Below are 72,089 nucleotides of genomic sequence, written 5' to 3'. Positions count from 1 at the left end.
GGTGACATTTAGGCTATAGATTGCTCAATGTTATGAAGAAGTTGGATCATATGGAAAAGAGTAGCTAAGTATTGGCTTTTGTTGTTCTTTAATAACAGACGGGAAAAAGTCATTCTCCGCGGTAATAACAAAGGCTATAATGTGGGATTTACGGAAAGTTAAGTGTGGTGCGACTCAGTGGCCAGTGCTGGTGAACACTGCTGCTTCTTGTGTACAAACACACACACACACACACACACACACACACACACACACATACACTGAAGAGCCAAAGTAGCTGGTACAGGCATGAATATTCAAATACAGGCATGTGTAAACAGGCAGAACACGGCGCTGCGGTCGGGAACGCCTAAATAAGACAACAAGTGTCTGGCGCAGTTGTTAGACCAGTTACTGCTGCTCTAACAGCAGATTATCAAGATGTGAAATATAGCATGGTTTTATAGTCGGCGCACGAACGATGGAAAACAGCATATGCGAGGTAGGGATGAAGTTGTGTTTTCGCGTACGACCATTTCACGAGTGTACCATGAATATCAGGAATCCTTTTTTTTTTGTCATCAGTCTACTGACTGGTTTGTTGCGGCCCGCCACGAATTCCTTTCCTGTGATAACCTCTTCATCTCAGAGTAGCACTTGCAACCTACGTCCTCAGTTATTTGCTTGACGTATTCCAATCTCTGTCTTCCTCTACAGTTTTTGCCCTCTACAGCTCCCTCTAGTACCATGGAAGTCATTCCCTCATGTCTTAGCAGATGTCCTATCATCCTGTCCCTTCTCCTTATCAGTGTTTTCCACATATTCCTTTCCTCTCCGATTCTGCGTAGAACCTCCTCATTCCTTACCTTATCAGTCCACGTAATTTTCAACATTCGTCTATAGCACCACATCTCAAATGCTTCGATTCTCTTCTGTTCCGGTATTCCCACAGTTCATGTTTCACTACCATACAATGCTGTACTCCAGGCGTTCACCCTCAGAAATTTCTTCCTCAAATCAAGGCCAGTATTTGATATTAGTAGACTTCTCTTGGCCAGAAATGACTTTTTTGCCATACCGAGTCTGCTTTTGATGTCCTCCTTGCTCTGTCCATCATTGGTTATTTTACTGTCTAGGTAGCAGAATTCCTTAACTTTATTGACTTCGTGACCATCAATCCTGATGTTAAGTTTCTCGCTGTTCTCATTTCTACTACTTCTCATTACCTTCGTCATTCTCCGATTTAAACCATAGTGTGTACTCATTAGACTGTTCATTCCGTTCAGCACATCATTTAATTCTTCTTCACTTTCACTCAGGATAGCAATGTCATCAGCGAATCGTATCATTGATATCCTTTCACCTCGTATTTTAATTCCACTACTGAACCTTACTTTTACTTCCATCATTGCTTCCTCGATGTACAAATTGAAGAGTAGGGGCGAAAGGCTACAGCCTTGTCTTACTCCCTTCTTAATACGAGCACTTCGTTCTTGATCGTCCACTCTTATTATTCCCTCTTGGTTGTTGTACATATTGTATATGACCCGTCTCTCCCTATAGCTTACCCATACTTTTTTCAGAATCTTGAACAGCTTGCACCATTTTATATTGTCGAATGCTTTTTCCAGGTCGACAAATCCTATGAACGTGTCTTGATTTTTCTTTAGCCTTGCTTCCATTATTAGCTGCAACGTCAGAATTGCCTCTCTAGTGCCTTTACTTTTCCTAAAGCCGAACTGATCGTCACCTAGCGCATTCTTAATTTTCTTTTCCATTCTTCTGTATATTATTCTTGTAAGCAGGTTCGATGCATGAGCTGTTAAGCTGATGGTGCGATAATTCTCGCACTTGTCAGCTCTTGCCGTCTTCGGAATTGTGTGGATGATGCTTTTCCGAAAGTCAGATGGTATGTCGCCAGACTCATATATTCTACACACCAACGTGAATAGTCGTTTTGTTGCCACTTCCCCTAATGATTTTAGAAATTCTGATGGAATGTTACCTATCCCTTGTGCCTTATTTGACCGTAAGTCCTCCAAAGCTCTTTTAAATTTCGATTCTAATACTGGATCCCCTATCTCTTCTAAATGGACTCCTGTTTCTTCTTCTATCACATCAGACAAATCTTCACCCTCATAGAGGCTTTCAATGTATTCTTTTCACCTATCTGCTCTCTCCTCTGCATTTAACAGTGGAACTCCCGTTGCACTCTTAATGTTACCACCGTTGCTTTTAATGTCACCAAAGGTTCTTTTGACTTTCCTGTATGCTGAGTCTGTCCTACCGACAATCATATCTTTTTCGATGTCTTTACATTTTTCCTGCAGCCATTTCGTCTTAGCTTCCCTGCACTTCCTTTTTATTTCATTCCTCAGTGACTTGTATTTCTGTATACCTGATTTTCCCTGAACATGTTTGTACTTCCTCCTTTCATCAATCAGCTGAAATATTTCTTCTGTTACCCACGGTTTCTTCGCAGCTACCTTCTTTGTGCCTATGTTTTCCTTCCCAACTTCTGTGATGGCCCTTTTTAGAGGCGTCCATTCCTCTTCAACTGTGTTGCCTACTGCGCTATTCCTTTCTGCTGTATCTGTAGCGTTAGAGAACTTCAAACGTAGCTCGTCATTCCTTAGAACTTCCGTATCCCACTTCTTAGCGTATTGATTCTTCCTGACTAATGTCTTGAACTTCAGCCCACTCTTCATCACTACTATATTGTGATCTGAGTCTATATCTGCTCCTGGGTACGCCTTACAATCCAGTATCTGATTTCGGAATCTCTGCCTGACCATGATGTAATCTAATTGAAATCTTCCCGTATCTCCCGGCCTTTTCCAAGTACACCTCCTCCTCTTGTGATTCTTGAATAGTGTATTCGCTATTACTAGCTGAAACTTGTTACAGAACTCAATTACTCTTTCTCCTCTTTCATTCCTTGTGCCAAGCCCATATTCTCCCGTAACATTTTCTTCTACTCCTTCCCCGACAACTGCATTCCAGTCGCCCATGACTATTAGATTTTCGTCCGCCTATACATATTGCATTACCCTTTCAATATACTCATACACTTTCTCTATCTGTTCATCTTCAGCTTGCGACGTCGGCATGTATACCTGAACTAACGTTGTCGGTGTTGGTCTGCTGTCGATTCTGATTAGAACAACCCGGTCACTGAACTGTTCACAGTAACACACCCTCTGCCTTACCTTCCTATTCATAACGAATCCTACACCTATTATACCATTTTCTGCTGCTGTTGATATTACCCGATACTCATCTGACCAGAAATCCTTGTCTTCCTTCCACTTCACTTCACTGACCCCTACTATATCTAGATTGAGCCTTTGCATTTCCCTTTTCAAATTTTCTAGTTTCCCTACCACGTTCAAGCTTCTGACATTCCACGCCCCGACTCGTAGAACATTATCCTGTCGTTGATTATTCAATCTATTTCTCATGGTAACCTCCCCCTTGGCAGTCCCCTCCCGGAGATCCGAATGGGGGACTATTCCGGAATCTTTTGCCAATGGAGAGATCATCATGACACTTCTTCAACTACAGGCCACATGTCCTGTGGATACACGTTACGTGTCTTTAATGCAGTGGTTTCCATTGCCTTCTACATCCGCATGTCGTTGATCATTGCCGATTCTTCCGCCTTTAGGGGCAATTTCCCACCCCTAGGACAAGAGAGTGCCCTGAACCTCTATCCGTCCTCCGCCCTCTTTGACAAGGCCGTTGACAGAATGATGCTGACTTCTTATGCCGGAAGTATTCGGCCGCCAATGCTGATTATTTATCAAAATTTAGGCAGTGGCGGGGATCGAACCTGGGACCGAAGACGTTTTGATTATGATTCAAACACGCTTTCCCTAGACCACAGGCTAACACCGGGAATCTCTTACAACCTCAAATCTCCGACATCGCTGCGACCGAAAAATATCCTGCAAGAATGAAACCAACGACGACTGAAGGGAATTTTCAACGTGACAGAAGTGCAACCCTTCCGCAAATTGCTGCAGGTTTCAATGCTGGGACGTCAGCAAGTGTCATCGTGTAAACCATTCAACGATACATCATCGGTATGGGCTTTCGGATCCGAAGGCCCACTCGCGCACCCTTTACGACTGCACGACGCAAAGCTTTAAGCCTTCACTGTTCAGTCAGCACCGACATAGGACTGTAGATGACTGGAAACATGTTGCCTGGTCGGACAATTCTGGTTTCAAATTGTGAAATTGAATGAAGTTATACTTATCATTACAACAGTAGCTGCATTATGTGACAGTGCAACTTTGGTCTACTTCCAATATTTTCGTCGGTATTGACATTCGGCGTTATATTCTGGTGCAACTCTTGTCATTACACATCTTCTTTAATGTTGTTTGTTGTTAATAACGGTAGTTTATTCGGAAGACTTAGCAGATTTTACTTAGTTAATACTAGACTGAAATCCAATATACATTTCGATCGCATGTCCTTGACTCTTGTGCAAGAAAGAGGGCAGAAATGTGCTGCATCCATTCTCAATGAGCTACCGCAGGAGCAGCAGAACCTTAGTATAAACCTTACACTTTCGTGTCTAATCTGAATAATTTTTTACTGAATCACTCCTTCTGTTCTATCGGCGAGGTGCTGGAAAACATTGAGTTACTTCTGTGCTATCTTGTTGGTTACGTTAATATGCACTCAGCAGCTTGCCTTTTGCATAGCATTATGTAAGTTTTAAATTATCTTTTACTACTTTTAAGTTGTCAATTTCGATCGTCCCATGGTAATGGAGATTAGCTATTCAATTTAGATCTGCAGAGCTAGATGTGTGACATAAAAAATAAAACTATGACAAATAAATTTGGTAGTGGCATTAAAAGACACTGAAGAAAAATCTACTTACGCTGTTCATCTAATAGGCGTGGAATTGAATTTAATAATATGTGATCAATTGGTAGCAATAGTTAAATGTTGAAATAATATTAAACCTACCGGAAACAAAGTAAGATTGTTACAAATAGTTAATATCGTATTTTCTTTCCCAGTGTCAAAGTAATCTTATTGCAAACCACAGCTACAATTTCTTTTTGCCTAATCTACATCTATATCTACATCCATAGTCGGCAAGCCACTTGATGGTGTGTGGCGAAGCGTACCCTGAGTACCTCTATCAGTTCTCCCTTCTATTACAGTCTCGTATTGTTCGTGGAAAGAAGGATTGTCGGTATGCCTCTGTGTGGGCTCTAATCTGTCTGATTTTATCCTCATGGTCTCTTCGCGAGATATACGTAGGAGGGAGCAATATACTGCTTGACTCTTCGGTGAAGGTATGTTGTCGAAACTTTAATAAAAGCCCGTACCGTGCTACTGAGCTCCTCTCCTGCAGAGTCTCTATCATCTCCGTAACGCTTTCGCGATTACTAAATGATCCTGGAACGAAGTGTGCTGCTCTCCGTTGGATCTTCTCTATCTCTTCTATCAACCCTATATGGTACGGATCCCACACTGCTGAGCAGTATTCAAGCAGCGGGCAAACAAGCGTACTGTAACATACTTCCATTGTTTTCGGATTGCATTTCCTTAGGATATTTCCAATGAATCTCATCCTGGCATCTGCTTTACCGACGATCAACTTTATATGATCATTCCATTTTAAATCACTCCTAATGCGTACTCCCAGATAATTTATGGAATTAACTGCTTCCAGTTGCTGACCTGCTATTTTGTAGCTAAATGATAAGGGACCTATCTTTCTATGTATTCGCAGCACATTACACTTGTCTACATTGAGATTCAATTGCCATTCCCTGTACCATGCGTCAATTCGCTGCAGATCCTCCTACATTTCAGTACAATTTTCCATTGTTACAACCTCTCGACACACCACAGCATCATCTGCATAAAGCCGCAGTGACCTTCCGATGTCATCCACCAGGTCATTTATGTATAGTGTGAATAGCAACGGTCCTATGACACTCCCCTGCGGCACACCTCAAATCACTCTTACTTCGGAAGACTTCTCTCCATTGAGAATGACATGTTGCGTTCTGTTATCTAGGAACTCTTCAATCCAATCACACAATTGGTCTGATAGTCCATATGCTCTTACTTTGTTAATTAATCGACTGTGGGGAACTGTATCGAATTTTCCTTTAAAGTGCTTTCACCCATTCAACGAAAAGTGAGAAAAATTTTGGGTCTAGAAACCGATACACGCCACCCCATTCTTATCATTATTTTTGTAAACAGTTCCTCGAGAGTACTACAACATAAAGGTATTTTACGATAAAGAGAAACTTTGCACATTTTCTCATGTGAACTGCCAACAGTTTGGGCTGACGCAATGGAAAAGAACCGACATCAGTTATTGCTTTTTACCAGTTACTCAGTTACATAACAGAAACTAACAGTCATGTATGCATTGTTAATACTACATTAAATTACAATGGAGGTAGAGTATCAGATTTTTCAACAGTGTAAGTGAGTTATAGGTAAATACCTACTTGCAACCCTCAGCTTCGAGGCGAGTGGCAGTATAGTCAGCATTGTCAGAGGTCATGTGAACTGAGCAAGAATAAGGCCACTGTAGATGGGCGAGACCTTGTTTGCTGCTGAATGTCACGATTCTATGGACATGAGCTCATGGATTGAGAAGGAAAATCTCATACATGCTGAGGCCTTCCAGTAGAGTTTTTGCTCCAAGCGAGCACTAAAATAGATAGAACTGATGCCTTACCATTGCGAACTCAGTAACACTTCACAGCATTTTCTGCACTAAGAAACCGAGCGAGGTGGCGCAGTGGTTAGCACACTGCACTCGCATTCGGGAGGACGACGGTTCAATGCCACGTCCGTCCATCCTAATTTAGGTTTTCCGTGATTTCCCTAAATCGCTCCATGAAAATTTCGGGATGGTTCCTTGAAAGGGCACGGCCGACTTCCTTCCTCGTCCATCCCTAATCCGATGAGACTGATGACCTCGCTGTTTGGTCTCTTCCCCCCCCCCCCCCCCAAACAATCCAATGCACTAAGAACTACGAATTTAATGGCTGTTCTTGTGAAACACCAAATACACGGCGCTTGGTACTGTTTTATGCACATACCCTATTTCTTTGTTGGTCAAACGACATCAGTGAGACAATAGATTTTCATGTACTTGATACAGCAGTTAACCCAATAATTTAACTCAATAACAAAGGAAGATTTGAGTTTTGTGATGACAGCACTATGTAATGCAATAATATCTTTATCATATTAAATGACAGATCTCTAGCTGTGAAATGTATTTACTCGTACGTTAATAAATTATTTCAATCCTCGATTAACAATTTATAATCGGGAACTTAATGAAGTTAACTATAAAACATATTGTTCGAAAACCTGAAACAATGTAAACAATAATTACATAATAAACTACTACACCTGGAACGTAGTGTTGCAGACTTTTATTAATTAAAACTGCTACTGGAACTGTACACACAGACTGCACAATAAAAATTGTGCATAAAAATGCTTTCGATGAGTAGACCAATAAAACTATACACTATACGGCGTACATTAGTTTATGACTCTGTCTAGTAATTACTCAATTACTTAATATCTTCTTAACTTTACCAACTGAAGTACTGAATCTTGTTATTTGTGATGCAACAAAATGCATAGTGTCGAGTAGCGCTCCTTTTATTTGTTATTTTTATAGTTTGTTATTAATGACAGTCGATTCATCAAATTAAAATAAAAACGACTGAGAATGAATGGATGAAGTACCACCGGGAGAATTTGTAGAGATGGCTCTAAGGTGCTCTGGGTCATTTGTTCAAGGTCTTTTTCTTCATCGCTCTCGACGGATTACATGGTTCTTTGTCTGTTACATGTGGTGGTCTCAGACCTGTTTACTGACAGGTGTTTCGTTCGCTCTGGTGAACGACTATCAGTAACTCTTCACCCTGTAGTTTTGGAATACTCTTAAGATTTCGCGTATGACTACAATGTGAATCTGTATAAGTTCTGATGATAGTCTTTTACTGAGATACGATGTATCAAAACAGAATTACTCTCATGCGCCTAAGATGAATGAATGTCGGGAATCTTTTTGCACTTGTTTGTGATTTTTAGGACCTTTTATAATATTACATAGAATTTGATGTTACATAATCGTAAACTATCTCAGCCACTGATTTATGTTTAAGTTGTGTGGCCACCATTCGTCATTGTGGAGCTAAATGGACGAATAAGCAGTTGTAACTCATTTATTTTAAGTGGATACTGAGGGGTACAGCTGAAATCAACAATGTCAGTATAAAATCAATCGGTTCACAGCGAACAGCCTCCTGACTGGTTTCATGAGCCCTAAAGACGTCCTCTCCCATACCAGCCTCTGCATCTCTGAATACAGTTTACACGCAACGACTACTGGTACAAATATGAAATGGATATATTACTTTCTGTATTTGGTGTACGGATTAAAGTTCAGGGAGAAGAAACAAAAACTTTGGACTTTGCCGATGACACTGGAATTCTGTAAATATTTGGAAGACAGGTGGACGGGATTGACAGCGCCTTGAAAGGAGGATACAAGACTAAAATTAACAAAAGAAAGACAGGGATAATGGAATGCAGTCGAATTAAATCAGGCGATGATAAGGGAATTATTTTAGAAAACGATACAATTGAAGTAATAGATGAGCTTTGCTATCTAGACAGAAAAGTAACTGATGATGACCGACGTAGAGAGGATAGGACATGCACACGCCAATTAAAGGACAAGCATTTCTGAAGAAGAGAAATTTGTTATCGTCGAACATAGATTTGTTAGGAAGTCTTTCCTGAAGTTATTTATCTGTTGTGTAACCATCTAAGGAGGTGAGACAAGGGTAACATACAGTATAGACAAAATGAGAATAGAAGATTCCGAAATGTGGTGCTGCAGAAGACTGTTGATAATTAGATGAGTAGGAAAAGTAATTAATGAGTACATGGCGAATGGAATTGGGGAGAAAAGAAATTCGTGGCACAACATGCCCCAACGAAGGGATTGGACATTTATGGACATTATATGAGGGACAAAGGTTCCCTTTACTGGGCAGTGATTGAAATAAGACAATATCTTTTACCGTTTGTATGTCATTTGTACCACGTTCTTACTTAACAGACTGTACGTCTCGTGAAATGAGCACGACGAGACAGTTCGAGAAATTACAACTAACACAGAGGTTGATCTACAATTATTCTGTCTAGGTGCCATTTGCGAGTGGAACAGGTAGCAGTATACCAGTTAGTGGTACCCAAAGTAGACTGCACCACACACTGTTAGGTGGCTTCCTGAGTATGATGTACATATACATGTAGATTTTCCTGCATCAGGTTTCCACCTCCTTGCGATTCCAGGTTCTTCGGAAGGAAATGGATTGCCGCTTGGTTCTATGACATGCAAACGTTTTTCCCACACTGGAAAAATCTGCATATCTATTGTGTCGGATGACGGTGTATTGTTGCCGAACACCTCCACCAACTCACGTAGATTATTGCAGTGCTGTTCTCCATGAAATACAGAAAATACCTCACCGCGCAATTCTATAGTATCACAACAAGCTTCGTTATTTTATTTGCATTCTCTAACGACTTGCTACATTACTGTGGTTCAAGGAAATCAAAATGTTAATTTGTTGATAATTTGAATTCTCAAAGTGACCGCTAACATAGAAACAAAACTGCCATGAGTAAATTCACCAATTTCATAGACGAAAAGTAAGGGTGTCGGTTACGATTTTAAGACTGTTCAGAGGATAGTATTTCTCTTTATCTAAAGATAGTAACATGTAGTATCACACACACGCACACACACACACACACATACACACACACACGTTACTTAGGTTCAATAGATTTGAGTTGTTCGAAGTGTAGGGGACTGATGACCTCAGATGTTAAGTCCCATAGTGCTTAGAGCCATTTGATTTTGTTTTTTGTTGTACCTGCCTGCGACTCAGCATCTCCGCTATACGGCGATTAGAAACTTTCCTTCTCATAATATCGTTGCATTCCATCCCGAATTTTCCATTGTTTGAATCTCTTAGTGTTATGTACTCTCATAGGCTGACAAAGTTTTACATTCAAGGTCGTTAAACGCCACTCTCACTCCTCTCCTTACGCTCATTTTGGCCTTGTTCACCTTTTGTTTCTCAGTTAGGTTTTGACTGTTCTTGGACCTGTGATGTAGCTCTCTTTGTTTATGTAACATCTTTCTAACACGGCTATTATACCACGGTGAGTCTTTGCCATCCCTCAAGACCTTGCTCGGACCATACTTTTCTAAGACATTTGGACAATGCTTTCTAATTTTTCTGTTTTTTCTCCAGTCCTTCAACCTCATCACTAAATATTTGATTCTGTCTGATCAGAAATTCATAAATTCATGTTCCACCAATCTTGTGAAGCAAATATATCTTGTTACTTTTCTTAACATTGCTAGTAATACCCGTAGTCATAATTGACATACAGGTTTATGACCGTTGATACATCCTTCTGCGTTAAGTGACTCAATAAGTTCTGATCTATTTGTTACTTTGAGGGATAAGTTATTACCTTCTCGACTTTATTCTATAATTATGTGCTCGAAGTAATTTATAGACAAGACACTCAGAATAATGTCACTCAACACCCTGTTCCTGGCACCAATTTAGATAGTGTGACTCTCCCACTCCATACCTGGAAAGTTGAAGCCATCCCCTAATACACCGACTTAATGCGCAGAATTGCTAACGACATATTGCAAGTTCTTTCTGAAGCGCTCTGCCACTACAGATCCTGTCCCAGGAGGCCTATGGAAGCATCGGAATGCTATTTTCAACAGCCTTAAATAATTAATTTCATTTACGTTACTTCACGTTCGAATGCCGATAACATCACTATACGTTATCGAAATATTCGCTGCAAAAAATAGCCCGTCATCATTGTCGACTATGGTATACTTACTATAAATATTCCAACCTGAACTTAAATTTTCGTTGCCATTCACTTCCGGTTTCAACCAACTTTCCGTTCCTAATACTATCTGGGTATTATAATTTGCAAGAAGCGATACTAAGGCTGGGGACTTTCCTTGGATGCTTCTGCAGTTCAATAGTATCAAATTAATCTCATGCGAGCTACGCGGACGAGAATTCTTAGAGAGCATTGTGGCTGATGTAACATCAGTTTTGGCAGGCAATTAATCTCTCATTTTAAACACGGTTTCTCTAATATAAAAAAGAAAAATCATGTTCACGCATATCACAGTGTAGGGTGTAGGGGATGAAGCGTATATCAGTCACGGACATAGGTGTCCGCAATTGTGGATGGTGGGAGGGGGAGGATAGTGGTTGGCGGAGTAGGGGTGGTGCACTTGCCCCTCCTGAAATCTACGTTCAGTCGTTTCTGCAATAGCGAATTTTCTAGGACCATTTGCAGCTCTAGTAAACAGCTCATTTAACATTACTGACCGCAGTGAAAAATGCAGAGCGTTACCAGTCACTAAAATCTTGGTTTTCTCAGCTCCCACTCCAGTCACAGAATGTTACACTCCTGGAAATGGAAAAAAGAACACATTGACACCGGTGTGTCAGACCCACCATACTTGCTCCGGACACTGCGAGAGGGCTGTACAAGCAATGATCACACGCACAGCACAGCGGACACACCAGGAACCGCGGTGTTGGCCGTCGAATGGCGCTAGCTGCGGAGCATTTGTGCACCGCCGCCGTCAGTGTCAGCCAGTTTGCCGTGGCATACGGAGTTCCATCGCAGTCTTTAACACTGGTAGCATGCCGCGACAGCGTGGACGTGAACCGTATGTGCAGTTGACGGACTTTGAGCGAGGGCGTATAGTGGGCATGCGGGAGGCCGGGTGGACGTACCGCCGAATTGCTTAACACGTGGGGCGTGAGGTCTCCACAGTACATCGATGTTGTCGCCAGTGGTCGGCGGAAGGTGCACGTGCCCGTCGACCTGGGACCGGACCGCACGCCAAGACCGTAGGATCCTACGCAGTGCCGTAGGGGACCGTACCACCACTTCCCAGCAAATTAGGGACACTGTTGCTCCTGGGGTATCGGCGAGGACCATTCGCAACCGTCTCCATGAAGCTGGGCTACGGTCATGCACACCGTTAGGCCGTCTTCCGCTCACGCCCCAACATCGTGCAGCCCGCCTCCAGTGGTGTCGCGACAGGCGTGAATGGAGGGACGAATGGAGACGTTTCGTCTTCAGCGATGAGAGTCGCTTCTGCCTTGGTGCCAATGATGGTCGTATGCGTGTTTGGCGCCGTGCAGGTGAGCGCCACAATTAGGACTGCATACGACCGAGGCACACAGGGCCAACACCCGGCATCATGGTGTGGGGAGCGATCTCCTACACTGGCCGTACACCTCTGGTGATCGTCGAGGGGACACTGAATAGTGCACGGTACATCCAAACCGTCATCGAACACATCGTTCTACCATTCCTAGACCGGCAAGAGAACTTGCTGTTCCAACAGGACAATGCACGTCCGCATGAATCCCGTGCCACCCAACGCTCTCTAGAAGGTGTAAGTCAACTACCGTGGCCAGCAAGATCTCCGAATCTGTCCCCCATTGACCATGTTTGGGACTGGATGAAGCGTCGTCTCACGCGGTCTGCACGTCCAGCACGAACGCTGGTCCAACTGAGGCGCCAGGTGAAAATGGCATGGCAAGCCGTTCCACAGGACTACATCCAGCATCTCTACGATCGTCTCCATGGGAGAATAGCAGCCTGCATTGCTGCGAAAGGTGGATATACACTGTACTAGTGCCGACATTGTGCATGCTCTGTTTCCTGTGTCTATGTGCCTGTGGTTCTGTCAGTGTGATCATATGATGTATCTGACCCCAGGAATGTGTCAATAAAGATTCCTCTTCCTGGGACAATGAATTCACGGTGTTCTTATTTCAATTTCCAGGAGTGTATATGTACCCCTGGATTGGTCACCTTTGCAGTGATGAGATACCAATGTTAAAATTGGGAAGCGCCGGCTTGCCAGAGGTTGTACAGACATTTTCAGAGAAAGAGAAAGAGAGAGAGAGAGAGAGAGGGAGAGAGAGAGAGAGAGAGAGAGAGAGAGAGAGAGAGAGGAGGGTAAAGGAATGCATTAACTTAATACAGTATTTAATCGTACTATGAGACAAGACGGCCGTGATCTATGTGAGGAATTATTCGGCTGTCTACAGGACCATGATATTGCCCAGGCATCCACCTCTATGACCTCAGCTTATCGATAGCCACATATGTGTATCTTCTGAGCTCTAAGAATGTGGAAATCATGTGGGGAGAAATCAGGTCTGTAAGGAGGTTGTTGATGGCTTCTCAGATAAACTTATGCAATATATTCGAAACAGCATTGGTGAAATGTGGGTAGATCATATATATTTGGTGATGTTCATAATCTTTAAAATTTCTCTTGCTGGAATCACGCAATTTTGCCTTGCACAAAACTGCATTGTTGTAGAAACCTGTGTGACTGTATGTTTCATTTTTATGGCACTAAAATAGTTAGTTGTAATTGGCAGACAACTTGCTTCGAAGCTCTGTCATTGGGCTAATTCTTAAAAATGGGCATGGCTTAGGAAAGAGATGGAAAGGAAGAGTTGTAGCTTAGGAAAGTGATTGTGGGAGGAAGGGGTGAGTGGTGTACGAGTCGGTGGCAGTGTTGTGGGAATCGTGGTTTCTCAGGAGTTGTGGGGTCGGACTTGAATGTAAATTTGTGTGCTAGAACAATTGTTGCTCTCCTAATGTGAAACGTAGCAGTAAAACTGCGTAATCTTTTTACTCAGATGTTTAAACCAAATCACCGATAATGACGCATAAATATCATGACCATTAAATCTTGGGTTGTCGGGTGTTCTGCCGGATATCAGCGTCGTACTTGCACGATATTTCGGTCACGTACCTCGTTACCTTCATTAGGTGCGACCTGAGACTGCTCCTCGAGTGGACCTGGTACAGTATTAAGCCTCTGGCCTTCCCCCTCCACCAACAGCTGCAGGCGCTTCCTCTGTGGTCCGCGCCCATTCCCTGCGGCCTGCTGGAGCGTTGCTGCTCCGTTTTCCGTCCGCTGCGGACCGCAGAGGGAACATCCAGAGCCGCAGCGGACGAAAAACGGAGCGGCGACGCTAAAACAGGTCGTGGTGAGCGGGCGCGGAACGCAGGGGGAACGCTTGGTACCCCAGACCGTAGATGAAACCCCCAGTAGCGGACGGAAAACGGAGCAGCAACGCTCCAGCAGATCGCAGGGAATGGGCGCGGACCACAGAGGAAGCGCCTGCAGCCGTTGGTGGAGGGGGATGGCCAGAGGTATAAATACTGGACCAGATCCACTCGAGGAACAGTCTCAGGTCGCAACTGATGAAGGTAAGGAATATCGTGCAAGTACGACGTTGATATCCGGCAGAACACCAGACAACCCAAGATGTCATTAGATCGCAGGGGAAGCCTGAAGAGTTACATGATGACGATTGTTCATCATAATGTGGCTGTTTCACTCATTTTATAATGAAGCTGGGAACGGGATGCCGACGAAGTTTCTCCTTTCTGGTCATCTTTTAATGGCAACAGTTGAAAAAAAAATGTGTGTGGAAGGGAAATGTATACAGCGTGTTACAAAAAGGTACGGCCAAACTTTCAGGAAACATTCCTCACACATAAATAAAGAAAAAGATGTTATGTGGACATGTGTCCGGAAACGCTTAATTTCCATGTTAGAGCTCATTTTAGTTTCGTCAGTATGTACTGTACTTCCTCGATTCACCGCCAGTTGGCCCAATTGAAGGAAGGTAATGTTGACTTAGGTGCTTGTGTTGACATGCGACTCATTGCTCTACAGTACTAGCATCAAGCACATCAGTACGTAGAATCAACAGGTAAGTGTTTATCACGAACGTGGTTATGCAGTCAGTGCAATGTTTACAAATGTGGTGTTGGCAGATCTGATGTGTGGATTAGTACAGGGCAATAGCTTTGACATGGTACGTTTGTATCGAGACAGATTTCCATAACGATGGTGTCCCGACAGGAAGACGTTCGAAACAATTAATCGGCATCTTAGCGAGCACAGAACATTCCTGCCTATGACTCGCGACTGGGGAAGACCTAGAACGACGAGGACACCTGCAATGGACGAGGCAATTCTTCGTGAAGTTGACGATAACCCTAATGTCAGCGTCAGAGAAGTTGCTGCTGCCAAGGTAACGCTGATCACGTCACTGTATGGAGAGTGCTACGGGAGAACCAGTACTTTTCGCACCATGTACAGCGTGTGCAGGCACTATCAGCAGCTGATTGGCCTCCACGGGTACACTTCTGCGAATGGTTCATCCAAGAATGTGTCAATCCTCATTTCAGTACAAATGTTCTCTTTACAGATGAGGCTTCATTCCAATGTGATAAAATTGTTAATTTTCACAATCAACGTGTGTGGGCTGACTAGAATCCGCACGCAATTGTGCAATCACGTCATCAACACAGATTCTCTGTAAACGTTTGGCCAGACATTGTTGATGATGTCTTGATTGGGCCCCATGTTCTTCCACCTACCCTCAATGGAGAACGTTATTATGATTTCATGCGGGATATTCTACCTGTGCTGCTAAAACATGTGCCTTTACAAGTACGACACAGCATGTGGTTCATGCACGACGGAGCTCCTGCACATTTCAGTCGAAGTCTTCGTACGCTTCTCAACAACAGATTCGGTGACCGATGGATTAGTGGAGGCGGACCAATTCCATGGCGTCCACGCTCTCCTGACCTCAACCCTCTTGACTTTCATTTATGGGGGCATTTGAAAGCTCTTGTCTACGCAACCCCGGTACCAAATGTAGAGACTCTTCGTGCTGGTATTGTGGACGGCTGTGATACAAGACGCCATTCTCCAGGGCTGCATCAGTGCGTCAGTGATTCCATGCGACGGAGGGTGAATGCATGTATCCTTGCTAACGGAGGATATTTTGAACATTTCCTGTAACAAAGTGTTTGAAGTCACCCTGTTACATTCTGTTGCTGTGTTTCCATTCCATGATTAATGTGATTTGAAGAGAAGTAATGAAATGAGCTCTAACATGGAAAGTAAGCGTTTCCGGACACATGTGCACATAACATATTTTCTTTCTTTGTGTGTGAGGAATGTTTCCTGAAAGTTTGGCCGTACCTTTTTGTAATACCCTGTATAGCTGCAGGTGTGGGCGAGCTTAATGTTACAAAGATGTGTCTTACTCTCAAGAAAAATGCTCGAAACATATACACGACAGGCAGCACTTCGTGTGCTCTGTGCAAGATCTCATTCGGATATATGTAAAGCTTCCTTTTCGATTACTGAAAATATGCCAATATTGTATGTTCACTGTCAAACAAGCGACACGGTGGATAGTTATCAGGCTATAACAGCAAAAGTTTCATCGCTTGAAACGATGCTGCCAAAATTTATATTTCGATAAACTATCCTGATTCCCTGCGACTCATAATCAAAGTAGATATCTGCTATTTCATGACGAGTAAGCCGCTCCATAGTTCCACTGTAAAGTGACATAAGAGATATTTCTTCGGATAACGATATGATGCCCTATTTATTACTTCAACAGTCATCAAAAATATAACAATTTTTATCTATGACGTATAAATAAAATCATCTATATTTTAGCACAGTACAGGTAAATATAACCTTTTTTCTGATACTACTAATAACTAAGCGTTTTTTACATAAAGCAGTTTTTGTATGGGGTGTCTGGCTTTTCGGCTCTCTTCAGTCCGAAGGCACGTAAGACTTGAAATGTTATGGGTATCGGCGAAATGATGCGAGTAATGAGGATAATGGGAAAGTGGCACTACATTAATAGTATGTCGATAAGTTGAAAATTAGGGTCTGATGGAAGGCGTACAAGTGTTGTCCGTGCAGTGGTGACGACCTCCGTGTCCGGATGACTTAGTTGTAGGAGCATCTGCCTAATAAGTAGGGCTCTAAACCCGGGCCGGCACAAATCTTCATCTTTCACCGTTAATTTAAATCAATGCCCACTTGCAGCCAATCTCCTTATCTTGTGTCTTAATCAAGTTTTGGTGTACTCTATCAACTCTCGAACGTTGTGAATATTATTCTTTATAATCAAATACAACGGACGACGAATGTTTCAATAAATCGTTACTACTAATATTTTTAAGCAATTGTACTGCGGTGTCGCTTTTCCACACGCGGAAGACATTTTTAGAGGGATTCGTCATCTACATCTACATCTACATCCGTACTCCGCAAGCCACCTGACGGTGTGTGGCGGACGGTACCCTGAGTACCTCTATCGGTTCTCCCTTCTATTCCAGTCTCGTATTGTACGTGGAAAGAAGGATTGTCGGTATGCTTCTGTGTGGGCTCTAATCTCTCTGATTTTATCCTCATGGTCTCTTCGCGAGATATACGTAGGAGGGAGCAATATACTGCTTGACTCTTCGGTGAAGGTATGTTGTCGAAACTTCACCAAAAGCCCGTACCGAGCTACTGAGCGTCTCTCCTGCAGAGTCTTCCACTGGAGTTTATCTATCATCTCCGTAACGCTTTCGCAATTACTAAATGATCCTGTAACGAAGCGCGCTGCTCTCCGTTGGATCTTCTCTATCTGTTCTATCAACCATACCTGGTGCGGATCCCACACTGCTGAGCAGTATTCAAGCATTGGGCGAACAAGCGTACTGTAACCTACTTCCTTTGTTGTCGGATTGCATTTCCTTAGGATTCTTCCAATGAATCTCAGTCTGGCATCTGCTTTACCGACGATCAACTTTATATGATCATTCCATTTTAAATCACTCCTAATGCGTACTCCCAGATAATTTATGGAATTAACTGCTTCCAGTTGCTGACCTGCTATTTTGTAGCTAAATGATAAGGGACCTATCTTTCTATGTATTCGCATCACATTACACTTCGCTACATTGAGATTCAATTGCCATTCCGTGCACCATGCGTCATTTCGCTGCAGATCCTCCTGCATTTCAGTACAATTTTCCATTGTTGCAACCTCTCGATACACCACAGCATCATCTGCAAAAAGCCTCAGTGAACTTCCGATGTCATCCACCAGGTCATTTATGTATATTGTGAATAGCAACGGTCCTATGACACTCCCCTGCGGCACACCTGAAATCACTCTTACTTCGGAAGACTTCTCTCCATTGAGAATGACATGCTGCGTTCTGTTATCTAGTAACTCCTCAATCCAATCACACAATTGATCTGATAGTCCGTATGCTCTTACTTTGTTCATTAAACGACTGTGGGGAACTGTGTCAAATGCCTTGCGGAAGTCAAGAAACACGGCATCTACCTGTGAACCCGTGTCTAAGGCCCTCTGAGTCTCGTGGACGAATAGCGCGAGCTGGGTTTCACACGATCGTCTTTTTCGAAACCCATGCTGATTCCTACAGAGTAGATTTCTAGTCTCCAGAAAAGACATTATACTCGAACATAATACGTGTTCCAAAATTCTACAACTGATCGACGTTAGAGATATAGGTCCATAGTTCTGCACATCTGTTCGACGTCCCTTCTTGAGAACGGGGATGACCTGTGCCCTTTTCCAATCCTTTGGAACGCTTCGCTCTTCTTGAGACCTACGGTACACCGCTGCAAGAAGGGGGGCAAGTTCCTTCGCGTACTCTGTGTAAAATCGAACTGGTATCCCATCAGGACCAGCGGCCTTTCCTCTTTTGAGCGATTTTAATTGTTTCTCTATCCCTCTGTCGTCTACTTCGATATCTACCATTTTGTCAACTGTGCGACAATCTAGAGAATGAAGCACAGTGCAGTCTTCCTCTGTGAAACAGCTTTGGAAGAAGACATTTAGTATTTCGGCCTTTAGTCTGTCATCCTCTGTTTCAGTACCATTTTGGTCACAGAGTGTCTGGACATTTTGTTTTGATCCACCTACCGCTTTGACATAGGACCAAAATTTCTTAGGGTTTTCTGCCAAGTCAGTACATAGAACTTTACTTTCGAATTCATTGAAAGCCTCTCGCATAGCCCTCCTCACACTACATTTCGCTTCGCGTAATTTTTGTTTGTCTGCAAGGCTTTGACTATGTTTATGTTTTCTGTGAAGTTCCCTTTGCTTCCGCAGCAGTTTTCTAACTCGGTTGTTGTACCACGGTGGCTCTTTTCCATCTCTTACGATCTTGCTTGGCACACACTCATCTAACGCATATTGTACCATGGTTTTGAACTTTGTCCACTGATCCTCAACACTATCTGCACTTGAGACAAAACTTTTGTGTTGAGCCGTCAGGTACTCTGTAATCTGCTTTTTGTCACTTTTGCTAAACAGAAAAATCTTCCTACCTTTTTTAATATTTCTATTTACGGCTGAAATCATCGATGCAGTAACCGCTTTATGATCGCTGATTCCCTGTTCTGCATTAACTGATTCAAATAGTTCGGGTCTGTTTGTCACCAGAAGGTCTAATATATTATCGCCACGAGTCGGTCATTTCGATATACGACCGTAGAAGACTATGGCTTGCCAATTGGCGAAGTTTCTAAATCTACATGATTACTCTGCTACTCACAATAAACTATTTGGCATTGGGTTTAATGAACCACCTTCAGTCTGTCTCTCCACCGTTCCACTCTTGCCGGCCGGCGTGCACGTGCAGTTCTACGCGCTACAGTCTGGAACCGAGCGACCGCTACGGTCACAAGTTCGAATCCTGCCTCTGGAATGGATGTGTGTGATGTCCTTAGGTTAGTTACGTTTAATTAGTTGTGAGGTCTAGGCGACTGATGACCTCAGAAGTTAAGTCGCATAGTGCTCAGAGCCATTTGAACCATTTTTGTTCCACTCTTGAACGGCGCGTGGGTAAAACGGGCACTTGAATCTTTCTGTGGGATACCTGATTTATCCCATTTTTCCCCCATGTAGGTGGGTGCCAATTGAAAGTTTTCGCAATCGGAGGAGAAAAACGTTGATTGTAATTTCATAAGAAGATCGCGTCGCAACGGGAAACGCCTTTGTTTTGATAATCGCCACCCCAATTCGCGTATCATGTCTGTGGCACTATCTCCCCTACTTCGCGATGTAACAAAACCAGTCACCGTTCTTTGAACTTTTCCGAAGTCATTAGTCAGTCCCACCTGATGCGGATCCCGCACCGCACAGCAGTACTCCAGAGTAGGGCGGACACGCGTGGTGTAAGCAGTGTCTTTAGTAGACGTGTTGCACCTTCCAAGTGTTCTGCCAATGAATCATAGTCTTTGGTTTGCTCCACCCACAATATTAACTATGTGATCATTACAATTTAGGTTATTTTTAATTGTAATATCTAAGTGTTTCGTTGAATTTACATCTTTCAGATTTGTGTGACTTACCACGTAATGGAAATTCAGTGGATCTTTTTTGTACTCCAGCGAATAACTTCATACTTTTATTCATTCAGGGTCAACTGCGACTTTTTGCACCATACAGATATCTTATATAAACCATTTTTCAATTTCTTTTGGTCATCTGGTGACTTTGCAAATTGATAATGACAGCGTCATCTGCAAGCAATCTAATAGGGCTACTCATATTGTCTCCTACGTCGTTAATACAGATCAGGAACAATAGACGGCCTTTAACATTTCCTTGCGGAACGCCGGATATTATTTCTGTTTTACTCGATTACTTTCCGTCTCTTACTACGAACTATGATCTTTCTGACAGGAAACTACGAAACCAGTCGCACAACTAAGGCGATATGCCATAGGCACCCGGTTTGATTAGAAGAGGATTGTGAGGAACGGTGTCGAAAGCCTAGTGGAAATCTAAAAACATGGAATAAAATTGAAATCTCCTGTCAATAGCACCCATTACTTCATGAGTATGAAGAGCTAGTTGTGTTTCGCAAGAACGATGTTTTCTGAATCCGTGTTGACTATGTGTCAGTCAATTGTTTCCTTCGCGGTAATTCTTAATGTTCCAACCCACTATGTGCTCCAAAAACCGTACTGCAAATCGACGTTAGTGATATGGGACTATAACTCAGCGCATTACTCATATTTCCCTATAGTAGGCCTATTGGCCTAGTACATCAGGAATTTGCTTATATATTAAAATTAGTTTTCCCAGAGTAATTCAAAAGCGTAGTGGAAGGATTTGAGGCTAGGTGAAACAGACAGTGGCCAAAAGTAGTTGATTTATGTTCAATATAATAGATCACGCGAGCATGGTTCACTGTTTATCTATGAGGCCTGTGACAGGGAGGTCGTACGGCTTGGGGCAGTGCTCCTTCATCACGTAATTTCTAATGCCATATTTCAGCAGTAAGACGCAATGTCTTATTTGGTGGGTGTTGGGTAAGTCTTCTTGGGTGAACACGACGTGTCACCGATTCTCTCACTAACTGCGTTCCTTGAAATCGTACCAAATCAACTTTGGTGGGATATAGTTGTCCGACAATCAATTTATCACGAACGACCTACAGTTAATAATGAGCCCTTCTGGTTTTGGGTACTAACAGGACAGAGGATTTTTGTTTTGATATTTTCAGAAGCTTCCAGAATGAGATTTTCACTCAGCAGCGGAGTGTGCGCTGATATGAAACTTCCTGGCACATTAAAACTGTGTGCCTGACCGAGACTCGAACTCAGGACCTTTGCCTTTCGCGGGCAAGTGCTCTACCAAGTGAACTACCCAAGAACGACTCACGCCCCTTCCTCACAGCTTTACTTCTCCCAGTACCTCGTCTCCTACCTTATAAACTTAACAGAAGCTCTCCTGCAAACTTTGCAGAACTAACACTCCTGAAAGAAAGGATATTGCGGAGACATGGCTTAGACACAGCCGGGGGGATGTTTCCAGAATGAGATTTTCACTCTGCATTCTGGAAACATCCCCCAGGCTGTGGTTAAGCCATGTCTCCGCAATATCCTTTCTTTCAGGAGTGCTAGTTCTATACGTTTCGCAGGTAAGCATCTGTTAAGTTTGGAAGGTAGGAGACTTGGTACTGGCAGAAGTAAAGCTGTGAGAACGGGGTGTGAGTCGTGCTTGGGTAGCTGAGTTGGTAGAGCACTTGCCCGCGAAAGGCAAAGGTCCCGAGTTCGAGTCTCGGCTCGGCACACAGTTTTAATATGCCAGGAAGTTTCATTTTCAGAAGCTGTTTGCCTCTATTTACAACTGCGTTTAATGCAGCATGTACTACATTCTCGTAGACGCTCCTAATATATATTTCTGTGATTGTACTGGTTTGTGTATCGTCATCTAGCTAAAAAATAATAATAAAAATCTCAGCAACTATGTTGAATCTAGTTATATGCATCTATTTTACTGTTGCAGCTATCAAAAGCGTTGGTTTAAAATTATATTTTTTTTATGAAACATGCCGGTGAATGATCAGCTGAAACCTCTGTGAACCATACTGCACAGTTACTACAGTGAGTGTTACGTCTAATGAAGCAATAAATACATCCGCAAGCCGTCGCCGACAATATGTGGTATTCATTGAGGAATATTTTGTCAAAAATATTTGGACACGTGACTAGTAATAAGAAACGAAGACCGTGCTTAGAATAAAGTGCACTCTCTGAGTGGTGAACACTTGCTAGTGCTGTAGATGTTCCAGATTGCCTATTTTATTTGAAAATACATTTCTGATGTCTATCCACACTACTAAGTAATTTACAGCACGCTCCTACACTACTGACAAACACAAAACGCGGATATATCATTCACGGCATCAAAAGGTTAAGCACTGTTGCTCATTTCTATTTGCGTATTTCTCTGTAACAGAACAAAGTGTAATAATATATGATTCCTGGAAGGAGACGCGTGCAGCTACTCTTCCTTCTGGAAATTTCGGAGAATGGCGAAGAATGAGTAAGACACTCGAAGGACCTGTAAAACAAGAAAGGTATCATCAGCAAAATCCTTTTAAATAAGACCGATATTTATTGCAAGATAATACAGTTACCTTACACCACGAGTGTATATACCACCACGTACATATTATAGACAGTTACAACATATAGCAGGAAATAAAGAAAGAAGACATTACGACATGACTAAGGTGAAGTGACGTTTTCGAACTGCTGCTTAACAATTTAGGAAACCCAAGCACTTTCAGAGTACAAGTAATACGCTACTATTTATTACCAACACCTTAGTTCCATCCAGAAATGTAATGGTTCAAACCTGAAAGTATTACAAACTAAACAAAAATAATACCGGTACTTAAAATTTTCCAGATAAAATATTTCAGTAAGGAAGGTTAAAGGAAACAGTATTAACAAAGTGAAGATAAACTCTTCGTTGCCAACTTATTCATGTTGAAATATACGAGTATATGAATTTCAAGATACGTATCTTCAAACATAATTATAAATGTAAGTTTCCAAACATCCACGGTGCTATGCCTCACACAATGATAATGACAATAATTTAAACTCTTAACCCAAGTTTAGTCTTTCCGCGCCAAATTTTATCCGCGGTCTATTATCTTCCTGTAGTGACGTGGTGAAGTTACTACAGGGAGGACGAGTGCAAACAACCGTCATAAGGTTAGAATTATAGTGAAATGAATCCCTGGGATACATGATTGTTGTTGATGCTACTAGGGTACTAATGCTCTAGGATTCACAGTACTTGTTTATGCTATAAGCTTAGGCGTTCCTTATGACCTTAAATAATTTTTTATTTTGGTTTCAGGACCGAATGCTAATCACAACCGACCAGTTACTGTTTCCGTGAGTATTGATGACGCTGATGCTGTATCGATTGGGAATGTATAGCTTGAAGTAGATAATGACAATGCCTAAAATGAAAATAAAAATGTAAATATTCAAACAGGAATTCGTCAGAACATACCTGAATAAAGCTCTGATGATGATGACTCCAACTCTATTCCCCGTGATCATGCCCCAACTGTGAGTGCTCTAAGATATCATCTGGAGTGTGACACTGGAAGGACGTGTGCAAACAACTGCGATACCAGTGAAGGATTAGAATTAATATTACGGTAAAAATTAATTCAAACAGGCAGTTACAGAAGTGGACAGTTATACTTGCGGTTGGAAACGTTCATTCACTTGCACACAACCTTCCATGCTTGTCTATAGTAAAACCACCATCTACAACAAAAAAATGTCTTACTCCCATGTGTTACTTTCAAACAAGATACTTGAGAATTTGCGTGGTAAATATCCAAACAAAGCAACTTTTACAGAAACGAGTGGAACTGACCTGGTTTTCTCTCACTACTTCTGTACACTACAATTTTCAGATCCAGTCGGGATAATGTTCTATCACTGTTCACTGCAGATGATTCTGGACCAGAATCATTCAGAGCATCAGTGTCCAAATATCGATTTATGGCTTTATTATCGCACTCAAGTCCGACAACTTTGGTGACCACAGTGTACAGAAGAAATGTGATCTAGCCTGTCCTGTTTGAGAAATCTTTGAATTGTTTGTGGTCAACAGTCAGCAAAATTATACGTAAGCTGCCAGCACAACTATCGATGAACTGATCAAACTTTTCAGAGGAGGATCAAAGTTCAAGCTGTACATGCCAAACAAAGCTAGCAAATATAGGTTGCAAATGCAGTGTGTAATAGGAACTAGAACCCCTTTATACTTCTAATATATACTGCTACACTGTAAAACAATCTGATGGATTTCGTTTGGGTGAAGAGGAGAAGAAGTCAGTACCAACGCAAGCTCTCCTTAGATTGTACAGACCTACTTTCAAAACCAACATGAACATTTCTACTGATAGTTGTTACTCGACTGCAAGAACTGACAAAAAGGGTTCACAACAATAGGCACCTTGAAGAAAAATAAAAAGGACATATCAAAAAAGTTCCTTCCAAATAAAACCTTGTCTACTGAAGCTAGTCTGTTTGCTTGACCAAAGATTTTACTTTGGTTAGTCATGTACCTGAGAAAAATAGAACAATTATTTTCTATTTTTCAATGCACCATGACAGTGACATCAACCTCTCATCTGACAAATTTGATATTATTGGATTTCATGTACTTCACTTCAGTACGCCCAAGAAAATTCTGAAACCCAAAGGAAGGAGTCTTATACCAGACAAGGTTTTCTGAAATACATCCCAGAAAAGTCAATGAAAAAACAATGATGAACCGTTCGCACAGCATCCATTTGCCACGTCAGATTCGTCCACTGATATCATTAATTGTAATATGAGACATTCCCGAAGACTTTGGTTAGCTAGATATGGAACATAAAATACACAGATGCGAAAGTACTGTTGCTTGTGCAAGTACAAGAAGAGTACCAAACAGCTTACCTATACTACATACACAAGATGCCAGTATGTTTGTCGTGCTCTGTGACATGTACACACTGTATTTAAGTGTGCTTGCTGGCATTATATAGCAGAAAAGTGAATAAAAGCTAGCCTGCACATTGATTTCATGTGAACACCTTTCCGTTGAGTCTCATATGTCTTTTTCCATTAGGGTAATAGGGCCTTCATTGTAAATATATTAACATAATCTTACTTTCAGTAATCTGGGCTTTTAATTCTTCGATATAATTGTAAATAATCTAAATTTTAGTAGTTTCTACTTTCGTTTGAAGAAGGTTCCCAAAATACATAACAGTTAGTGAAAAGTTCAGCTAAATAAGAGATCTGACTTTTTTTTAGTGCTTTCATGTATATTGCAGATTTATTCCCATTTTTATGACCATAAATTAAATACTGAAATTAAAGAAATAACATCTTTAGCATTCAAAAATTAAAGGAATGTACATGTTGGTCAGAAAGAGTCTGAAAAGTTGGTAAGGTGTTGCAGTGTAGGTTGTTCATAGAAATGACTGATTAAAAAAAAACTGTTGATAGGTTACGTCTTTTACGAGTTAATTGGCATTAAAGTTAGCCAATCAGAACGTGTCGTGCACAAAATCGTGCGACCCGATATAGACGGTGTCACCAAACTGGTATTTCATTTGGTTTCCAAAAACCGAACAACACAGTGATACAAAAACAAGGCATGAGACAATAGCAAGGGTTGAACTCGAGCCAAGAGCTGAGTAGTCTCGTGCCCTATCATCTACTGTAGAGAACTATTGACAATAATTTTATCTGGCGGACCCTAGAATTTGTACGAGCAACAGCCTGATTGCCTAACTTCCACTCATGCTCATAAATGGTGAAACAACGCTCAGGTGGGCGTTTTGCGAGTTTAAATCACATCGGGGTATGACCATGCGGTGCATTTTACCTGTGGTCTTCGCACGGTGGCGCTAGCAGCAGTCCACATATGCAGAGGTGTGTTGATGCATGCAGGTGTTTCCAGACGTGCTAATGATGACTGTGTGTTGAAAGTGGCTCAAAGAACACATATTGATGACGTTATCAGTGGTAGTATACTAGGGCGACTGGAGGCTGGTCAAACACAGCAAGTCGTAGCTGGGGCCCTTTGATGCCACAAAGTGTAATCTCAAGATTATGGCAAGGATTCTAGCAGACACAAAACGTGTGCAGGCGCTACAGTACTGGTCGTCTAAAGTGTAAAACAGAACAAGAAGACCGATATCTGAGCATCAGTGTTCGCAGACGGCCATGGAGTACTGCAGGTAGCCTTGCTTCAGACCTCACCGCAGCCACTAGAATAGTTGTCGCCAGGCACATTCTACATACAACTCAACAGACATGGTTTATTCGGCCGGAGACCTGAAAGGTGCATTCCACTGACCTCTGGTCACAGGAGACCTCGTAAAGCCTTGTGTCATGAACACAGTACCTGGTTATTGGAACAGTGGTCCTAGGTATGTTCACAGACGAGTCCAGGTGTAGTCTGAACAGTGATTCTCGCCGGGTTTTCATCAGGCGTGATCCAGGAACCAGATACCTACCCCTTAATGTCCTTGAAAGGGACCTGTATGTAGGTCATGATTGGGATTATGATTGGTGCATATACACCCCTGCATGTCTATGACAGAGGAACTGTAACACGTCAGATGTGTCGGGACTTCATTTTGCACCAGTATGTCGGCCTTTCCTGGGGGCAGCGGGTTCCACCTTCCTCCTGATGGGTGATAATGCATGGTCCCACCGACCTCCCATCGTGGATCAGTACTTTGAAACAGAAGACATCAGGCGAATGATATGGTCTGCATGTTCTCCATACCTAAGCCCCATTGAGCACGTCTGGAATGCTCTCGCTCGACGTATCGCTGCATGTCTTCAAACCCCTACGACACCTCAGGAGCTCCGACAGCCACTGGTGCAAGAATGGGAGGCTATACCCCAGCAGCTGCTCGACCATGTGATCCAGAGTATGCCAACCCGTTGTGCTGCCTGTGTAGAAGTTCATGGTGATCATATCTCATATTGAGGTCGGGGTACAAGCGCAGGAAACATTGGCATTTTGTAGCACATGTGTTTCGGGACGGTTTTCTAAACTTACCATCCATACCAGTTTTGTATAGTGCCAAGTTGTGTGGCACCACATTCTGCCATTATTCTTAATCAATGAGCATGAGTGTAGTTCGGAAACGACACAACGTATCGAAATTGTTTCTTGACAATTATTTCTCAGCATAACCTACCCAGCAGCACCCTTCTCTGTTTCACAGGCATTTTCTCAACCCTCTGTGAAGTTGTGCATCCATTGTCGTAGAGTTATATATTAGTTATTTTCAGGTACTGACTTACAGGTTGATAGAGAGTAGGACAAAGGCATCAAAGACTTACAGGTTAATAGAGAGTAGGACAAAGGCATGAAATCACTTTCGTCTTCCTCAATAGTTCAGTCACTGCTCTTCACAGTTGCATTGAGATACAATAGCCAACTCTGCACATCACACGGTCACATAGCGTCATATGTACTGTTATCTCATCTATATTCTTTTTTATAGCCTAATTAGGAAACATTACTGTTTTAGGCTTCTACATTTGTTAAGATTATGTTAAACTGCATTGCCGACCATATTCTAAAAAAACTGTCTTTCATGAAAGTTCTTACAGAAGATGTAGTGTAACTGAGTCATATGAATTGATCATATTGGGTCTCTGAAGGAAGAAATAAAAGGTTTAGTTTTATGTCAGTTTAAAGTCATTGCTATTGCATATGTTATTCTAGGTGAACTGCTGACTCACTGCACTATGTGCTGAGGGGCTCACTTATAATCGAAGAAATATGAAACATACTAGACTGAACTCACGGAGACAAAGGACTTCCTGGAGAAGGGGAAGAACCCACGGGCTGTGACACACATGGGTCGCTGTGCACGATGCATGAGCAGCAGCAGCGATTTTTTGACGGACAAAGGGCTTTCCTGTAGAGATGTCACTGCGTCATAAGCCATTAGGGCCACGTTCTCGCTCTGAAACAGCACATCCAAACACTCAGACAAGTCGTTGTGACTAAGTATGGCACCAGCATGCAAAAATGTTCCACACATAAATATGTAACTGCATTTTGCGATGAGACTACGTGGTAAGTTAAGCGTCTCAGATATGAGACGAACAGAAAGTATGAAATGTACTGCTTCATACTGCCAGACTCACACTGTAAAAACTATATTTTCGATACTGCTACACTCATCACTGCATGGTTACTACAGACATTCAAGTAACAGAGTTCTTGATGCATCATGGATATGGTACAAGAGACTCTGTACAAGCTTACAAGGCCTGTTGAGTCTGATTGGCTATGTCTCCAGTTCTGTTTAAAATAGTGCATGAAAGGAATTTTCGTTTACGTCAGCCAAAGTGTTCTGAAGAAAAAATTCACTCCCTATTCATTTCTAACTTCTTGATTGATCTAAATGTCTTTAATACTTTGAGGTTGGGAATTGTATCATTTCCTATATGTTAGACTGGTTGCTTTTAAATCAGTATTCTGCCTATGTGTAAAAGCTTCATTCCACCAACCTGAAAAGACAGAGAAGTGACAGTGGCAGTCTCAGATTTTAATTATGTACAGGGACGAGTTCAATTAATATACTTCATTAACTGTTTCCTCTAATGTTCATAATGTTGCAAATTGAAGCTCTGACAGAAAATGGCAATCTATCACGAACAAAAAATTCTGAAAGCAAACTGGTAATATAGCATTATAGTACTATACATACTCATTAACTGTATTAGAGGGATAAATATCATAATAATTCACATATGAAACAGTTAATCAATGAACTGTCGATTAGAATCAAATGTATATACGAACATTACTGAATTTTATCTTCGTGTAATTGAAGAACTTTCACTACTGTGAATACGGCATCAATAAATTATTACTTTGGTAAAACTGCTGTCGATTATTTGCTTTTAGATGGAAAAATAGCAAAGAAATAGGACTACTGAGAGAATGACATGAAAAATACGAACAAAATACATACAGACCATTACATATTCGTAAAATCATATTTAAAAATGAAAATCATCTATGCAACTGTGTACTCTGGTGACAAAAATTCAACGTACAATAACAAAATACTTATCATCAATATGATCTAAGTTACTGACTGACAGAAGCCAATTGTTCACTTTGGTCTCTGCCATAGTTTAATGGAATGCAAATCATTACATGACATTAACTAGTTAAATATATCATTATCAAATTATCAGTTACAATAATTATTTTGTTTGATGTACACAACCACAATCCTCAGAAAATTCTCTGCGATTTCTTGATATCAGGAAAATCAATCTCATGTTTATGTATCATGCAGAAATTAAGATATACCATGTAATATATTTCCAGATGTGGCAATAGCAAAATATGTAATGTTTGTGGCTACTCAGTTATGGATTCCATCATAATATGTGACTAGTTATTTTAAGTTTCATTTTTTGAAACATGCATTTTTAAGCTGAATGTGTAATTCTGAAAACACTTTTGCATATTTCAAGTGGATCTCACATCATAAAACTACAATAAGAGCAGTTTGATGAGTGCTATAGTCTGTCCACAAAAAAGGACTGAAATGTGCTAGGTGTGCTTAGAAACAGTGGTATGTGATGAACTGAATTAATATGTGTTTGCAAGTCAGGTAGTTGATGAAGAAAAACTCACCTCTGTAATGAGGTCATCCCCAAACCAGCAGTAAATGAAGAGTTCTGCAAGGAGGATAATCAAGTAGCAGCCAAACTTCGCCATTTGTAGAAGACCATATTCTGCTCTCTGTTATTAAGGACCAGAAATTTAAATATTACAGTTGATGAAAAACAAAACATTTCGTCATTTATCACTATAGAATCTAACTGAAACAATGACCAGTTACTATAGACAATAACGAAACTTCTTATTTGGTGTACCAGCAAGCTGCAGTAAAAAAAAGGTCTTGTTCTTGGTATTAAGTTCATTATCTCTGTCTCATATCTAATAAAATACCCATAATGAAATCTCTTTACAAATACAAACTTAACACAGAGACTGAAAGTATTGTGTAAGCGACATTGCAGGACATCTTTAATAACAGGAACAATAATAAAAAAGGAAAGTTATGTGTACGACGTTGGTTTTCCTAAAACAGGCAGTGTTACAGTTATCTGTATACAGCATTCAAATTGTATGACAGTAATAGGAACTAGTAACAATGATAACTGATGTATATGATGTATTAACACTGAACCCCAAATAATTCCATTGATGGTCATAAAAACGAGTAAATGAAATCTAAAGTTCAGCAGCTTAAGAAAAAATGTGGCTGCCAATACGATAGAAGATTACATTGTAAAGACAAAGCAAAGAAGCAAAGCAATTAGTGGATAAATTGTTTTAGGTATATGTCATGGTGAGGGGAAAATTTCTTCTCATAATTCAGATGTGATATAAGTACTAATGAATTGCTTTCAATTTCACATGTTGCACAGTAATGTAATTCAGGTGTCAGTCAGCTCTGTGCAAGAGTTCCTGTTACATGGCTTTTCAGAATAGTCATCTGCATATTTCATTCAAGTTGCTGAACAAATACTGGTCCATTCTAAGCTGTCACTAATTTTCGTCATTTTACTGCCGATGGAAACATATTCAAATATAGAGGCCCAGAGTTTGTTAATGAAACTGCACATGCTTGGACAATTGAGCAGTAAGATATTAAATGAAGCTCTATAGGCGGATAAATAACGAGGCAAATGATGGCGATCAAGCAGTGCATTCTAACCCTAGTAATTCCTTCCATTTTTCTATTTCATTAAACAATGAACAGCATCTGCAACAAAACTAAACGTAAATAATACCTTTTTCCTTTTATATGCTGTGGAACTATATACACTCCTGAAAATTGAAATAAGAACACCGTGAATTCATTGTCCCAGGAAGGGGAAACTTTATTGACACATTCCTGGGGTCAGATACATCACATGATCACACTGACAGAACCACAGGCACATAGATACAGGCAACAGAGCATGCACAATGTCGGCACTAGTACAATGTATATCCACCTTTCGCAGCAATGCAGGCTGCTATTCTCCCATGGAAACGATCGTAGAGATCCTGAATGTAGTCCTGTGGAACGGCTTGCCATGCCATTTCCACCTGGCACCTCAGTTGGACCAGCGTTCGTGCTGGACGTGCAGACCGCGTGAGACGACGCTTCATCCAGTCCCAAACATGCTCAATGGGGGACAGATCCGGAGATCTGGCTGGCCAGGGTAGTTGACTTACACCTTCTAGAGCAGGTTGGGTGGCACGGGATACATGCGGACGTGCATTGTCCTGTTGGAACAGCAAGTTCCCTTGCCGGTCTAGGAATGGTAGAACGATGGGTTCGATGACGGTTTGGATGTACCGTGCACTATTCAGTGTCCCCTCGACGATCACCAGAGGTGTACGGCCAGTGTAGGAGATCGCTCCCCACACCATGATGCCGGGTGTTGGCCCTGTGTGCCTCGGTCGTATGCAGTCCTGATTGTGGCGCTCACCTGCACGGCGCCAAACACGCATACGACCATCATTGGTACCAAGGCAGAAGCGACTCTCATCGCTGAAGACGACACGTCTCCATTCGTCCCTCCATTCACGCCTGTCGCGACACCACTGGAGGCGGGCTGCACGATGTTGGCGCGTGAGAGGAAGACGGCCTAACGGTGTGCGGGACCGTAGCCCAGCTTCATGGAGACGGTTGCGAAAGGTCCTCGCCGATACCCCAGGAGCAACAGTGTCCCTAATTTGCTGGGAAGTGGCGGTGCGGTCCCCTACGGCACTGCCTACGATCCTACGGTCTTGGCGTGCATCCGTGCGTCTCTGCGGTCCGGTCCCAGGTCGACGGGCACGTGCACCTTCCGCCGACCACTGGCGACAACATCGATGTACTGTGGAGACCTCACGCCCCACGTGTTGAGCAATTCTCGGCGGTACGTCCACCCTGCCTCCCGCATGCCCACTGTACGCCGTCGCTCAAAGTCCGTCAACTGCACATACGGTTCACGTCCGCGCTGTCGCTGCATGCTACCAGTGTTAAAGACTGCGATGGAGCTCCGTATGCCACGGCAAACTGGCTGACACTGTCGGCGGCGGTGCACAAATGCTGCGCAGCTAGCGCCATTCGACGGCCAACACCGCGGTTCCTGGTGTGTCCGCTGTGCCGTGTGTGTGATCATTGCTTGTACAGCCCTCTTGCAGTGTCCGGAGCAGGTATGGTGGGTCTGACACACCGGTGTCAATGTGTTGTTTTTTCCATGACACGTGATGTTGCAAGGAGTCCATTACTTATTTTCAGATGGCAGGTTCTGGATGTGAGAAGATTACGATGTGCTTGTTGCATGGTCTGGCGATCCTCATTCGTGGTGGTCAGTGGTGGAGCTTTGATGAGGAGTAAGGCTACCCTCACGTTCCCATGTAGTTCGGTATCAGGCTACCGTAACATCCGAATGCGCAACAGTTCTGGATGTTGCACGATTTGACCATCAGACCAATAAGAGACACAAATTCTTTCAGATGCTGATAACTCTGTCACGCACGAGTACGTGGCATTTCCGTGTCCTTCACAATGGTCACTCAAAATTTAACCGAGTCCGGCCTTTAATACACCGTACCACACCTGGTAACAAAACTAAACAGCAACCACACTCATGCGTTCTGTTGGCCGTTGGGTCTATCACGAAGGCCTGTTAGCCTAATCATTTACATACCCGCCGATGGTGCGTATCTGTGTGAAGTTGCATTGACATCCAGGTATGAATTCTGGGTGTTTAACTTTTTTGTCAGGCAGTGTAATTTTCGTTAGAGGAAAAATTTATGGTTCACTGAAACCTAAATGATATCACAATGTCTACAAGCAGGGTAATTTATCCTATTTAGTACTACTAGTACTCTACTTATGAGGAAATGTAAAATACGTGGTTATTATGTCGCAGGCCACTCTCTCACACAAATCGAAAATTACTCTGTTTACATTTCCCCTTCACAGAAGTAACGAAGATGGTACATGTGGTGTCACGTCAAGTTACCGTGAGATTTTCAAACTGTGCTGGTAATGTTGACACGTCGCAGTTATTGCGACTTATAGCGACCTAATGAGGCCTGATATTTTATAAGAACGATGGCAAGTAATTATTGAGTTTGGTGCTCAGTGAGTTCAGTGAGCAATCATTTCTCCCATATTCTCCCGACTTCCTAAGAACTCAGCTTCAAACTCACTAAATTTTTGAAATATTATTTGTTTTTATGTTTTTTAGCTATACAGACCCTGGATGCACAATACAGTTTCCGCAGGAGCGTGCAAAAATGTAACAGAACATATAGGATGCTCCACTGAACATTTAGAGGTCTGTAACCTGGGGTCAGAGAAGCCAGGTTGAGGAGATAATACGAATAAAATTACATTCCTGTGTACTTCTTTATTTACAGTAATTACAGTTCAAATACCTTCATTGACACAATGAACGTACCATTTTATACTGACAGCCATGGACCACAGTGCGGGAATGACATCGATGAACACGATTCTGACACATCCTGACAAATATTCCTGACTTGTTTCGAAGCATATCACGGGCAGCTACAGTTCTGGCAACTAATTCCATCTCCATACCCACTGGGGTTTCATGTACAAGTGTGTTTAGATATCCCCATAGGAAACAATCAAGGTGATTGAGGGGAGGTGATCTGACAGGGCATGTAATAGGAGATCCCTTTCCAATCCAGCGGCCAGGAAATACCGCATTGAGATGGTTGCGGACATCCACATTGAATTGCGATGGTGCGCCGTCATGTTTTATCGTATTTACATCGTCCCATTACAGAAAATGCTATAAATCAATGATACAAGAGGGACACCTTATGGACAACTAAAATAAACTAAATCTGCATCATGACTTTCTTGTTATCAGGATTGTCCTCCGTTTTTCCATGCAGGAAATAAAGAATATACATGTAAAATATACAGTACAGCACGTGCAAAATTATAGTAATGTTAGTTGCAAATAAGGTGGAAAACAGTGATGCTAGACAAAGCAGTAGAAAAGTTTACTTCCATATCTCCTTAAGCTGGGTTTTCTGAGCCCAGGTTCACTACTTCAGACTGTTCAGTGGAGCTTTCTTTATGTCCTATTACATTTTTGCACGCTCTTACCGAAATACCCTCGACATGTCAGTATTGCTTTTTATTATTAAAATGTTAACAGTTAGCAAACATATACCTCTACATATACACGCGCAAATACACATATTCATACACCTACACACTCACTCAGATATATAAGTATGAATATCAAGAGCTCAGATGGAAAACCAGTTCTAGGCAAAGAAGGGAAAGCAGAATGGTGGAAGGAGAAAATAGACGGTCTGTACAAGGGCGATGTACTGGAGGGCAATGTTGTGGAAATGGAAGAAGACGTCGATAAAATGATATGGGAGATACTGCGTGAAGAGTTTGACAGAGCAGTGAAAGACCTGAGTCGAAATAAGACCCTGGGAGTAGACAACATTCCATTACAAACACAGCCTTGACAGAGCGAGCCCTGAAAAAATTCTACCATCTGGTGATTAAGATGTAAGAGATAGGCGAAATACCCTCAGACTTCAAGAAGAGCATAATAATTTCAATCCCAAAGAAAGCAGGTATTGACAGGTGTGAAAATTACCGAACTACCAGTTTAATAAGTCACAGCTGCAAAGTAATAACACGGATTCTTTACAGATGAATGCAAAAACTGGTAGAAGCCGACTGAGCCGTGGTAAAAATTGCTGTTTTGAAGAGCGCGCCGCAGCGCGTAGTGTGAAGCAGCCGCCCTCCGGTTCTGGCGGTGGCGCCGTTGTTGGCAATCGCAGCTTTGGTGTCTCCCTCTGGTGGGAAAGGGGAAAGGTTGCCTGATCAGGTGCATTTAAGGGGCGCTATGAGCTCGCCAGTGGGTCAGTCTGGGTCTGTCTTTCGTCCGCATTTGTTAGTGTCTGTCTGCCGTTCGGAGTGCTAGTATGTCTATCGTTCGGATCAACTTTGAAAGCCGGCAAAATGAGAGTCTTGTCACTCCGCCAGTAAGAGAACTCAGCTAGTGGTCGCCCGGTGGGGGCTTAGTTCCTGCATCTGAGTCTGCGCGATAGGCCGCCAGTCTGATCGAGTTTGCTCAGGCAATGGACATTGGCGGTTGGATCGATCAATTGGTCGGTCGTGCACTGAGACACAACATGACTTGTCTGCCTTGAGCGTCGGCACATGTAAGTTCGCCACGTGCGTGCAGTGTGCCGCGGCGTATAGCGAGGGGTAGAGACTTCGCGGTCGACACGAGAGCAACAGGAGTCAACCCATGACATCAGTCTGGCCGGTGCGAGCTGAGACGCCGTGAGACGGGATATCGGCGCGCCTTCCTGCGTCCGTTGAAGCGGCTGGCAGCGGACGGTTCGGGAGAGCGATAGGGGGGTGCTGCGACAGGTCATCTCGAGAAATCGCAGTTTATTAGAAGTTAAGTGATTGGTGATATGTTGTTTGATTTACTCTTGTTAAATGCTACTTGTTTCCTTGGTGAGGTCACCAGCCGTTTTGCTTTGGGATCGTCCGGCCATTCTTCTCCGTTTGCCCACCCGCGGGAAGGTGGTTGTTTATAAATTGGGTGGTCCATTTTTCCCTTGTGGAGTAGGGGCGGGTTAGAGCAACCTGCGGTTCGGGTTGTTCGGTAATCTCCCTATCAAACTACCGTACGTTAGTAGCTGCCTCTGCCATGTTTGTCGGATTTGGTGTGTTAATGAGTTTATTGCTTCGAGTGTAACGGCGTAATACCTGAAATATGTTTTGATCTTTGGGAACTTTGATAATATAGCCTAAGATCTTGAGAGGCGGTTTCTGTGTACTGTACAACATCTTAACTATTGTTTGTCCAACCATGTAGAATTTTATATAAGATTGCATTTCAAGGGTTTTTATTTTAATGATCATTTTAGTATATAAAGTTGCCACCATTTCACCTTAAGACTTTTCTTAGAAGTTAAAATCTAGTTGCACCCTCGGTGGCAAGGTTAATATTTTAACTGTTAGTGTTTTGTACCATTTCCATCCCTCCTACGGGGGGTGCATAGTTTGTGTGCTTGCGTAAATTGTTAAAACTCTTAGGTTAAAGTTATCTGGTGTGTTGCAGATTTGAACCACTGTAGTCTTTCAGAGGCTGTTGTGAGCGGTCGTAACTATGGCCGTGTCAAAAGGGAGTAGCAAGGTTCTCTGCCCGAAATCTCATACAGTCAAAACTTGTTTCTTTCTGCCTCTGAAGAAATTGTGACTTTGATATTTAGAGGGTGCTTTCTGATTATAATTTTAAATCTGTTCCTTTAAAAAAAAATGCTTTTAGGCACTATTAAAGTGAATAAAATTGCCATTTGTTAAAAGGAATTTGGTTATGTTTTCATCACTTACTCCCTGGCAACTACTTCCATGCTTACATAGTGTGATTAAATGTTCTTTATGAATCGTTGGTAAATAAAATAATTTCTTAAGAATATTCCTTGAAAATAAATCACTGTTCATTACTCGTAGCAGACCGTGGTTAGCGTTCTTGCTACTACTCTTTGAGTAACTAATGGAATTCTAGTTGTACTTATTTTATAATTTTGTAGTATTTCGCTTTGGCCAAGTGACTGTTTAACTGTATGTTACAGGATGTCATGACGGCCAGAGAATGTCCAGGATTAGGCATGTGGCGCAAAAGTCAACTGTTATGAGTTGCGTATTCGTAATATAAACTAACAAGGCACTGTTCCTGAGTTGCATGCGGACCTAAAAGATGCCTTGCTCAATCCGGTCCAAATTTCAACGAAAGTTATTGGTTCCTTTCCGACAGCCATGGAAGCGGCGGCTGGAGATGTCGGTGGGTTCCCAGAACATTTAGACTGGTTCTGTGTTGATCAACCGAGTCGAAAGCAATTAGCTAGGCTACGTGCACATTTGGTGCACGTGTTTAACCGAGTCTCTGATCTAGAACAATTTGTTGTAAACGAGTATGATAGTAAGGAAGGGTTGAGTTGCTGCAAAAGTTGGCTGCGTTGCAGATTAGGTTAACTAGGTTAGAGTGTAGTTCCGAAGAATCTTGTGGGCAGGTCCATGTCGATCCGGCACGAACAGGAAGCGAACTACATAACCCAAACCGCGGAATTGAAAATAAGTCGGAGCTTTTTGCAAAGCTGCCTAACCCGATTGCACTTTTGTTAAAGGATGTAGGAGAATTAAGTGTAGAATCGTTAACGAAGATACAGGAAATTCTGTGGTTACTGGTTTATTTTGAGCAGCTTTCTTTTGCTTTTCCAATATTAGCTCTGCTGTACCCGTTAGCAAAGAGGAAGTGTAACTAATTAATTTCTAGAGCTCTTTCGGAGGCGTTCTCGTTACGACAACTTAGACAACTAATAATCACTGAGAGACTCACAGAAGATTTTAGGAAACATCTAGAATGTCAGAATATTGGGAAGGTGTAGTTCGGAAGCGGAGGTACTATATTTTTATCCATGCCATGGCTACGAAATCAACGTTAACAAGTCAATGTTCGAAGACTTGGTGGAAAAATCCGACCTAGGCAAGATTTCATCGACAACACGAAAGAGTGAGAATGCCCAAATTTAAGACAGAAGATGTGATACTCATCAAAGCTGATGGCCCATTTAAAACGGGAGTCACTCAAAATGTAAACGCTTATTATTTAGAATACACAGTAAGAGGCAAATGCTTGGGGGTCAGGAATATAATTGACTTAAATAGTTATGAATCTAGAGTTCAAACAAATCGACCGACAATGAATGAAACTGTAAGAGAAGAAATTTTGTGTATAATAAATATTAAGGTTTAACAGGAAATTGAGGATATGTAATGTATGCATTCAGGAGGTATCACAACTGAAAGGATTATCTGAGTTACACGAAGCGCACGAACCAAATATGTCTAAAGTCATATCACTGTAGCTATTAAGAACTCCAGCTGGCTGATTGATGTGCTGTACTAAAACACGCTTCCCTGGAGGAGCTGGACGGTGGTTCTGTCGCCTATGATGGGCTTGGTATGGACTCTCTCATAGGTGATGAGCTATAGGACGTGGGTCTGCAACTCCAGATTGTAAATTAAATAACGATGAACTGCAGCATCGGTGTCTGTGTGCTTATTGCCGCATTCATTGGTAGGATTGTAATTAGCGAATAATATTTTCATACCTTGGTGGAAGTTAACAGAATCTACGGTCACGCACTGCAGACTTTGCTCGCGGATTTAGCTGTTTTTCCTGCGGAGGCAGGCCGCACAACCCTTTTTCACACCAGATAGTCACCTGACCAACATTTTGTGTGTCACTACGCCACGCGCGCTCACCGACATTCACCCGTTTTGGCCTATACGTATTTCTACACTATCGAAAGTAAATATTTACCTCCTTTTATGTTAGAAAATATTTATTGAACTTTTGTCTGGTGTTCCTAATACATTTTCCTAATTTGAGAAGGCACTTTACATTATCGACCTCGATCACCAAAGTGCAGCATTGTCTGGACGGTTGTATCCACCATAGAGCGATGTCCTAATAAACAAACTAATTAAATCACTTCCTAACTTGGGCCAAACTTCTTTGTATTTGTGGTTCCCATAACCGCAGTGAGCCGCAGTGAGACTCGACAAGAGCAGTGGTCACTTACTGTAGGATTTCCCCTGAAATCTCGGTCTAAAACTACAAATATCGGTTGCCAGCTCCGAGGGAGCGAATTTCGTTCATCATTTCTGAATTAAACGTGACTGCAGTTAAATTATGAAACTTTAATCTATGTGAAACCTTCGTTAAAAAGTGACTTTACTCTTAAACTGAAATCCTTACGTGTTCTACGTTAATCCCTGCTTCAGACACAAACAGAAGATGGGTAAGGTTACTTTAATTCTAGCACACTCACTATCCATGCAAAACACTACTGTGCAATGTCACTAAAGTGTTGTTCTATTAATTATTATTTTAGGAAAAAAGTGGTTCAATTGGCTCTGAGCACTATGGGACTCAACTGCTGTGGTCATCAATCCCCTAGAACTTAGAATTACTTAAACCTAAGTAACCTAAAGACATCACACACATCCATGCCCGAGGCTAGATTTGAACCTGCGACCGTAGCAGTCGCACGGTTCCGAACTGCTGCGCCTAGAACCGCGAGACCACCGCGGCCGGCAGTACTTTAGAAAAATTCGGTCAAGAAAATTTCGCAACATTGTTATTAAAAGTCACACACACAAACACCTCTGCATACTTTTCCTTCCCCCAAAAAAGTCCGTAGACTAAGTTAAGATAATATGTAATAGATTCTATGTACTTTGACGGCAAGAACACTCTCCATATATCTGGAGCTAGTATTTTCTTCAGACATAGCGTCCCTTTATATGTTATATGTTGAGCTCTTGTATTTCATTAAAACTGGTCTTAGGACCTGAGTACACTGTCGGTACAGTGATACCTCCCCATGTTGTGACATGCCTCTAGTATTCCGTGTTTCGATTCTGCCATCTTCCCATAATTTATTTCGATCGTATCGTCAGTATCCTTTACTCTTTCCACTGCTTCATTGCTCTCTGACAGTCTTGACGAGGCTTCTGGTACTGCATGATCAGCACCCTCAACGTACCTGGCTTCCACATCGTATTGCTGCAGGAACTGGGCCCATCGAGCCAGTCGATTATGCAGCAAGCGACATTCGTTTAGGAACTTCAAGGCGCCATGGCTAGTATGAAAGATCGTCTTATTTTCCCACAATAAATTTTTATTCTTACCGAAGCCCCAGACTATGGCATGCACATCTTTCTCTGACACCGTGTAATTTATTTCGTACTTCGTTAGAGTCTAACTTGTAAAGCATTTTGTTTGGGATGCCACCTTATTCGGCCTTTAGTTCCTGAAAAACCGATAGTCCTAACCCGTAGTGAGCTACCTGCAGCTATATGGAGCAACTCAAGTGATTTAGAATTCCACTACATAAGATTCCTCGCTAATCATTGCTTAAGTCGATTAAACACGCATTACTTTCGTCAGTACTCAGTAATGCAATGCTTACTGTTCAACAAGTTGTCTGGATGCGGGCTATTAAATGCCTGATCGTCCACATCATGACGATAAAAGGAATGCAAGCCAATACATTACTGCATCACGAAAGAATTAAAATCGCAAAAATTCCAATACGTGATTTCGAAAATTATGATGGAAAAGGCTCTAGTTTTGCTCAGTTAGTATACCTGTGTAAGCTGGAAAGCCGAATGAACTCTGACCTGGTGGTCAGTTTGCAGTAATATGATGTCCAAAAATGGTTCAAATGGCACTGAGCGCTATGGTCATCAGTCCCCTAGAACTTAGAACTACTTAAACCTAACTAACCTAAGGACATAACACAACACCCGATGATCACGAGGCAAAGAAAATAGGTTGCCCTAATGTTTGTAAACATTGTTCAAGTAATTAGACAACTGTCGAGGTTATAGCTCTTACCGACAGCACTCCTTGCACCAATAGCGAATGAGCAGCCTTGCAATGACTTGTCGGCACTCGGAATATAATGGCGGATGTCTCAATTTACGTAAATAACCACATCACAATAATACTCGTTACTGTGTCTACTGGAACATTGCGTACACGTAAAGCAATATAACCTTTCAGATGGTGTGGAAAACACAAGCAATAAGAACCAACAAAAATTAAAGTAGAAGGATATTGGTGGCAAAGAGCAATGAGAAATCAACAAATGCATCACAGATTCTGAAACACATTACTGAAACTACATTTCTTTTAGAGAAACAAAGATTTTGTGACAAAAGTAAGGAAATTACGGATTGAACTGCACATCTATTTTTTAAATCTGAAGTGAGTGATGGAAAGCGCGACAGTCTTACATTCCAGCTTATCCGCTCGCGGTCGGTACTCCGTGACGTCGACTGCGGCTCGTCAGTGCTAATGGCATGAATAAAGCAGCTGCATCAGTTGTGCAACGGCTGTGTATGTGTCCTCTTCCTTGGACTGGAATACTCCAAGTGGTGATATTATCTTCAGTAGCGTTCCTCTGATCACAGACTGGTTGAACGTAATTTTTGCTTTTCTGGTATGTGTTCGACTACAACGTTTTTTGCATTCACTCCAATTATTAACCATCCGCTGAAACGTCCATGAGCATTCAACATGCATTCTACAGTCGGGAATTCGTAATTCCGGCGGAAAAATTCCCACGCGTAATAAAAAGTTGAAATGTTTCCACAGAGCTAATTAATGTTTTACTGCATGCGACCATTCATTAAGTTCCAAATAAAATAAAAGTAATTAACTACATTAGTTTGTGGTGTTCCGTTAGATGCAAACAGTTTGGTTATAACATCTACCTTCACTGGCTACCTGCATGTGCATTATTACTGCCGAACATAACACTCCCCAAAACGAGAGGTATTGAAACACCCTAATCATTTCTCTCATAATGTTGACATCCAGATTTAGTGTAAATCTAGTGAACAACATAAAACCTTGTCGATAATGTATCGTCGATTTTCATGCGACGTGGTATTTTCACTGTTCGCAACACACGCACGTACACGCTACGCCACTTCACACCCGGTGGCTATCACTCTTCGACTGCAGCTATCAACGTCGCTGTCGACTCACAGTTTGTACAGCAGTTCTGTACTACATTTAGTTTAACACAATGCTTTTAACAGATAAGATAGAACATAAGTTGACATGTTGTATGATCAGTAAATCAAAGATTCGTAAACACGTATATCATGGTAATGAGCAAAGTGGAAAACATTCTGTAACATAAAAGAAATATGTACAATGTAACACGACGAAAAATTAATGAAAGACTAAAAAAAATACATGTCAACTAGCAACAACCTCACATCCTGGAATCTATCTTCGTTTTGAGTCTATAGGAGCTCAGGACATATATCACGAAAGACTGCATTTCCTCGCAAACCGAAAGATGGCGTAGTTACACATAACTGTAAAACTGGACATATACGAAGACTTCCTAATTACTAACCGATTTCACTCCATTAACATTTTTAAATCTTTTTTGAGAATGTGGCCAGTGATAAGATGATGACTCATTTATCTGAACATTTTGTAAAGGATTATGCACGCTGAAAACTATAAAGGATTGTGCTAATTAGGCCCTGATGAGGAAAATTTTCTCATTGGTACATTCTGTTCTTGGTAAGGTGTCTTACTGCATTGATCAGAATCTTCTACTTGGCACAAAATTTCACTTGAGACTTTAAACTGTTATCGAATTAATGACATCGATCTTGCTTGAGAGGTGCCCTGCCATTATAGTACAAAAGAAGAGAATCATGATTGTGTTAGAGGACTGAAACCACAATAAGAGTAAGAAAACGTAGCATGTTGGGTCTCATAAGCATTGGTACTTGGTCTGTTCTAGTTATCTACACACGTTATCTTTAAAAGACCAAAGATGTCAGTAAATAGAGAGTTTAATTCTCATAAAGCGATTCCGAAAAAAGAAAAACTACTTGCTGTTTGCAGAGAAAAGAGTAATTTTCACATAAAAATGAAACAATGTCTGTAAAATTCATTGGACAACTAGCTAAAATAGGGTCAAATGTGCAATTTAACTGAGGGGTGGGTGCCCTTCTCTCCGATTCCTCTAATTCCGAATGATCTTGTTCTACTTAACACTTCATCCAGTGTTAATAATTCTGATCAAAGACTGGCAATAACTTCAGATTAGGTGAAGGAGTATTCTCAGCGAAGTATCTCGCTACTCCAGTCTATCATTACATGGTATTTAGTAACATGCTCTTCCACAGAGCCCAAATCACGTTTTATTTCAGTCATATAATAATCTCCACCTCAAGGCTTCTTCGCAGTTGTGAGGTTTCTCTTAGAAGGCTACCAACTAGCAACAGGACCGACTTTGACTTCATGAACATTTCTAGTAAAGTTATTCCCCCGTCTGTCCCAGTCCTTAGTCATTTTCTTTCCGCATAATATAAAAATCTCAAGTTGTATCAGATTATCATATCTAGTACCAAAATAAATTTGTAACCTCCCCAGTTCACAAAATGTTTGGCTGGAACCAACATTAAAATTTCGTAATTTAATAGTAATAATAAAGTAAGTTAATGATAATTATCAGCACTGCTCTATTTTGGACAACTTATTTTGCCCACTCCAGTTTTAAATTACGAGTAACTCTAGCACGTGTACTCTATCGTCAGAGTTAAATGTGTATGTTGGATACTAATGTATAACTTGTCGTGAAAGACGGGATACTTTCACCGAATTTAGACTGGACACACAATTTACCAAAATCACACGTCATTATTGCAGAAAATATGTTGCAAAAAGTTCGTTTCCTTCTGAATTTTATGTTTATGTAGAGGAATAAGTGAGCTGTTTTCGCTTCCGTTTACGGAAGAAACAATATCTACAATCACTCCTGTGACAATACAGTTGTAGGATGTGATCACTGACCGTGGCAATTTGATACATCTGGAAGCAGGCTGCAGAGCCGATGGATACACTCTGCCCCAGCAACATCACGCCTAGGCACCGCTGCAGCAAATCCACATTCCTGTTAAAACGCACACCAGAAGAAATCCACTGTTAGAAGCCAGTGCTCTGAAATTGCACATTACTGAACAACATACAGAAGAGGCTGATATAATGCTGCACCTGCTCTAGCGAGTTCATACGGAAGGCTTTCCTAAAAGGAATCGCAATACCCATTTAGCGTTGTAAGAAGGGATGGAGGGAGTGGGAATAAGAGGACCGTAGCTACATTCACTCAAGCAGTACCTTAGCAAGCTTAGAGCTGTGACAGCGGAAAAGCCACATTGCTTCTAGTTCACCCACACTAGATATTCGAAGTGAGCGTTGCAACTGAAACTCCCACTAAACGTTAAATGTGTTCTGTAAAGTCGCGTTTACACTGAACTGAGTTTGAAGTGTTTCGCCATAATTTTCGTGACACTGCTTCCAGCTAATACTAGCTGTAACATGTTCCAAAGATGAAAACACTTACGGTTCTGTCGGTACACAGCAACGGTAGTATTACATTTTCAACTTCTCGCGGCGTAATGAATAATCCACGAAAGTTCGGGCATGGAGCCGCGCAAATATGATTTCCTCTACTGATATTTCGGCCGCGTATCGTCCGGCCATCTTCAGAGCGAGCCCCAAGACTTCAGAGCGAGTCTTGTGACTCACTCTGAAGATGGTCGGACGATACGCGGCCGAAATATCAGTAGAGGAAATCTTATTTGCGCGGCTACATGCCCGAATTTAGTGGATTAACGGTAGTATTATTTCTGTTCTGATACCACTAAATGCCAGTGCACGGCCATTGTTTATTTCCGCTACGAAATATTTAATCTGACGAAGTACAATTAGGTGACAAAAGTCATGGAGTAGGGATATGCAGATATTGCTAGTATCGTGTACACAAGGTATTAAGGATCAGTGCAGTGGTGGAGATGTAATTTGTACTCAGGTAATTCATGTGTAAAGGTTTCTGAACTGGTTACGGCCCCACGACGGGAATTAATACACTTTCAACGCTCAATGGTACTTGGAGCTAGACACATGGGATATTCCGTTTCGGAAATCGCTAACGAATTCAGTGTTCCGAGATCCACACTGTAAAAAAATTACCGGGAATGACAAAATTCAGGAATTACTTCACACCACGCACAACACACTGGCAGAGGACCTTCACTTAACTAGCGAGAACCGCGGCGCTTGCGAAGACTTGTCAGTGCTGACAGACAAGCAACACTGCGTAAAATAACCGCACAAAACATTGTGAGATGTACGAAGCGGTATCTGTTAGGACAGTACGGCGGGATGTGGCGTTACTGGGGTATGGCAGTAGACAACCGAAGCGAGTGCCTATGTTAACAGGATGAGAATGCCTGTGGCGCCTCTCCTGGGCTCGATACCATATCGGTTCGATCATAGTCGACTGGAAAACCGTGGTCTGATCGGTGAGATCTAACAGTAGGGTTAGAGTGTGGCGCAGACCCAACGAACCCATGAACCGAGGCTGTCAATAAGGCAGTGTGCAAGCTGATGGTGGATCGATAACGGTAGGGCTGTTTTACATGGAACTGAACGGATCGTAATTTGATTTCATATATTAATATATTACAAGTATAAAACATACAATTCATTTGGATAATTGGTTGTGTTCGGCCACTAGGAGGCTATTGACAGCCCTTCGTGGGCTTTATTCGCCAAAATAGCGAAGAAAATTTTATGGATGACAATGTGCCATTTCATTGGGTCACAATTTGCGATTGGTTTGTAGAAAACCATTCTGGAAAATTTGAGCGAAAGATGTGGCCACTCAGACCACCCGACGTTTATCACATCGAATATCTATAGGGCATAATCGAGAGGTCAGTTCGTGCACAAACTCCTCCATGGGCATCACTATAAGAGATATAGATGGCTTAGAGGCAGCAGACTGCGTTATTTCTGCAGCAGAGTTTCAACGACTTGTTGAGTCCAGTGCTGAAGTATGGCGAGTAATAGGAGGTCCGACACGATATTGAGAGGTATCCCACAACTTTTGTCTCATCAGTGTATAGTAAATAGCATTCACACACACAGTGTGAGAAGTTCAAGCATATGTGGTGTCAACGAAATTGATATTTAATCCTATCGTACTCTTTGAGTCACAGCAGTACCTACGAAATGTGTGAAGTACAAACAATAAAATTCCATATCAAAACACGACTGTTTCGACAATATCGCGGCTGTGCTTAATACCCGCAGCATTGACGTAGAAATGAGACTGAGGCATTTACCCACACAGCACACAAGCGTTGTGTCAAGTGCTCTTATAGGCAGAACTGATTTTATGTAAGAGATGGGACGAACAGTCAGTGATCGTGGCTGTGGCAGTGGTATCGACAATTTCGTTAATACTGAGTGTGAAATTACTATTGGAAAGGCTGTAGGTCTCCAGAATGAGATTTTCACTCTGCAGCGGAGTGTGCACTGATATGAAACTTCCTGGCAGATTTAAACTGTGTCCCGGACCGATACTCGAACTCGGGACCTTTGCCTTTCGCGGACAAGCGCTCTACTAACTGAGCTACCCAAGCACGACTCACGCCTCGTCCTCACAGCTATACTTCTGCCAGTACCTCATCTCCTACCTTCCAAACTTAACAGAAGCTGTCCTGCGAACCTTGCAGAACTAGCACTCCTGAAAGAAAGGATATTGCAGAGACATGGATTAACCGCAGCCTGGGAGATGTTTCCAGAATGAGATTTTCACTCTGCAGCGGAGTGTGCGCTGATATGAATCTTCCTGGTTACCGTCGTTGCTGGCGGTGCAGTATACCTGTGCATCGCAGTTTGAAGGTGATTGATATTGACTTGGCTGGGCAGTTTAATAAACAGCAATTGATTGGAGGTCCAAATGTTTTCCGTGGAGTCGATCTGAACTTCACTTGTGATGAACAAGCAGTGTTTGGAGGTAGTATATGGTTGACACTGGCTGCTGTATGGGGCAACCAAGCACATTATGGTGGCCTTGAAGCATTTCCAGATGCTAACATTCTGGCTTGGAAGACGTGGAGTATTGCTGAGACTACAGGACTGTTGGCTAGACAGCCTTATGGTACTCTTGTTCCAAGCATGCCATTTGTATTGTCTACTAGAAGAAAGAAAAAATTAAATGCTGACGAGTACATGCTTTTGTGGGCTAAAGTTCGCAGGAGAACTCGTGTTAAGTTTGGAAGGTAGGAGACGAGGTACTGGCAGAAGTAAAGCTGTGAGGACGGGGCGTGAGTCGTGCTTGGGTAGCTCAGTTGGTATAGCGCTTTCCCGCGAAAGGCAAAGGTCCCTAGTTCGAGTATCGGTCCGGCACACAGTTTTAATCTGCCAGGAAGTTTCAAGGCTGTAGATATTGATACTGACGATAATTTGATTTCATATATTAATGTATAACAAATATAAAACATACAATTTATTTGGATAATTCTTCGACCACTGCCTTACAAACTGTGGGAACTATTTGAGATACAGGAATAAATATGCAAGGCTCTAAAAGAAAGGTATTGTTTTTAAACACGAAAGAATTTCAGTGAGTCACTGATTGCAGGAACGGCTTTTCTGAAAATGGAGACTTTCTTCGATACATGTACTCCTATAAAACTTGTTAGAATTTTAAAAGCAGACCGTGAAATCCTAGTGAACTAATAGAGAAACCAACACCATCTTCCAAATTCATCTCGTGCAACGTATCATTCGTGACCTGTTAGCTACAGAACGTTTCCTCCAAGACGACGACCCGCCATTCTCTTTCTGAACGTCCGTCTGCAGTCAGTAATGAAGCGACACGGAAAAAGTATGAAAAAGAAAAGGTGACAAACTGCCACGTGACTCACTGACTTTTCATGATATGCGTACCGCCGAAGACGTTTTGACGTCTGTCTTGAACGGTTTCACACGAGATCGTGAATACACACTTGGATTACCACAAGTTCTGTACTAGTAATGTTGCAAAACACTTTGTTGATACCAGAAAACTTAACGGATTAGTGCTACTTTGAACTTCGTGTTTCGTTACATTGCTGATGAAGCAGACCCTATGAACAGAATCAAGACCGATGACGAGACTTTGGTATCCAACGGTAGCAACGGTAGCAAAAATCTACGATGTGTGTTCCTACTGAATTGTTCAACAAACAAGCGAAACGCACCAAATTCTATCAGAAAGAAGTATTTTAGCTGCTGTTTTTTGGGGCGCTAAAGGAATTTTGTTCATGGATTTTATGGAATATGGGATGACAATCAGTTCTAAAAGTATCGTGAGACGTTGTTCTTGCAACCCTTCACAAGTAGCGGTTTAGTGCTTTCTGTATTTGTGAGGTACTTGTGCGTGTCTACAACCAGCCACACACTGCTCGTAAAACACAAGAACTCTTTAGTACGACCGAATGTATGGTCTCTGAACTTCCGTCCTGGCTTGATTATAAGGGATTTCCATATATTCATCCACGTGAAAAGGTGGTTTAACTCCCAACGCCTTGACTGTACCGAACTGCTCCAAGATGTCGTCATGGACTAGCTGTAATCGAGAAGCTGAATTTAATGCAGAGAGAATTTGCCAACTGTGTAAGAGATACGAAAAATGCTAAAACCTAATTGGAGATTCTACAGAGGCTTCATACAAAGATTTAGTGGATTCTGGTAAATTTGATTTAATTCCTTCAGTACTTAGTTTATATCAGCTCACTTTTCGAATAGCTCTCGTGTATATCTAGAAAGACAATAAAAATGTCTATAAATTGAACACCAGGACTGATACGAAATTTGAACAACTGGTTAGGTTTAGTGTAGTATATATTTTTGGATGCCTTATCAATTGGTTTGGTAACATGTGTAGATCCTGACCATTTCTGTAACTGGTTTCTTTTGTTTTAATGTTAATATAAAACAGTGTTAGATAAATGTGACCAATCGACATTCGTACTACCTATACAGAACTTTACATACTAGAAGCAGCTGGCAAGTATAAACAATACCTATTTGTTATCAAAATTCGTAATATGTACTCTCAACTGTAACTCACAAAGGAGGTTTTAAAATATTTGTGTGTTTGCGTATTTTGTTCTTTTCGTGCTTCAATAACGTTATGTGGTGAATGGTGGAGGCTACTTTTGTTCCTGCTTTCATGTTAATGAATGGTGCTGTTATTTTCATCTGCCGCTTGATTCTTCACAAAAGTAACAGTGAGACACTGAATCTGTTGCAGTTAGAAGGCCTAATGTTTAAAATATATGCCTACAGGAAGTTCGAGGGTGGACACCATATACACTACCGGCAAAAGCAATTAGTACACCTGAAAATAAGACGTCGATTTCGATCTTATGACCTCATATGCCACCTAGGGATAGTAGGTGTACTGATAACGGTTCCTACGTCATCCGCCAACACACAGCATAGTGGCTAGAACAGCGCCATTTGTGTCTGCCCTTTAATAGCGAAAGCTCACAGCCAGAAGACACAGTGTGGTGCAGACTTGCGAAGCAGGCAAGCAACCATACCACGGAGACGTACTTGTGCTTTGTGCAGCCAATTCAGTGAATTTAAAAATGGTGACACTGTGGCCTTCCGAATGGTGGGGTGGTCCTTTGGAAATAATGCCACAAAAGTTGTACATGTTGCGTCAGTTGTACAACTATGCTGGTATTAGTGCTCACAACTACTGATAAGGTTCTGGACATCCACGCAGCACAGGAGCGGGCCAGGTTCGTCCTATAGTAAGGGCAACAGTGGTAGATCCTACAGCTGCCACGGATTACATAAAAAGGTTGGTGAGCCGAGACGTTTTAACAGGAACTGTCGCGAACCAGTTATTAACATTGGGACTATGAGTACGCACACCTCTAGCTCGTCTTCCATTCACGCCCTAAAATCGACGTGTACGGTTCCACCGGCGACGTCAGAGAATAACTCGGAAGACGGAATGGCGCGCTGCAGTGTGCAGCAGCGAAAGCAGATTCTGTCTATCCGCAGGTGATGGTCTTGTGAGCGTACGAAACAGACCTGGTGAGAGATATATCGTAGTGTGCATTCGTCCAAGACACAGTGGCCCCATTCAGGCCTCGTGGTCTGGGATGGGGTAAGCTACAAAAGTGGTTTACGTTTGGTGTTTCTGTAGGGCACGCTAACCAGTGCTCGGTGTATGCAGACTGTTGTTAGATCCATTGTTTTTGTCTTTTTGCAATAGGCAGATGACGAGTTCCTTCAATGGGATGATGCTCATACACACACTGCCCGTGAAACTCAACGTGCACTTCAATACGTGCAGCAACTTCCCTGTCCAGCAAGATTTCCAGAGCCGTCTCCAGTCGAGCACATGAGTGATATGACGGACGGTACGTGAGTCGTGTGACTCTTCAAGCAAGAAATCTAACAGAACTACGTGAACAGGTCGAACAGGCATAGAATAACGTATCCCACGACAGTATTAGCAGTCTGTACTATTGGGTGGGTGCCAAAGGGCATTACATTGCCTCCAGTGGAGACTATAGCACATAATAATGTAGGTGTTTCAGCATGAGACAATACCTGGTACCTAAGAATCTCTTGTCCTTCTGATCTGTTAATGTAATCATTTCTTCTATGCCACAAGCACAGTTCCAATAATAAATTTCGACTAAATTCGAAACCCCTAAAGGGGTGTAGAAATTTTTTTCCAGCAGTGTATTATCCTCACAGCTCATTTCTGCGCAACGGATACTATGTATGTATGGAATGGCACCAAAAAATTACAACACGTAATATCAATCAATGGATGTCCGCGAAGTAAGCTTATTTTCAAATATTTTCATCGCCTAAATCAGTAATTAAATGTAGAGAAAATTTTACTGAACTCAAGCGCTCAAGGAAATGTATAATATGTGATATCCAATTCAAGTTCTGATCAATGAACGGACCTGGGAATTCAGAACCAAGAGTTGAGTCTTATTCATCATGCAGTATCTGGCCTTGAACAGAATTGAGGAATTGAGTGTTCTTCTAAATTAGGTGACAGAACGTTAGTTGAGAATCAATCAATATTAGATTCGAAGATTTCATTATAATCGTTTGATTGTTGCAGCTTGTTGATTGTTGTGCTTGATTATGACCCCTTACCATTGTCCAAGGTTACTGATTCCGTTTTGTGAGTGGAAGATGGAATATCTTTTGTAAATAGAAGAAACAGGAGTTCCCGAACTAAATGCTGTTGAATGGTAGTTGTCCTCACTCAGGAGAAGAGTATGCCCTAGAGCTGTGTGAGTTATCGAAAAAAAAACTTTGGCTTCCAATCATTTACGTATGAAGTGAACCTTTTACTCATTCTGTCTGTAAATACTTAAAGCTTCTCTTCTGCATATTCAGATAAAAAAAAATCACAGCACGGAAACTTTGTCATTCATATATTTTAGTAGGCAAGTGATAAGGGGCCGGTCGAGTGGAAAGTCCCTTCTAGAATTAAATTGTTGTTGACTCAGAATCTTAGAGCTGCATATATTCTGAACCATCGTGTAACACGTTATCATCATAGCGGGTGAATTATAAGAGCCAACAGCACATGCAGTTGTATGAAACTCAATGCAGTGAGCTCCTATATCTAACTTGTATATCTGATGTTAAGGAGAGACAGAATGATACATTTTTTCACATTTTCGGATTTTTATCTCATTATAAAATATGCTATCTTCCGAACATAAACTCACGTGGGAAGTATTTTACTTTATTTTTTAAAATATACTCTACACAAGTTGAAAATGTTAAATTTTTACGTGCATTACTTCAAGATCTAATAAAATCGCAATTTTTTTATACAGATGGCTGTCGATTGCTGTGTTATAAAGGTCATGTCCAGAAGAGGATGGGCACCAGGTTCTGGGAGTTCATACAAAATCTGAAAGGCAAAAATCTTTCTGATGGTAGAACCATAAGAGGCGGTCCGACAGACAAAATGATTGATGAACTAAAGCAGTATTATGGGATGGCCATTAAAATAATACTGAGGATATGTTGAAAAGGAAGCCGGCAGTATGGGCTACCGTCTTCCACAAACTGTCAATTTATGAAAAACCAGTACACCACCTTTACCCTCGTGGACCTGACTCATGGTGCAATTACCGCAATGCCCAATGCTCAAACAGCTCATACAGTCATAATCATTCCAACGCAGCAACAGTCACGGACATCATAAAACCTATTTACAGAGACCTGGCAAATCCTGAATTACTGAAGAAGTGCCTGCATGGTCAGACTCTAAATCCCAAGGAGTCATTGAATAATACACTCCTGGAAACTGAAATAAGAACACCGTGAATTCATTGTCCCAGGAAGAGGAAACTTTATTGACACATTCCTGGGGTCAGATACATCACATGATCACACTGACAGAACCACAGGCACATAAACATAGGCAACAGAGCATGCAAAATGTCGGCACTAGTACAGTGTAAAATCCACCTTTCGCACCAGTGCAGGCTGCTATTCTCCCATGGAGACGATCGTAGAGCTGCTGGATGTAGTCCTGTGGAACGGCTTGCCATGCCATTTCCACCTGGCGCCTCAGTTGGACCAGCGTTCGGGATGGACGCGAGGACCACGTGAGACGACGCTTCATCCAGTCCCAAACATACTCAATGGGGGACAGATCCGGAGATCTTGCTGGCCAGGGTAGTTGACTTACACCTTCTAGAGCACGTTGGGTGGTACGGGATACATGTGGACGTGCATTGTCCTGTTGGAACAGCAAGTTCCCTTGCCGGTCTCGGAATGGTAGAACGATGGGTTCGATGACGGTTTGGATGTACCGTGCACTATTCAGTGTCCCCTCGACGATCACCAGAGGTGTACGGCCAGTGTAGGAGGTCGCTCCCCACACCGTGATGCCGGGTGTTGGCCCTGTGTGCCTCGGTCGTATGCAGTCCTGATTGTGGCGCTCACCGGCACGGCGCCAAACACGCATACGACCATCATTGGCACCAAGGCAGAAGCGACTCTCATCGCTGAAGACGACACGTCTCCATTCGTCCCTCCATTCACACCTGTCGCGACACCACTGGAGGCGGGCTGCACGATGTTGAGGCGTGAGCGGAAGACGGCCTAACGGTGTGCGGGACCGTAGGCCAGCTTCATGGAAACGGTTGCGAATGGTCCTCGCCGATACCCCAGGAGCAACAGTATCCCTAATTTGCTGGGAAGTGGCGGTGCGGTCCCCTACGACAATGCGTAGGATCCTACGGTCTTGGCGTGCGGTCCGGTCCCAGGTCGACAGGCACGTGCACCTTCCGCCGACCACTGGTGACAACATCGATGTACTGTGGAGACCTCACGCCCCACGTGTTGAGCAATTCGGCGGTACGTCCACCCGGCCTCCCGCATGCCCACTATACGCCCTCGCTCAAAGTCCGTCAACTGCACATACGGTTCACGTCCACGCTGTCGCGGCATGCTACCAGTGTTAAAGACTGCGATGGAACTCCGTATGCCACGGCAAACTGGCTGACACTGACTGCGGCGGTGCACAAATGCTCCGCAGCTAGCGCCATTCGACGGCCAACACTGCGGTTCCTGGTGTGTCCGCTGTATCGTGCGTGTAATCATTGCTTGTACAGCCCTCTCGCAGTGTCCGGAGCAAGTATGGTGGGTCTGTCACACCGGTGTCAATGTGTTCTTTTTTCCATTTCCAGGAGTGTATTTTATTGACTCGCTTACCTAAAAATGTTTTTGTTGGATGAAGACACTAAAGTCGAAGAACAGTGATGCTGTTATTGTTTTTAATGATGGCAACACTGGTAGGCTGAATGTGCTACAGCATATGTGAATTAATTCTGGAGCAAACTGCATCAGAGAACTTGATGGATGGACAAGGTTCGCAATGATAAACTAGTGTATGGAGCACAGTTGGCCATTAGAGTCCAGAAAGAAGGAAAGAGGAAAAATGTTGGATAAAGATCGAGAGGTTGATATCCAGTATGGCGCATGGTGCTTCTGAGTGACCAACAATAAAAAATTAAACATATATTAACTGAGCTACCGACTTTTGAAACTTTAGATGCCGTTCCTGAAAATTTACATTTTATATTACATTTTTCCCTACATCTCAGAAACCTCTTCGAGTAGAGTATTCAAATTTTCAGGGAGTGATAACTTACATATCCTGAGTCTACTGAACTAAAAAAAAGAACGTAATGTTATGTATAATTAAAATTATTTAGGACAACGTACAGAACCGTGTAATTATAAAAATTGTATTTCTGAAAGGAGTGGCTGAAATGCAATTATTGTAGTTCAGTAGACTCAGAACGTATAGTTCAATGTCCTTTAAAAGTTTCATGTCAATGGCTGCAGTGGTTCCTGAGATACAGGGAAGCGAAGTCACAAAAATTAACATTGTCGGGATAGGGCGTTCCAACTGCCTTTGACCAAATGCTCTTCCATGCTATATTCGTAGCAGTGGTGTGCTGACCCTGGAGGACAGTGTACCAAGGAAGACATGGTGTTCTTTGGTCCGCATTTCAGTCTAGTGACTGATTTTAGAATCACATGAAGTAACGCGTACTGGAGACAGCCATGAACAGTTTTCGGCATCTTTTTTTTCTTTTATGAGACGTGAGGTTGTATTTTCTGAAGCGCTTGTAACTATAAAGAGTACTACATATTTAAGGGCTGTATAACTATTTAGAGGATATGGTTGCTTGTTTATTACAGAGTTTCATGTTGTCCAAAGTGACGTATGCCATAAAAACTAGTTAAATAACATGCAGGCGGTTAAGTCATAATTCATAACTCCGGAGGCATCTTGTACTTTGAAACGGAAGGTTTCCGACCATGGAACACTTGACATTTTACGAATGAACAGAGTTTGTTTACTGTCTTCTACAACTTTATATGTATTGAACATGGAAATTTGTTTTAATTTCAGTAGCTGCTGTTTCAAAACTTTTTTAACTTGTAACTGATCTTTTGTGATAAACTAAATTATACCTCATACTAAGAGGCCTCGGAATGTCCAAAGAGACCGACCGACCACCATGTTATCTTCAGCTGATAGGCGTCAATATATGCAGGTAGGGATTGGCATGTGATCAGCACATCACTATCCGAGCCGTTGTCAGTTTTAGTGAGCATCATATGCTTACACAAAATCAATAGCACTCGAAATGTTTGGTGACTTGAGTGCAGTTAATATCTCTTTTTCGGCTTCAGCTATTTTTGTGGGAGATGTCCATGTAGACGAGACAATGGGGAAATGTGCAAACTTTAGTGGAAACTGAAACATACTAAAACTTTAAAAACGTATGGTAGGTAATTTCCCTCATCCCCTACAAGCACAAGACAGAGTATATATCACACAAACTTTTAAACAAGATGGGAAACTGTGGATAGTTGCTAATGGTCTTACTTGATGATTGCCTGATGGTGAAGGATGCATTTTTTCAGTCGGTAGGGAAGGTCATGGCCGACTGACGTGTCTGAAGAATGTTTAAGTTTCTTAGGCACGGCTTTGGCGAGATTGGCAATTTTCCTGTTGAGCAGTGTCAGCTGCATACGTAGCTGCGCGATGAGGCTGATGCTGAAGGCGTTGAGCGTTATTGACATGACCACGGTGTGCGCGCCTACTATAGTGCAGTACAGGAAGGCGAAGGCGAAGCCTACGGGCTGCGTCGCGTCAAATGGTAGGGCCAGTATGTAGGGTAGGCCCTCGTCGCTGCACGGTAAGCTAAGGAAGTAGCCGCAGGTGCAGAAGCCGAAGCAGATGTAGCCTAGCGTGAAACGACGCACCGTGCGACTCTGACTGCGCAGCAAAGGAACGTCGTCCCAAGTAGCAAACTCAGCAAAGTCCTGGCTCACCTGCAGACAGAGAAACAAAACACGCTCCGTGTGAAATAAAGGCCACAGAACCTGCCGCTGTTTTATAAAATCAATGATACTTACAGGAACAGGAACAGACTTTCCCTATAGGCATTACAGCAAAATGCCGAACAGTATAATCAGACAACTCTAGAAGTGTACATCAGACTCACTCTGACCACTGAGTTTCTTCTTTGGCATGCGCCACTGCATATACGTAGCCCGCTGCCACCAAGTTCAGCATTGAGTGAGGTCTATTGGAGGACGGAAGTTCTAAGTTTTGAAACACAGTTGTTTAATTAATTTAACAAAAATATTTTTTGGGTCAATGTGACCGTGGATTAAACATCGTTTAACTCTTCTGTTTGTCATTGTAAAGTACATTTATGTGAAAATGGAACTTGGGAATGACATTTTAATAAATTAACGAATTTATGAATAACTGAGAACACCTCAAGACATTCGTGTAATATGTGGATTTCATTAAATAAATAACATCTTCATCTAATCGAACTGTAAATATTGTCTTTAGTTGTCATTGTAAAGTACATTTATGTGAAAATGGAACTTGGGAATGACATTTTAATAAATTAACGAATTTATGAATAACTGAGAACACCTCAAGACATTCGTGTAATATGTGGATTTCATTAAATAAATAACATCTTCATCTAATCGAACTGTAAATATTGTCTTTACATCCAGACAACTTTCAAGTTCCTCGACTGAAAAATTTCGATGACAGTATTTACTTAAGTCTCGAATTTTGGGTATGAAACCGTATATGAAAGAGGTGAAATAAAATTAGTTCAGTACACGAAAATTCTATTTAAATACAAAATATTCTATTTTCAGGTAAATTCTCCAGCATATATTACAGGGTCAATGTGACCCTGATGTACACGTAGTGTGACAATTTCAGAGGTATACACAGCTACGGTTAAAATAGTTCACTGCACCAAGAGGACAGAAACATTACTTAGGCCAATGATGATGCATTCACCTATTCGTTCTCTTTGCTCGACCGCAGAACGGCAAGAGAGAGTGGTAGGTACTGCCTGAAGGAACAGTATGTTGAATCGGAAGTTGTCGTATCGTTATAGGGAGCGTGGTTGCAATAATGATAGTGTGCTTGATATAACACAGTGTGGGAACAGTTCCTGGTAACGGACTTACTATTATTGACAGAATGATAATTTCAGTAGTATGATGTAATGAACAAAAGTGAAGTGTTGCCTCCCTCCCCCTTTCCCCCCCCCCCCAACCCCCTAAGAGGTGCTAGCCTCTTTCTTGAGTCTATCAAGAGGTCAGAAGCAATGAGTAACCCTTGATATCACACTCAGTGGTAGCGACTTTTGTAGATTGGGGAGGCCTTTCGCTTTGGTAATTTGTTACAAGCCTAACTGTGTAACAGGTTTAAGCTGGGTACGTATTTATTACAATTCTGTTTGCGCATATTCTCCTTCCCCAGAATGTTACCCATCTCCTCTGTGTCTACGCTACTCACCCCCCCTCCCCCATTACCTGTCGACCTACTACTGCCACTACCTAACTCCTCTAGCCCCTCTCTGTCCATCAACTACTCTCCACTCTCTCTGTCCCTTAGCTCCTCCCCTTTCTTTCAGACCATCTGTTCCTGCACTCTCAGTCCCTTTGATCTGTACCTTTGTCCGTTTCCTACGTGCCTCCATCAGAATCCCTCTGTCCTCTCTCCTGCTCCCTCCATTTATCTTCTCCCCTCTCGCTGTCTATCTCATCCTTCCCCTCCCTCAGTCTATCACACAGTCTTTCTCTCCCTGCCCATCTCCTTCTTCCCTCTCATTCTGTCCATGTCCTCTTCATTTTCTTTTCTCTCCTACCCATCTCTTAGCCCATCTTCCCCTCCATCCTCTGTCAGCCCCTCTGCCCTCTCTCTGCTCATCTCCTCCTCTTTCCTTATCAACCTTATCTCCACCCACCTGCACTCATCCTAATTGAGTAAATCACTTTTTTCCTTATATCTGTGTCCATGTCCTCTTTCCCGCTCCCTGTCTGTCCATCTTTTTCTGTCTAATTTAGTCCACACATTATCACCCTAGTGCAAACAGGGTGGTTCTAACCCCAGATGACAAAATGTGTACCATGTTGACTTTTGGCAGTAGCTTTGCCAGAGTACGAACATAGCCCTATAGTGCGGATTTCACACAGATCGATTCTTATGAGATTACATTTTTTGAACAACATGTTGTACAATGGTATACTTATGCATATACATTCAGTGGCATATTTTTATACAATATGAGAAATGTTTTCCGAATAGAATTAGGTGTCAAGAAGCGTTAAATTAAAATGACGTACACAATGTTGTAGTTTTCCATGCATCTCAGTGATTATGATTTAATGTGTCCTAAAAATATGTCGTTTTTTTTATTTTGAGGCATCAATCTTCTGACTTTTATTGCCGACCGCCACGAATTCCTCTCCTCTGTCAAACTCTTCATTTCAGAGAACCATTTACAGCCTACGTACTCCAGTCTCTGTCTTCCGCTACAATTTTTACCCTCTAAAGCGTCCTCTAGTACCACTGAAGCTATTCCGTGATGCCAATCGTTCCGTTATCAACGTTTTCCATATGTTCCTCTCCTCACCGACTATGAAAAGGGCCTCCTTATTGCATATCGTACCTGTCTACCAAATTTTCAACATTCTTCTACAGTATTGCACCATGCACCAAGGAAAGATTAAATTCTCTTCTGTTCCAGTTTTCCCACATCCTACTTTTCATTACCATACAATGTTGTTCTCAAAAAAATGCATTGTCAGAAATTTCTTCCTCAAATTATTGATGTTAGCAGACTTCTCTTGGCCAGGTTTCAGATTTATTTATTTATTTATTTTTCTTTTTTTTGCTAGTGCTATTCTGATTTCTGTGTCCTCGTTGCTCCGTCTGTCACGGATTACTTTGCTTTCTAGGCAGCAAAATTCCTTAACTGTATTTACTTTGTGATCACTAGTTCCGATGTTAAGTTTCTCCCTTTTCCCATTTCTCCTAATTTTCATTACTTTCGTCCCTCTTCGATTTAATCTCAACCCATGTTATGTACTCATTACAATGTCCATTCCATTGAGCAGGCCCAACTACTATTCTTCACTTACCCCTGAGGATTGCAATGTCATCAGCGAATCTTATCATTGATATCCTTTCACCTGGGATGGTAACTGTACTCTAGAAACGTTCTTTTATTTCCGTCAGTTGCACAGTAGGCCATAAAGACTATATTCTTTCCTTACACCCTTTTTATTGCGAGTACTTCGTACTTGGTCTTCCACTCTTATTGTTTCCTCTTGACGTCTGCATACAGGGCGTTACAAAAAGGTACGGCCAAACTTTCAGGAAACATTCCTCAAACACAAATAAAGATAAGATGTTATGTGGACATGTGTCCGGATACGCTTAATTTCCATGTTAGAGCTCATTTTAGTTTCGTCAGCAGGTACTGTACTTCCTCGATTCACCGCCAGTTGGCCCAATTGAAGGAAGGTAATGTTGACTTCGGTGCTTGTGTTGACATGCGACTCATTGCTCTACAGTACTAGCATCAAGCACATCAGTACGTAGCATCAACATATTCATCACGAACGTTGATTTGCAGTCAGTGCAATGTTTACAAATGCGGAGTTGGCTGATGCCCATTTGATGTATGGATTAGCACGGGGCAATAGCCTTGGCGCGGTACGTTCGTATCGAGACATTTCCAGAACGATGGAGTCTCGACAGGAAGACATTTGAAACAATTAATCGGCATCTTAGGGAGCACGGAACATTCCAGCCTATTACTCGCGACTGGGGAAGACCTATAACGACGAGGACACCTGCAATGGACGAGGCAATTCTTCGTGCAGTTGACGAAAACCCTAATGTCAGCGTCAGAGAAGTTGCTGCTGTCAAGGTAACGCTGATCACGTCACTTTATGGAGAGTGCTACGGGAGAACCAGTTGTTTCCGTACCATGTACAGCGTGTGCAGGCACTATCAGCTGCTGATTGACCTTCACGGGTGCACTTCTGCGAATGGTTCATCCAACAATGTGTCAATCCTCATTTCAGTGCAAATGTTCTCTTTACGGATGAGGCTTCATTCCAACGTGATCAAATTATAAATTTTCACAATCAACATGTGTGGGATGACGAGAATCAGCACGCAGTTGTGCGATCATGTCATCAACACAGATTTTCTGTGAACGTTTTTGCTGGCATTGTTGGTGTCAATAAAGTAATAAATTTAAATTTTATGCACGATGCGGCAGTTTCATCCATCTAACTGTTCTTATGTCGTTTCTCCTTAACTATGTGTAGTGCATAGATTTCATTTTGAAGGTATATTCAATGATATTTGTGAAAACTGTCTGCAAAATGTGTCATGAGTACAGTTTGTAGTAAAGAAGTTATTAATCAAAACTTCATACCTAATGCGGCAGCTTTACTGCAGGAACAGCGAAAATGTAGTAGGTGGTACTTTCCTTCCTTCATTCTTGTAAAGGTTTGAAATTATGTGTAAGGTTCGTTGCACATCACTAAGTGTTCTAATTGCTAAGTGCTAAATATTGTGTGAATAAATACTGTGAGGAGGGGTCGTGAGCAGTGTTTGGGTAGCTCAGACGGTAAATGAGCTTCCCGCGAAAGGTAGAAGTCCCGCGTTCGAGTCTCGGTCCGGCAACAGTTTTAATCTGCCAAGAAATTTTAAATTCTGTGGAATTTGGGTGTCGCCGAGGACATTACATTTTAAGCCTCACTCACGCCCGTTTGATAGGCAGATGGGTGTAATCCCCCTCCACAACAGTTCTGTCCAGACAGTAAGTGATGTGTGTACCAATTTCGGTTAAAGTCGTTCCATTGGTTTAGGAGAAGAGTGGAACGCATATATGCTCGTATAATGACGTTAATTAATATAAAATTTATACATTTAATACGTTTCATGGGTGTTTTACACTTACTCTAGTTTTAGCGTCTGTGCTCTACTGCATATTCGACATAATCACGTGAAGATTGAATAAATACAGAAGTTCCGTAAATCATGGGCGACGTGGGCCACTGCTGAGGGCTCGCGATGCTACAGTCCTTCTTCCCTCCTTCTTTATGCAACATTCTTGAACGCATGAAAAATAATGAAATGGAACAACACGTTTCGAAAGAGTTTTTCGAGTCCGAAACATCTATAATTTTTATATGCAGACTTAAGCGACACATGAAACTTTGTACCAAAGCAAGGAGTCGAGAAAGTGTCTCCTGCTCTCTGGGCAATGAGCAGTAGTTATGAGTTCGAAATCCGGTCTCTGGAACCATATAGTTTCACTTGTTTAGAGCCTCTATGCTGGGTTTCAGGCAGGATCACTCGTTTCTTTCGGTGCTGAGGTGCTACAGTTGGAGAGCCTCTGCGATGCTGTTCCAGTTTAAGGGAAACAGCAAGTACGCTGAGGCGTGAATGGGTATCTGGATCGAGCAGTAAGGCGTGCAAGGGTAGTCGGTGCAAAGGTGCAAAGCAAATGAGCCAGGATGGCATAGTGTTTAGCACCTCCGTCTTGTGTACTGAGAGCCAGCTTCGAATCCCGGCCTTGGTACAAATTTTCATTAATCCGCTCAGTTTGCATATATCGATTAAGCAAAATATTCAGCTATGACCATCAGATGAAGTGACTGTGATTAAGGATTATCCTCACCGTAAGACCATAAATTCCAGTGGCTAGGAAGATTCACGTAATACTAACGTACAACATCCCCTTCTTAAACTGACAATCCACGATTACGGATAGAATTTGGCAGCCTCCGTGCAACCTGAGAACTTATTGTATCGACGGTTGTTTGTTTACAGTTCCTGCTAACTCCAGCGATCTAAGACTGGTGGCGTATTAGTATCAGTGCAAAGTGTTCCTTTCTTTTCTATTTGTCATTGACAGTACACAGAATAACTAATGAGTAACGAAGTAATGGCTAGCCCATCGACGTCTTCCCTTACGACACCCGGGAAAATAATAAATCAAGTCGCAAATTGCTGCTAGGACAATGGCGATGCACTGTCCCGAATTGGAAGCTGACCTTCTCTACAATTTCCTATCAGGATTTCTTGGTGCTACACCATGTAATCTATAACATAGCTACAGATCGGTACGAAGCGCACGCATTAATGGTTTGCCATCGTGGCCGGCAGTAAGGAGCCAGACGTTGTCTGTCCTCTCCTCTGTCCTCTTTCCGCTCCCCGATCCCCTACCCCTCCCCTCATAGCCAAGGTACAGTGCGTAATCGTACTTCATCTGTCTATTATACATTTCCCGACACTAGAATGCAGAACTAAACTTCAATTACATTCGGACGGCATCGAAGGCATTCGACGAAATGTCAATGACAAACGCAGTGTGCAGTGTACAGTCACATTAATAGTCATAATATGTAGTTGCCACTGCATATACACAGTATCTGCTGCAATGAAGGCTCAGTGAGCAAACATATGATGAAAGAATACAATCAGATGTTGAAACCTAGAGAAATAAAGTAGATCATTTCTGTCGTGAAGAAAAACTAAAATATTTGCTAATACCGTTAGTTAGATCCCCTGCTATACCTGCAAGACAAGGCAGATAGATTAATTTGTGGAAAGGGGCCAAAATGAGTGGCTGCCATTATTATTCATTTGACAAACATTACAAGAGTAAAGAAAAAATTAAAGACAGAGCAAGCCAAACATTAATTGTATAACTCTAAATTAGGCTGAAAGTGCAAACAATCGCACGCCAGTTAAATGTTGCTACCTAGGCTTAAGGCAGATGATGGCAGATGTTCCGTTTCGCAGTCCACAGTGCCCATATATAAGTACGGCCTGAGAGGCGGTCACAGAGACACTTCGAACTGTGCTACCACTCTGCCAGCGTCAGTCAAACGCCAGCTAACGCGTTGTCTCTGTTAAAGTCACAGCCAGGGTACTGCTAAACGTATTTTCGGTACAAATAGCAAGGGAACGTAGCTTAGAGATGAAATAGTGAAGGTAGCAGAGGATGAAGTAGGTAAAAAGACGAGGGCTAATGGTAATCCTTGAGTAACCGGAGAGATATTGAATTTAATTGATGAAAGGAGAAAATACAAAACTGCACTAAATGAAGAAGGCAAAAAGGAATACAAACGTCTCAAAAATGAGATCGATAGGAGTACAAAATGGTTAAGTAGGGATGGCTAGACGACAAATAAAACGATGTAGGGGTGCATATCACTAGGGGTAAGATAGATGCTACCTACAGGAAAATTAAAGAGACCTTTGGAGAAAGAGAACCATCTGCATGAATATCAAGAGCTCAAATGGAAACCCAGTTCTAAGTAAAGAAGGGAAAGCAGAAAGGTGGAAGGAGTATATAGAGGATCTATACAAGGGCGATGTTCTTTAGGTCAATATTATGGAAATAGAAGAGGAGGTAGATCAAGATGAACTGGGAGATATAACATTGCGTGAAGAGTGACAGAGCACTGAAGGACCTAAGTGAAAACAAGGCTATGGGAGTAGACAACATTGCATTAAAACTAATGAAAGCCTTGCAAGAGCCAGGCCCAACAAAGCTCTACCATCTAGTGAGGGAGATGTACTAGACAAACGAAATACCTTCAGACTTCAAGAAGAACATAATAATTCAAATCCCAAAGAAAGCAGGCGTTGATAGATGTGAAAATCATCAGTTTAATAAGCCACGGCTGCCAAATACTAACACGAATTCTTAACAGACGAATGGAAAAACTGATAGAAGCCGACCTCGGGGAAGATCAGTTTGGATTCCGTAGAAATGTTGGAACACGTGAGGCAATACTGACCCTACGACTTATCTTAGAAGAAAGATTAAGGAAAGGCAAACCTACGTTTCTAGCATTTGTAGACTTAGAGAGAAATTTTGACAATGTTGATTGGAATACTCTCTTACAAATCCTGAAGCTGGCAGAGGTAAAATACAGGGAGCGATGGGCTATTTACAATTTGTACAGAAAGCAGATGGAAGTTATAAGAGTCGAGAGGTATGAAAGAGAAGCAGTAGTTGGGGAGGGAGTGATACACGGTTGTAGCCTATCCCCGATGTTATTCAATCTGTATATTGAGCAATCAGTAAAGGAAACAAAAGAAAAATTCTGAGTGGGTATTAAAGTCCAGGGAGAAGAAATAAAAACTTTGAGGTTCGCCGATGACATTGTAATTCTGTCAGGGACAGCAAAGGACCTGGAAGAGCATCTGAACGGATTTAAAAGTGTCTTGAAAGGAGGACATACGATGAGCATGAACAGAAGCAAAACGAAGATAATGGAATGTAGTCGAATTAAATCGGGTGATGCTGCGGGAATAAGATTAGGAAATGAAACGCTTAAAGTAGTAAATGTGTTTTTCTATCTAAGGAGATAAATAACTGATGATGGTCGAAGTAAAGAGGATATAAAATGTAGACTGGTAGTGGCAAGGAAAGCGTTTCTGAAGAAGAGAAATATGTCAAAGTAGAGTGTAGATTTAAGCGTCAGGGTTTCTGAAAGTATTTGTATGGAGTGTAGCCATGCATTGTTCAAATGGCTCTGAGCACTACGGGTCTTATAAATTCGAAGGTCATCAATCCCTTAGAACTTAGAAATACTTAAACCTAACTAACCTAAGGACATCACACACATCCATGCCCGAGGAGAGATTCGAACCTGTGGCCGTAGCGGTCACGCTGTTTCAGACTGTAGCGCCTAGAACCGCTCGGCCACCTCGGCCAGCTAGACATGCATGGAAGTGAAACGTGGACGATAAATAGTTTAAACAGGAGGAGAATAGAAACTTTCGAAATGTGGTGCTACAAAGGAAAGCTGAAGATTAGATCGTAGATCACATAACTAATGAGGTATTGAATAGAACTAGAGAGAAGAGAAATTTGTGCCACAACTTGAGTAGAAGAAGTGATCCGATGGTAGGGTATATTCTGAAGCATCAAGGAATTACCAATTTGGTATTAGAGAGCAGCGTGGAGGGTAAAAATCGTAGAGGGAGTTCAAGACATGACTAAAAAGATTCAGAAGGATGTAGGATGAAGTAGGTACTGGAAGAAGAGGAAGCTTGCGCTGGGTAGAGTAGCATGCAGAGCTGAATCAAACCAGTCTCTGGACTGAAGACCACAACAACAGTGAGTGATCTTCAAAATGGCCCAAATGGCTCTGAGAACTATGGGACTTAACATCTGAGGTCATCGTCCCCTAGGACATAGAACTACTAAACCCTAGTTAACCTAAGGACATCACACACATCCATATCCGAGTCAGGATTCTAACCTGCGACCGTAGGGGCCTCACGGTTCCAGACTGAAGCGCCTAGAACGGCTCGGCCACAAAGGCTGGCAGGAAGTGAACTCGCGAGCACTGTACACCGTCCTGGATAGCTTAGATCTCATGGAAGCAGCTGTTTGTGTGGCGCCCAACAAAACCGCGTGTCTAGTGGTGAGATTATTTCCTACTTTGGTGACTAGCAATTAACTTCGATGATTAGGAGTCAGGCGAAAGACTATTTAATTGAAGCATAACGTGACGATCGCCTCCGATTTGCTAATAGTGCTGTTTGTAATAGAGACATAACTATTATTATTATCAGGAGTAATACTACGTTCGTGTGTGTGAACTTTTCTGAATATATAAATCAGTCAGAGCTCAAAACGCTTATTTATAATGATAGTTCATGATCCCGCTTTGTAAATAGAGGTAAGAAACATTTCTTTCAGTAAGCACAAAAAGAATGTGGACTTTCAGACTGGGAACTATGGTCAGTATGTTTTAAACTCTTCTGGCTGACCAAAAAAAGAGTTTTCTGGCACTTACACAAAGACATAAAATAAACATACAAAAATTATTAAATTTAACAGCAGCCCCACAGACCGAAACAAAAATAGCGCCGAATTTGATCTTGGTTTCCCACAGCAACACCGTCAAATATGAACAGTTGGGATTTACTTTTCTAGGTGGAGGAATATCACTGCTCTCACTGCGTTATGTGTGTGTCACAACGACGACGCCCTGCAGTATTTCCTGTAATGGTTGGTATTTTAGCTGAAACAATGTTTTTGAAAATACACATGCGTGCTCAAAGCGGAATCCAACCGGATGTGCTAGCAGCGACAAGAGGACATTTGTCTTGGCACAGTTGCATGGGCCTACAACTCCTACAATTTTTCATTTGAAGGAGTACGCCATTCTTCTTCTGGTCTTCTTGCATATTGTTACAGCTGCAGTCGCATACATACGTACATGCATTAATCCTTGTTCCATAGATCATGAATACGACATTTTCTAATGATTTCTAACATGTTACTTTAACATAAGTTTCCTTTACACAAAAATTGATTAATTTTTTTTTCTTTTTATTCTGTTTCATTTTTTATTTATTTATATATTTATTTACAGTTACTACTTCATATCTAAGAAATCATCTATTGAGTAGAAGGATTTGTCATTCAGAAGTTCTTTTAATTTGCTTTTAAATGTTGGTTGGTATTCTGCCAGTTTATATTTACTATTTGGCAAATGACCAAAGTTGTCTGTGGCAACATAATTGACACCTTTCTTTGCCAAAGTGGGATTAAATACAAAACAGTGAAGATCATTCTTTCTTCTAGTGTTGTAGCTATCCACTTCGCTGTTATTTTTCAACTGGGATGCGTTATTAATGACAAATTTCATAAGCACATTACTGGGTAAAACTGTTAACAAACCACACTCAAGAGGACATATTCTTTCACCATTATCTCCACTTGTAAATTTCACATCCGTCCCAACAAACGCCTCTGCCAATCCTATATCTGACAGGCTTCTCGAAATAATAGATTGATATGTACTTCCCAGACTCGCTTCTTGTACCAGTTCAACTATCTTCTTTAGCTTGAATACCTGCCATTTCACTAGATCGACCGAAAACCAAATGCTAGCACCCAAAATCCTAATTATCCTTAGATTTATCATGCCTCATCAATACTCCCAAACGTCAACCGACTCCCAAATGATAACAAAAAGTTCTTCTCCGGGAATATCCCACCTCTCAGTCGCATCCTAGAACATTTCTTCCTAGACTTATCTTACCATAAGCCATCTTTTATGCCTAGTTCTTCCCACCCCCCGTCGATGTCATATGATAGTATGGTTCCAGGCAACTAGAGTAGATGAGAGCATGATGGTGGAATGGTTACACAATGAACTAGCACATCAGTTCGGGCACCGACGTGCTAGTGTGTAGAGGACATTGTATCTATGAGTGGCGACAAGAGAACATTTCGGACGATCAAGGGATAAACACGAATTAGCGGCAAGCGGGGATATTTTCTCTAGTCTTAACCAAGTGAGTAGTCCTTGCTAGTTCCCATAAGATGTGGTGATAGTGAAGTGATAATAGGCAAACCGACGATCACCGGTTATCGGCGAACTTTATCTCGTCATATTCATCCAGATAATATCTCTGAACATCTACTGCACGAGTTTGAGAGTGATCTTCTGTCTTCTATAATGTTTTGAGAATAAACTCAACATTTGCTACAGTTAATATGAGCATGTAGTTTGTCTATTACACTGAGGCAAACATATTAAGAGGAAGGAAATGAAGAGCAGCATGAGATAAGGATGGGAAGACCTTCATTAAACAGTGTTTTTCTAGTCTGCCAAAAAATTGAAAAATACAGAAAATACTATCATCTCACTTATACAGACTTTACTGTCTATGCGAAAGCTTTTGATTACGTTAACACGGCCAAATTATGTGAAAGTTTAGAAAAGAATGCACCAAGATCCAATAAGTTGAATTCAAAGAATTTACAGACACAACAGCATCAAAGTACGGAAAGGAAGGCCGTATGCTAGGAACATCTTTCAAGAAGTGGGAGAAGGGTGTCTTTTGTGATCCACATTCCTTAATATATACATAGACGACGTGATAAAGACATGGGAGAATACGTTTGGGAATAAAGTTGTAAATACACTCCTTTTCGTCGGCTGCAGAGATGAGCGGTTCTAGGCGCTACAGTCTGGTTCTAATGGTTCAAAATGGCTCTGAGCACAATGGGACTTAACAACTGAGGTCATCAGTCCTCTAGAACTTAGAACTACTTAAACCTAACTAACCTAAGGACATCACACACAACCATTCCCGAGGCAGGAATCGAACCTGCGAGCAGAGCGGTCTCGCGGTTCCAGACTGTAGCTCCTAGAAACGCTCGGCCACTATGGCCGGCTACAGTCTGGAACCGCGTGACCACTACGGTCGTAGGTTCGAATCCTGCCTTGGGCATGGATGTGTTTGACGTCCTGAGGGTAGTTAGGTTTAAGTAGTTCTAAGTTCTATGGGACTGATGATCTCCGAAGTTAAGTCCCATAGTGCTCAAAGCCATTTGGACCATTTTTACACTCCTTTTCGCATATAACCAAATAATATTAGCGGACTCAGAGAGCAATGTGGCTCTTCGACAAGGTAGCGTACGATTACTACATGACTGTATCTAAGGGTAATACTAAGATAATGGCAATCCCCCGTAAGATGCATTTATAGTTGACGATGAACCGCTAAAACAAATAAATACTTTTAAATACATTTAAATAATTACTTCTAAATACCACATACAATGATCAAGAGCACAAGTTGCCAAAATTGCACCAGTTGGTAGGTACTATGAACAGCAGTCTTCTCAAAAAAGTGAAGGATAAATACTAAAATTTTGTAATGAGATAATTGTATCATGTATAATGTGCGGTCGGAGACGTGGACTCTAACCGCCCATCAAAGTAGGAGGACTGAGGTAGAAGAGGTGAAAATCTGAGACCTCCAGGTGAGTACTAACTCATAGACTGGCTAAGAGTATAGAACTGGGTGTCAAAATGAAAACAGTGCAGTGCATAAAGAAATGATATTAGCACGTCAAAAGGATACAAGTACACACCTCAAGTTAAACTTGACACGACTCACAGTAGCGCCAGTCAGCGTGAAAAATGTGCATCACTAACCTGGAGGGCGAGCTTATGGAAGTGGCGTTCGCTCAGAGTGGTGAGTGCCACGCGGAAAAGCCAGTTGGCAATGGTATCTGTGACGCTGAGCATGAGTATGAAGACGTCCAGCTCGGCTGTGCCCTGGCGGCTGATTACGACGATCTCGGAGCAAAAGAAAGACACCGCGAAGGTTGCTACGGTGAGGGTCCGCAAGCGGAAGAGGAGCGGCGACGTGGCGGCGGATCGCGGGTGCCGCAGGATGGCGCCCCAGTGCAGCGGGCGCAGCAGGTGATCGAGGTCGCAGGCCGCCGCCGCTGCGGCCGCAGCCGAAGGCGCTGGTGCCATGCCGACCGCGCTGACGGACTCTCTGCACAAGGCAGCCACGTTGTGGGCGTTAATTGAGTTGTAAACCTCATGTTGGTGGACCGGCTACAGTAAAAGTTACTCAACTGGCTTGTAAGTACTACACTAACTCCACATGTTGTTGCTGATCAAGTTGTTTTTATGAGAAGCAGTCCAAAGACGGATTTGGAATACAGGAAATACTGTATTGGAAGTTTGTTCCAGAGCGGGACTCAAACCTAGATTTCCCGCATGTCGTGAGCGATTTCCTTAAGAATATTTGCTATCCGTGAACAACACCCCACTAGAACTACTGACGGCCTTGGGAGAACCAGTCCTAACAAAACTCTACCATCTGGTGAGCGAGATGTATGTGACAGGCGAAATACCCTCAGACATCAAGAAGAATATAATAATTCCAATCCCAAAGATAACAGGTGTTGTCAGATGTGAAAATTACCAAACTATCATTTTAATGAGTCATAGCTGCAAATTACTAACACGAATTCTTTACAGACGAATGGAAAAACTGGTAGAAGCCGACCTCGGGGAAGATCAGTTTGGATTTAGTAGAAATATTGGAATACGTGAGGCAATACTGACCTTACGACTTATCTTAGAAGAAAGATTAAGGAAAGGCAAACATACGTGTCTAGAATTTGTAGACTTAGAGAAAGCTTTTTACAATGTTGATTGTAATACTCTCTTACAAATTCTGAAGCTGGGAGAGGTAAAATACAGGGAGCGAAAGGCTATTTACAATTTATACAGAAACCAGATGGTAGTTATAAGAGTCGAGGGACATGAAAGGGAAGCAGTGGTTGGGAAAGGAGTAAGACAGGGTTGTAGCCTCTCTCCGATGTTATTCAATCTGTATATTGAGCAAGTAGTAAAGGAAACAACAGAAAAATTCGGAGTAGGTATTAAAATCCGTGGAGAAGAAATAAAAACTTTGAGGTTCGTCTATGACATTGTAATTCTATCAGAGGCAGCAAAAGACTTGGAAGAGCAGTTGAGCGGAATGGACAGTGTATTGAAAGGAGGATATAAGACGAACATCAACAAAAGCAAACCGAGGATAATGGATTGTAGTCTAATTAAGTCAGGTGATTCTGAGGGAATTAGACTAGGGAATGAGAAGCTTAAAGTTGTAAATGAGTTTTGCTGTTTGGGGAGCAAAAAACTGATGATCTGATGATGTTCGAAGTAGAGAGGATATAAAATGTAGACTGGCAATGGCAAGAAAAGAGTTTCTCAAGAAGAGAAATTTGATAACATCGAGTATAGATTTAAGTGTCAGGAAGTCTTTTCTGAAAGTATTTGTATGGAGTATAGCCATGTGTGGAAGTGAAACATGGACGGTAAATAGTTTGGGCAAAAAGAGAATAGAAGCTTTCGAAATGTGGTGCTACAGAAGAATGCTGAAGATTAAATGGGTAGATCACATACTAATGAAGAGGTATTGAATAGAATTGGGGAGAATTGGAGTTTGTGGCACAACTTGACAAGAAGAAGGGACCGGTTGGTTGGACATGTTCTGAGGCATCAAGGGATCACAAATTTAGCATTGGAGGGCAGCGTGAAGGGTAATAATCGCAGAGGGAGACCAAGAGATCAATACACTAAGAAGATTCAGAAGGCTGTAGGTTGCAGTAAGTACTGGGAGATGAAGAATCTTGCAGAGGGTAGAGCAGCATGGAGAGCTGAATCAAACCAATCTCAGGACTGAAGACCACAAGATCAACAACAACACTCTTCAAGGCCAAGTCGTCATCCATGTGTCATTGACCTGCACTCGTACATTTACTGTAATTCCCACACAGGGGAGACGTTTTATCAAAATTAGCTAGCCTGGTGTTGGTGGGTAAATGCGATGTTGCAGTGTCTGTGTTGTAGGAAGTACAGTGCAATATTATAGGAGACATGTTCAATAAAGAATGATCATAATTTTCTTTTGTCAACATACCCATACTCATCCTCATAATTTTGATGGTATCTGTCAAAGTATTCTACCATGAATGCGACGCATTTTTCGCAGCGTTTCTGCCAAATACATCCTAGAAACCATTTTTGTGATTCGTTTTTCAAAATAGCCTCTGCAGCCTTCACCATTGTCTCTGATGACTGATAATGCTCCTAAGGAATTTCTTCATGTTAATGTGTAGAAAAAAGTCACATGGTGCTAAATCTGAACCATAGGGAGGGTGAGGGATGAACTTCACGCTGATTATTGCAAAATATTCAGCAACAATATTTGCAATATTCTGCAATATCCAGCCTCCTTCACGAAAATGTGGTCTTTCGCGCCTGGTATGGACTTGCAATGTTTTCAGGATATTCCTGTAGTATTGTCCAGTTAACGATGTGTGGGGCAGTTACATGCTGATAAACCATTTCATGAATGTCAAAGAATGAGATGGCCCTAACGTTCCCAGCTGAAGCAACCACTTTTATTTTTTTTTTTTTGGGGGGGGGGGGGTTGGTGATGAAGGAGATTTCCACACTGAGCTGTGTTGTTCGCAGTTCTTTTTCTCACTGCAAAGTGAACAGCGAATAAGGTGGAAACAACACACTGAAAGCCTCCCTGATGCGGTAGAATTGTATGATGACGTAATAGGCAATCAAGTTTCAGTCACAATTTAAAAGAGGTTCGGAAGACCTGAGATCAAATAAGACCGAAGAATAGGTAACGTACCATCGGATCTTCTAAACCCATTCTGATGAAAAATTTCAACCCGTTGTCAGTTAAATTTGGCATGAGACTGGTGACATACCATAAGGCTTTCGGAAAAATATTATCCATACAATTCTGAACATTACAAGGGCTGACAAATGCACAGTCAGATTAACAGATAATGCATCCAAGTTACTCTCAATAACGTACAGGAGAGTAGAGCAGGAAACTGATAATCTGTTAGATGACGATGAGTTTGGTTTTATAAAAGGTAAAAGCACCATAAAGCGATAGCTTATGCTGTTCTTGGTA

The 72,089-nt window shown here is 42.0% G+C and overlaps 1 protein-coding gene across 1 annotated transcript; it reads right to left on the bottom strand.

The window, feature by feature from the left end:
* Positions 1-22,817: 22,817 nt before the first annotated feature.
* On the bottom strand, positions 22,818-69,106 carry LOC126278831 (odorant receptor Or2-like). The gene is made up of 6 exons (XM_049979107.1): positions 68,780-69,106; positions 55,329-55,777; positions 43,871-43,970; positions 30,033-30,140; positions 28,177-28,338; positions 22,818-22,877 (listed from the first exon to the last, which is right to left on the bottom strand). Exons 1-6 carry the CDS (start codon positions 69,104-69,106, stop codon positions 22,818-22,820), a joined length of 1,206 nt encoding a protein of 401 aa, XP_049835064.1.
* Between the last annotated feature and the right edge of the window lie 2,983 nt (positions 69,107-72,089).

This window comes from Schistocerca gregaria, chromosome 6 (genome assembly GCF_023897955.1).
Source record: "Schistocerca gregaria isolate iqSchGreg1 chromosome 6, iqSchGreg1.2, whole genome shotgun sequence".
Taxonomy (NCBI): domain Eukaryota; kingdom Metazoa; phylum Arthropoda; class Insecta; order Orthoptera; family Acrididae; genus Schistocerca; species Schistocerca gregaria.
Note: the sequence above shows the minus strand (reverse complement) of the source record. Positions and strands in the feature narration are given on the sequence as shown.

What these genes read in the sequence shown, in the direction of transcription:
- LOC126278831 (XM_049979107.1), bottom strand. Translation starts at nt 69,106, where the DNA reads ATGGCACCAGCGCCTTCGGCTGCGGCCGCAGCGGCGGCGGCCTGCGAC. An exon ending in CACCATCAGGCAATCATCAA is followed by an intron (nt 43,971 to 55,328) that starts GTAAGACCATTA and finishes GCGTTTTAACAG; the next exon opens with GAATGTGGATTTGCTGCAGC. An exon ending in AGATGTATCAAATTGCCACG is followed by an intron (nt 30,141 to 43,870) that starts GTCAGTGATCAC and finishes CCTTAATAACAG; the next exon opens with AGAGCAGAATATGGTCTTCT.